Raw genomic sequence first — 71,840 nt, 5'->3', positions numbered from 1 at the left:
TGGCGGTTGCCAAGTCACCAAAACACACCGGAGATATGCTCCGGTGAGTTCGGAGGTACATTTGTCAAATTTTAAAATTTTTTAGGGATCGTTTTGTCAATAACAAAAGTCAGGTACTATTTTGTCAGCGCCAGAATCTTTCGAGTACCGATTTGGTATTTACCTCAACTAAAAAATACTACTTCGACAGTGGAGAGGGTGATTAAAGGAGCTGGTTTTCAATTGCTGTTTTGTGTTGAGCTGGTTGGTCTTGCGGGAGCATTAATAATTGCTTGGAGGTGAAACTGCAGATTTTGGCACATGATTCATTCTTTATACATTTCACTTGGGAAGATCAGAAAAATATGAAGGTTTGGGATGTCATAGCAGTTTATTTACACACGGATGAGGCAGCTAAGGCAGAACAATTTGCTACGATTTTACAAATTAGAGAGTCCACAGGCGAAAATCTAGTAGTGGTGTAATACTTTAACATAATTAACGATCACCATGAGAAGGGGGGAGGAAGGATGAAATCGGCCTCATCTATTCAGAGCTTTACTGACTTTATTAATAAGGGTAATTTGGTGGATATGGGATATGAAGGAAAGAAATTTACATGGTGCAATAGACAGTTTGGAAGAAATTTCATTCAGAGAAGGTTGGATAGAGCTTTATCATATGAGAACTGGAGGACAGCATATCTGAATGCTTATGTTGCTCATTTAGATGATATCGGATCAGATCACTGCCCATTACTAATTAGCTCAGAGAGAGAAATTCGAAGAACCAAAAGAAGATTCAGATTCCAAGAGTGCTAGTGTGTTAGAGAGGAGGTTTCTATAATTGTTAAACAAGCTTGGGACCTAAATGTTGTTGTCTCTCCTATGTTCAAACTGGCTGCGAAATTAAAAAGCTACAGGCATAAGCTGGTGGATTGGCAAAAATCAGCAGCTCCTAATTCAAAAATTTAGATTCAAAACTTGTAAGTGAGGTTGGATGAAGAAAAGGCAAAAGGAGTGGCGGCGGATAGCACTACTGTCCAAATTTTGGAGGCTGAATTAGAGGAAAACTTGGAACAAGAGGAGCGTTTATGGAAGGAAAAATCCAGGGTGTAGTGGCTGAATTGGGGTGATAAAAATATAAAATTATTTCACTCTAAATTTCAGTTAAGATGCCGCAGGAACAAAATCCAAGAACTAGTAGACAATGAAGGTAATGTAGTGTCGGACTAGGTTGGTATTGCGGCAGTTGCGCAAGATTATTTTGTTAAGCTTTTTACAATAGCTAACCCAATGGATCCAACTGAAGTTCTTCAGAAAATAGGCACTAAAATTGGTGACACTACCAACCATTTTCTTAATCCAGTAACAGAGGAGGAGATTAAATCAACAACCTTTTCTATCAATCCTTTCTCAGCTCCCAAGGACGATGGTTTTACGGCTAAGTTTTTTCAGTTCTATTGGGAGGTAATTAGAAAGGATGTGATATGTGTAGTCAATGGCTTTTTTTCAGGAGGTAAAATGCTAAAAGCTTTCAATGCAATCATACAAATATTTGTCTTATTCCAAAAGTTAGAAATGCTTACTCTATGAAGCAGGTCAGACCAATCAGCTTGGGTAGTGTCTTCTATAAAATACTCTCTAAAATCCTAGTACACAGATTGCAAAACTTTATGAATAGGATTATTATAGACACTCAAAATGCCTTCATTAGAGGGAGATTAATTAGTGACAATATTTTGATTGTTCACAAATTCATGTACTTCCTGAAGAATAAGACTTATGGTGATTATGAATTAGCATTAAAACTGGATATGAGTAAAGCATATGATAGAGTTGAGTGGAGTTTTGTATAGATTGTTTTGAACAAAATGGGTTTTTACAAGAAGTGGATTGATTGGATCAGAGAGTGTGTGGAGACGGTTTCTTACTCCATTACTGTGGAAGGTCAACCTCATGGTTTCTTCAAACTATGTAGAGGATTACGTCAAGGCGATCCCCTCTCCCCCTATCTACTTTTGTTTTGTGCAGAGGGTCTATCCCGTTTGCTCCACAGAGGAGAACGACGTCTAGAAGTCTATGGACAAGTCTTCTATTTTTTTTAGCAAGAATACCCATCCTACTGTTCGGGATCAGTTGGATGGTCTACTCTTAGTTCCACATGTAGGCTGCCAAAACAAGTACCTTCGCCTCTCAGCTGTGATCAACCGATCCAAGAAAAAAACCTTTAACTACATGAAAGATAAGGTTGCACAGAAGGTACTTGTTTTGGCAGAGGAATATTCTTTCCACTAGTGGTAGAGAAGTTCTAATTAAAGCAGTTGCTGCGGCGATTCCAATCTACACACTAAGTTGCTTTAAGCTACCGGAAACCCTCTTAGAGGAGATTAAGAATGCAACTATGCAGTTTTGGTGGGGACAAAAGAATAATGAGAAAAGGATGCAATGGATAAGTTGAAAAATTGCTTGTAGACCGAAGAGTGAGGGAGGGTTGAACTTCAAAGATCTAAGTGCTTTTAACTTGGCAATGTCGGAAAAATAAGCATGGCGACTATTGCAAGACGTTGTCTTTAATTCACAAGGTTTATAAGAGTAAATATTTTAGATTGTTGTCTTTTTTGAGGGCAGGACCAGGCATTAACCCGGCTGAAAAAACTTTTTTGAGGGTAGAAAGGTTTTGGAAAAAGGCATTCTTTGGAAAATAGGGTGAGCTAATTTGGTTAAGGTCTGTGAAGATAACTGGCTTAATGAAATTAACCCTATTGACATTCGTTTGAATAACACAATAGGCCTTAAACCAGAATGGGTATCGGATATTATATTACTAGATGGGAATTGAAATTAAGCAATGATCACAACAAAGTATCAACAGTGGCACAAGCAATTTTAAGCACAACAATTCATCAAGGTGAGGATCGTGTTACCTGGCCTAGGGAGAGGAATGAAAACTATTCCGTTGCTTCAGGGTATTTGCTGGTGTTCGGTTGTCGGGTTCCGGACAGATCGGGTAAACAGGTGTGGGAGTGAGGACGCCTTAGCTTTGGTCGCACTGTTTGCGGGTTGCCGAGTAGCCGAGCTCTTGTCTTGGAGAGATGGTGAGGGGGGTGCCACCTGCAAAGACACTCCGACGCTCAAGTCAGCTAGTGTGCAGATGGGAAAAGTAGTGTGGATATGCCACGTACCTCGGGGGAAGAGCCAATCTTCCCCTTATATACATGTCAGTAGTGGGCCCCTTGTGAGGACAGGCCCATACTCCCAAGGACATTGTGCTGCAGCCGCGTGTGGGTCGTACAGGACACGTGTCCGGGTTGTTTGATGGGCGAGGAGTCGGGTCGGGTGGAGCTCGGGCCAGGGTCGACTTGTCGGGTCTTTGGGCCGGGCCGTAACAGTGCCCCCACGCGCCAATGGTAGCCGTGGAAGCTATCAATGGCGTGTCGTCTGGTCTCTTACCTGGGGCCGTCTGGTCGGTCGTTCGTGATAAGGACGTGCCTTCTGCGTGCGTGTCCTTTGGTTGCGCCAGCAACCGTTTCGTCGCGTCGTTCCCCGTGCCGAGCATTAAATGCTCATAATGGGGTGTAAAACCCTTGCTGAAAAGACTATTCTGCCCCCAGGTGTTTTCGCGCTTTGGGAGGCAGTTTTTAAACTGTTCGGTTTTGTGTTTCTGGATTCCATTTTTTCACACTTCCCATTCCTCCCCTTCTTCATAAGATCTCAGAGTATTGCTGCGGCGTCTTTGTTCATCCTTCCTGCAATTTCCCAGACTTGCAACTTCATCTTCCTTCCATCAATTTAGGTAACTTTCGAATCAATCTCCATTTTATGCATTATTTCTGCGCGTTGCTGTTTGGTTTTTGCTGTTGTTTCGTAGCCTTTTGATTGCGACTAGATGTGTTAGGGGGGAAAGTACCATTCCAGGGTAGGCTTTTTCTTGTTCTTTTCGCCATTTAGTCTTGATTGGCCTTAGTCGGGGAGTCGTGGGGGTAGTGTCTGTATTCGGCTTGAGCAACCGATCTCTTAGACTGACTGGATGGTCCCCCCATGTAGGTATGGCTCGCATGGTTTCCCGGGCATCCGTTAACCCCGCAGCATACGATCCATATGCTTGGGTCGTTTCCGACGTGAAGGATTCGCCTAATCAAATGGGTGAGGAGGAGCTCACCGAGTTCCGACAAGCCGGGTATTTGTGTGGCGGGACTGACGAGGAGGCCAATTACGACGTTTTCGTCCCGGCTCCTCACGAGCGATTGTACGAAATCAACTTCCAACCCCGCCAGGTCGCCGACTGAATTTGGTTCTACAAAGCCATGTTCACTCAAGTCGGAGTTCGTATTCCGTTTTCAGCCTTTCAAATGGCGCTTTTGAATCGAATTTCCGTGTCACCGTCGCAGTTGCATCCGAACAGTTGGGCCTCGATCCGCTGTTTCGAGATGGTCTGTGAATATCTCGAACTGCCGGTGTCCGTGGATGTTTACCTCTTCTTCTTCACCCTTACAAACCCTTCCAAGGAGGGAAAACACAAAAAAGGGTTCATGTCCTTCCGGTCTGCCCAGGGTCGGAAGATTTTCGGTTTGTTCGAAGATTCTTATCATGGGTTTAAGGACAAATATTTTAAGGTCCGCCCTGTCAAAGGTCGTCATCCCTTTTGGTTGTCTTTGGAAGGGGTACGGCTCATCCCGACTTATTGGAGTTTCGGGGCAGGGTCCAATACTTTTATTAAGGTAACTTATAGGAGTATGTCGAAGGTGGATAAGCAGATTGCCGAGGTGTTGATGGCAGTTTTTGGGAAGAACCAAGTAAATCCCCACCTTCTCATGGGTGACCGGGAGTCCGGTCGTAATTATATTTGTGAGAAGCTTTTTACTTTACCCTTTACCTTTTTCCCTTCTGTTGATATTATGTGGCGATTAACCGACCTTCTTTGTTTTCCTGCAGTGGATATGTCTGCGTCGGTGACGGGTCTTCCCGACTTGTTCCAAACCTTTTTAGGCGGTGATGACGAGGAGGGTGATGAGCAGCCCGCTCCTGAGGGACCTGCTGTTCCTCCGGAGGATAAGGATACTCCCGAGCAGAAGGCCGCTGCCGACGACATTGGCACCTCGGCCCAGGGTGCCGCGGTTGAAGGCGGCAAAGCAGTCCACGCCTCCCCTTTCCGCGAGGTGATTGGAACTGGAGGCTCCGTGCCTAATCCAGACGATGATGAAGAGGTGGAAGAGGTCCCCAAGCTTAAGAGGAAGAGGAAGATGTCCTCCAGTCCCGAGGGAGCTCTTACCGTCATGGAGAGGAACTTTGATGCCGGGAACTTTATTGATTCCCAGCTGATCCCCGGTACCGAGGAGCACTTCCAGGAGTCTTCCCTTGCCGGGCAAGCGAGGTGGATGTACCGTACCCTCTTGCGCGGCGCCGTGATAGCCCGGAAGGCAGAGTTTGAGCTATCCGGGATGGAGTCCCTCCGCAGGAGGTTGGAATCTGCTGGGAAAGCAAATAATGAACTAAAAAGTGAAGTTGACACTCTCCGGGAGCAGTTGACCCAATCAAATGAGAAACTCGACGCCGCAGAGAAAAAGGCTACTGCTGCCGAGAAGAAAGCCGCCACGGCTGAGGATAAGTTGAAAGAGTCCGGCGCCACGGTTTCTCGTCTTGTCGAGCGCGAGATGACTTTGGAGAGTCAGGTCGGCGTGGCACAGAAACGGGTGGCCGAAATGGAGAGGGAAAAGCAGGCCGTGGAGGTCGAATTGGCAACGTGGAAAGCTAAGTATAAAGATGTCTTGAAGCAGGGGAAAGGTGCGATCCTGGCGACCGAAGAGGCTCTTAAGGCTCAGGTCAAAGTCATTGCTCCCGAGTTCGACACATCGGCAATCGGCGTTCGCAAAGTCATTAAGGATGGCCAAGTCGTCGATGTTCCCAAGAAATGAATCCTTCGTTTTAAAGTTTCTTGTTTAGCCGTCTTGTTTTGGCTTGTAAATAATCTTGATTTTAGCCGTTTTGGCTTGTGAACAATTTGATGTTTGCCGTTTTTATTTTGGCTTGTGAACAATGACCTTTTCTTTTGGTCGCTTGCTCGTGTTATCGCGATAAACCTTTTCTTATTCGTCTGATCGCGTTATCGTTTCTAACCGTTTTGGTTTATAGTTGTCGTTTATTCGTCGGATCGTGTTATTGTTCCTATTAACCGTTTTTGGTTTGTAGTCGTTTATACCGGGGGCCCGTGGCCTTTCGTGTAGTTATTTGTTACAACAGTAGTTGATGATCTCCCGGAGTGATCAGTCCCGGGTCGCAGGTCGTCGTGAGTCATGACGAGATGGTTTATCTGAAAAGTGGAGATAAAATAGGGTGGAGAATTTGCACAAGTATATCTTATTCGGTAACCACATAAAGGACTTGAAAGCTACTATAAAGTTCAAATGACAAATTAACTACTTAGCTAGATTAGCCGGCATGTCGTTCCGTCCTCTAGGAGTAGAATCTTCTAAGGTTGTCCGCGTTCCATGTCCTCGGGACCTCCTTGCCATCAAGCTTTTCTAACTTAAAAGCTCCTTTTCCCATCACCTTTTTGACTCTGTAGGGGCCTTCCCAGTTTGCCGCTAGCTTGCCCTCTCCGGGGGTCGGCAGGCCGATATCATTTCGCCTCAAGACGAGGTCGTTTGGCTCGAATTCCCTCTTGAGCACTTTGGTGTTGTAGCGCAGAGCCATTCTTTGTTTTAGCGCCGTTTTTGTCAAATGGGTCATTTCCCAAGCTTCATCTATCAGGTCCTTTTCCACGGTTTCCTCCACTCCTTTCAAAAGCAACCACGGACTCGGTTCACCGATCTCTACGGGTATTACTGCATCCACCCCGTACGTTAGTCGGAAAGGCGTTTCCTTGGTGGAGGATTGCTCGGTTGTCCGGTAAGACCAGAGGACCGATGCTAGCTCGTCGGCCCAAGCACCCTTTTTGTTGTCCAACCTCTTTTTTAGTCCTGAAAGGATAACCTTGTTGGCGGACTCCACTTGTCCGTTCGTCTGAGGGTGTTCTACCGATGAGAACCTTTGCTTTATGCCCAGGCCGTTGAGGAATTCCGTGAACTTCCTGTCAGTAAATTGCGTGCCGTTGTCCGAGATGACGACTTCCGGTATCCCGAATCGAGTTATCACCTGCCTCCATATGAACTTCCTGCAATTAGACGAGGATATGTTGGCTAGCGGTTCGGCTTCTATCCATTTGGTGTAGTAGTCAATTGCAACAATGAGGTATTTGACTTGCCCCGGGCCGACTGGGAAAGGCCATAAGAGGTCGACTCCCCATTGAGAGAATGGTCGAGAAGTCGTCAGCAAGCTTAACTCGGAGGCCGGCGCCCTTGCAAAGTTGGCGTTATGTTGGCACTTTACACATTTTTTGACGAACTCTTTGGAGTCTGCCATCATCGACGGCCAATAGTATCCGGCTCGGATTAGTTTTCTCGCTAGGGCCTTGCCTCCGATGTGGTGCCCACAGCAGCCCTCATGGACTTCCCTTAGGACATAGTCCGTCTGATCGGGGTGTAGGCACTTCAGTAGGGGTTGGTTGAGCCCTTTCCTGAACAACTGTCCTTGGATGACGGCGTATTTGGCCGCTTCCCTTCTCAATTTTGCCGCGTCCTTTTCGTCACTGGGGAGTTTGCCGTGTTCTAGGATGTCGGTGATGGGGTCTAGCCATGAAGAACCTAGGCTTGTCACGTGCAGTGTGATTGCTGGTTCTTTCGTCATTCCTTGGATGAGAGACCGGTTCCCTTCTCCCGGCTTTGTGCTAGCTAACTTTGACAGGAGGTCTGCCCGTGTGTTCCTTTCTCTAGGGACGTGGTGGACCGTGACCTCTTCGAACTTTTGGCTCAAGCTTCTGACCTTTTCCAAGTACTTCTGTAGCAAAGGGTCTTTGGCTTGGTAGCTGCCGTTTACTTGGGAGGTGATGACTTGGGAATCACTGCATACTTCTAGTTTTCTTGCGCCGACTTCTGCTGCTAGGGTTAAGCCTCCTATAAGGGCTTCATATTCTGCCTGATTGTTCGAGATGGGGAACTCGAATCTGACCGACTGTTCGTACACAACTCCAACCGGGCTTTCCAGGATGATCCCGGCACCTCCGAAGGTCTGGTTGGAGGCTCCGTCCACATGGAGCTTCCATCGTGTACTCACTTCTTCGCTTGGATCTCCCGTTACTTCTACTAGAAAATCTGCCATCGCCTGTGCCTTGATGGCTTGCCGGGGTTCGTACCGTATGTCATACTGGGAGAGTTCGATGGACCAAGTCATCATTCTTCCCGCCAGGTCGGGTTTTTGGAGTACTTGCCGGATTCCTTGGTCCGTTCTGACGACAACTTGGTGGCTTTGGAAGTATTGTTTTAACCTTCGTGAGGAAGTTAGAAGTGCTAAGGCTAGCTTTTCCAACTTGCTATACCTTAACTCTGCCCCTTGCAAGGCCCTGCTTATGAAATAGACTGGTTGTTGAGCTTTTCCGTCCTCCCGTACTAGAACTGCGGCCAGGGCTTCACTCGTTATGGCGAGGTACAGGTACAGTGGTTCTCCATCCTTTGGCTTCCCGAGGACGGGCGGTGCCGCCAGGATTTCCTTGAAGTGCCGAAAGGCTTCTTCACATGTGGGCGTCCACTCGAACGCCATCCCTTTCTTCATGAGGTTGAAGAATGGCAGGGCCTTTGTTGCCGAAGCCCCGAGAAACCGGGATAATGAGGTCAACCGCCCTGCCAACCTCTGGACGTCCTTGATGCAACCTGGGCTCTTCATCTGAAGTATTGCCTGGCATTTCTCAGGGTTAGCTTCTACCCCTCTCTGAGTTATCATAAATCCCAAGAACTTGCCGGCTTCCACGGCGAAGGCGCACTTGAGGGGATTCAGCCTCATACCGTGTTGACGGAGGGACGCGAATACACTCGCCAGGTCGCTTAAGAGGTCGTCAGGTCGTGTTGTTTTTGCCAAGATGTCGTCCACGTAGACTTCAACTGTTTTCCCTATGAGGTCGTGGAATATCTTGTTCATCAGCCTTTGATAAGTTGCCCCCGCATTCTTCAAGCCAAACGGCATTACCTTGTAACAGAAAGTTCCTCCCGGCATTATGAACGCCGTCTTGTCTTCGTCGGGACGGTGCATCGGTATCTGGTTGTAACCGGAGTAGGCGTCCATGAAACTTAGGTACCGATATCCCGCCGCGGCATCGACGAGTGCATCTATGTTGGGGAGGGGGAAGCAATCCTTGGGGCATGCTTTGTTAAGGTCAGAATAGTCCACGCACATTCTCCACTTGCCGTTGTGTTTTCTCACCAATACCACATTCGAGAGCCATGTCGTGTAGTCCACTTCCCGTATGAAGCCTGCTTCTAGGAGGCTGGCCGTCTGCCTGGCTACCTCCTCTGCTCTTTCCGCCGACATCTTTCTCCTCCGTTGAGCCACTGGGCGTACTTCCGCCTTGACGGCTAGATGATGTGAGATGATTTTTGGATCTATGCCCGGCATGTCGGCTGGCGTCCAGGCGAACAAGTCCCTGTTGGCCCTTATCATTTCGATCAAAGGTTCCTTCAGCTCATGTGGGAGGTTCTTGTTGACGAATGTGAACTTTTCCTCTTCATCACCGATCCTAAACCTCTCTAGGTCCCCTTCTGGTTCTGGCCTCGGCTTGTCTTCTACTCTGGCATCAAGGTCGGCTAGGAACACGCCGGATGCTTCCTTGGACTTCTTTCGGAGGGAAAGGCTGGCGTTGTCACAAGCGACCGCCGTCTCGAGGTCTCCCCTTATGGTGCCTATGGATCCGTCATCAGTAACGAACTTCATAACTAGCAGCTTGGTGTTGATTATGGCTTCAAAGTCGTTGATTGTCTTTCTCCCCAAGATGATGTTGTAGGCTGTGGAATCTCGGAGGATTACGAACTCGGCCATCGCCGATCTTCGGGATTGGATTTGCCCCACCGAGATTGGCAGGGATATGACTCCGTCTGGTTTGATGAAGTGGTCGCCTAACCCGATAACCCCATGCTGGTGAGTCGTCAGGTCGGCATCCTTTAGCCCTAGTGCGTCGAACACGTTGCGGAACATGATATTTGAATCAGCTCCTGTGTCGACAAGGATCCGTTTGACGAGGCCGGTTCCCACTCTGGCCGTTATGACCATGGGGGGATTTTCCGGGGCGTCGCTGAACCACTGGTCTTCCGGGCCAAAAGAAATGGATGGAGGTTTTTTAGAGCTTTGCACCGGCGGGAATGAGATCGCCAGAACCTTAGCGTCTTTCTTGTGTGCCGACCGGGATTTTGGTGCAGCGTTTTTTGCCGTTACCACGTTTATCACGGTGAGGCCGTGGTCTCTGTCCTCGGGGTCTTGTCGCCGTTTGGCCGAACGGGTCTTGCCTTCCTCGTCTTGATCACGATAACGTCTTCTCGGCTCCCTGATGAGATGGGAGAACGCTGCTAACTTTCCCTCCCTTATCGCTTGTTCCAGTGCATCCTTCAGGTCAAAACAGTCCTGTGTTTGATGGCCATAACCCTTGTGGTAATCACAGTAAAGGTTCTTGTTTCCTCCCGTACGGTCCTTAAGTGGTCGGGGCTTCGGAAGGATTCCCTTTTCAGCTATTTGCTGATAAACTTCCACGATGGGGAGAGTGAGTGGGGTGTAGTTAGTGAACTTTCCGACTCGAGGAAACGGCCTAGGTGCTTTGTTTGATGCCTCCTCCCTGGCCTTATCTTTTGCTCTTTCACCGTTCCCACCGGACTGGTGAGCTTGGCTGTAGCCGGACTGCCGCTTATTGGCAGCCACGACTCGGCTGACTTCCTCGTCGTTTATGTACTCCTTGGCTACCGTCTGGATTTCATGCATTGTCCAAACCGGTTTCGTGGTAAGGTGTTTTCGGAAGTTCTCATTGAGGAGGCCGTTTGTCAGGCAGAGACTGGCCACCGAGTCGGTTAAGCCGTCGATTTTCAAGCATTCGTTGTTGAACCGATCTAAGTACCTTCTGGTCGGCTCTCCTTGTCTCTGGGTTACCCCTAAAAGGTTGATGGGGTGCTTGGCCTTTGCTATCCGCGTTGTAAATTGGGCAAGGAATGCACGGCTGATGTCTGAGAAATTGTAGATGGAACTTTGAGGGAGGCCGTTAAACCATCTGATCGCTGGTCCTGCTAGGGTAACCGGGAAGGCGCGGCATCTTACTTCGTCCCCTACTCCCTCTAGGTTCATCCTGGCATCAAAGGCCGTGAGGTGTTCCAGAGGGTCCTGAGTTCCGTCATACCTCATGTCCGTTGGTTTGTCGAAGTGTTTCGGCAACCGGACCTCGAGGATGGACCGGTGGAAAGGGGTGACGCCCATTATCACAGGTTGTCTTGTTCTGCCAGGTCTCCCTTCCCCGTCTTCGCGACCTCTTGCCGCTCGGCGGGTTGCTCTGCCGCGGGAATAGATGATCGTGTCATTTCGTCTTCTTCTTACGGGTGATTCCTCCCGCGTGCTTTCCGCTTCCGTCCGGGATGCGGATGTACGTCGCGGGCGGCTTCTGTGAGAGTCTTCCTCTTCGCTCCCGGGAGACGGGGTATAGCTTGGGTCGGTAAACTGTCCATCCCGTTCCCGGTCAGCCAGCTGTCGTTCTAGGTTTTGGACTCTGTGGCGTAGCTCCTGCATTATTATGGCGCTGTCGCCGCCCGTTCCCTCGAATGGTCGTGTTCTCGTGTGCTGTTGGGGAGATCTCCGCGCCCCCCTTTGCGAGGCGACGGAGGCTGCCCCCTCCGCTCCGGCGGCTCGAGCTCGGTCGCCGGGACCTAGTGCGACCTCCATTTAGGCAGGCACTCCCCACAGACGGCGCCAATGTTCGGTTGTCGGGTTCTGGACAGATCGGGTAAACAGGTGTGGGAGTGAGGACGCCTTAGCTTTGGTCGCACTGTTTGCGGGTTGCCGAGTAGCCGAGCTCTTGTCTTGGAGAGATGGTGAGGGGGGTGCCACCTGCAAAGACACTCCGACGCTCAAGTCAGCTAGTGTGCAGATGGGAAAAGTAGTGTGGATATGCCACGTACCTCGGGGGAAGAGCCAATCTTCCCCTTATATACATGTCAGTAGTGGGCCCCTTGTGAGGACAGGCCCATACTCCCAAGGACATTGTGCTGCAGCCGCGTGTGGGTCGTACAGGACACGTGTCCGGGTTGTTTGATGGGCGAGGAGTCGGGTCGGGTGGAGCTCGGGCCAGGGTCGACTTGTCGGGTCTTTGGGCCGGGCCGTAACAGCTGGCATTCCAATTTTACCATGTCCCAACTAAATTCCTACCAGAGCAGTGCAGAGTAAAAAAGGTTTGGTCTTCGATTTGGAACCTAAAATGCCAACCGAAAATTAAGTCTTTTTGTGAAAAGTGATGCATGCAGAGCTACCAGTAAAGGAGAGGTTACATTACCAGGATCTATTCGGTGTCTCCCTTATGCCCTCGGTGTATGGTGAGTGAGAAGTCCACTGTTCATTGCCTTCTTTTTTGCCCAAACTCAGAAATTGCTTGGAGAATGAATGACCTTCCATTTCCATTGCAACAACTGGAACCATGGAGATGGTGGTTGTGGGTTCAGAATCAGATTAATAGAGGAAGTGATGCACAAAAAAAACTCCAATTTGTAGCATTCTTTACCTGGAATATTTGAAAAGTTAGAAATTTGAAGGTGTTCGAAGTTAAATCATCGTCCCCCCAAAAGTTTGTTAGCCAAACAGAGCAGCAGCTGTCGAAGCAACGGTTCGTTTTCTTTAGTTGTTGGTGTTTTTTGTTCACCTCAAGTTAATGACTTTTCTTTCTCTTTCTTTATTAAAGTTTCAGGAGATTAACTAGATATTTATCCTTTTAATTGAGAATTTTCTATTTATCCTTTGTTGTAAGTCCAAATGGACTATTCATTTTATTGAATTAATAAAATCTAGTTTTGGTATATTAAAAAAAATACCTAGCTAGAGTTACTATCAGTGAGCCATCTTTGCTATGTACCAGGCTACCAGGTACCAGCCATAATATGTAAAAAAAAAATCCTTCATCATAACCATCCTAATGTCTGTTAACATTCTCAAGATTATTTTACATAATTATATAAAAATATTATTAAAAAGATAATTATAATGATGTGTAAGCATGATACGATGATGTAAAACAAACCAATCAGTAAATTCTTTTAAATGAAGCACACAACACACCATAGATGCATACATTGTTACATCCATTGTGGCCTTGCATTGCTATCACCATAGTATAAAATGCAAAATTAAAGCCACAACCTTTAACATGTCAATCAACTCCAACCTAATTAAAATTTCACCTATGCATATTACATAATAATTTTTACATCCAGCCACATAGGGGTGACAATGGGTAGGGTAGGGTAGGGTAGGGTTTGAAACCAACCCTAACCCTATCCGCGAGTTGAGAATATCCCAACTCTAACTCTATCCGTTTTCAATCCGCGGATACCTGACGACCCTACCTGCGGGTTACAAAAAAGATGCAAAATTATTATATAACTTCATGATAATTTAAAATAGAACTGACTTTTATGTAAAAAAATATTAAATTATCAATTAATAATCTTTTTTTAATGGCTAAGGATCTTTTACATTTAGTAAGAAATATTTGATTCAACATCTACTTAAAATATATTTTTATATAAATATATATAGGATGCGGGTTGGTCGGGTAGGGTTGAATCTCAACCCGCACCCTACCCTACCCGCTACGGATCGGGTTAACAACTCTACCCAATCGGGTGGGGTCGGGTTAGGTACCCGCGGGTAGGGTACATGTTGCCACCTCTCCAGCCTTATATCCAATAGCATTTCAATTTTAATTGACATAAATAACAATAATTAATAACTTATCATATTTATGTTTGGAACATGAGTTAATTCAGGTGCACTATTTATATTAATTGGAGAGTATTGGACAATTTATAACAAAACTTCGATTTCTTCTGTGTTAATTCTATATTCAAACGATTGAAATAGTATTTTTACCAAATTCCATAATTCATGAATCTCTTTTTTCACATTTTCAAGTTCACCCTTTAAAAATGTCAATTTCTCTTGGTGGTGTTGTTTAATTTCAGAAATTTCAGCATTTTTTTTAAAGCAACTTTGCGCAATAGATCTTCTATAGCTCCCAACCTGATTTGGTTGTTCTATTTCAAATAAAACCCCAGTAACTTCTTCTGTTTCACTAGCAATTCGCCAGTTTTGGAAATTTTTCTAGCCAAAAAAATATTTAAAATAAAATTAATTACTATATCATGAATTTGTAATAAAATCAACTATAATAAAATTCACACACTGAAGGTAGCTTCTTAATTGGCTCAATCTAAGTTGCTTTTTTTCATATCTGACAATATAATTCCTTGAAGATGAGATTTTAAGCTTTATATATGATGATTCATCCAAAGAAGAAGGCAATCAATTCATGCATAATTCAAATCATATACAAAGTCTTTGTTTTCTTATTTTTGAGTGTATTCATATTTTTTTATTGTCTAGATTTAAGCTTACATTGAGAGAGTCAAAAGGCAAAGAGAGTTAAACACACAAAAGCTATTTAATCTTTTGTTTGTTTAAGTTTTGATTTCGAAAGTGTGTTGGAATTAGGGTGCATTTGTTTTTTTTTTAACTAGGTTGGGTTAACACTTAGGAGTTACTAAGCTTGGGATAGCTTAGGTGTGTTATAAGAGTGTGAGTCTCTTGAAATTGATATTTGTAATCATTCTTGATTATAGTGGAAATTCCACGATGGTACATGATGGAGATTGGATGTAAGTCTCATTGCACTTAGAATCTGAATCAAGATATATTACTATGTTATCTTCTTCCTGTATCTTTGTTATTACATACTTAGAAAGAGACAAAACCAAAATAATCTCCTGATTTATCAGCTCCGTTGCATAAATGATAAAATGGTTCTTTGATTCAACCGTCTTTCTCAACTCACTTAAGAACTTTTAATTGGCATAAGAGTTTAGGCTCAAGGAGCAAGCTTAACTGCCTGGAGTAAAAGATTCATGGTAACCTTTGTGACTTATACGCTAACCGAAGGACAATCATGCTATATGTCTCGTTTCTTTAATGGAACTAACTATTCTTATTGGAAAGAAAGGATGAGAATTTTTGTGCAATCAACAGACTTCAATATTTGGAAGTTCGTTGTAAATGGCCCAAATGTTCCTACCAAACGCAACGCTGAAGGCAATGTTGTTCTAAAGGAAGATTTCGAATGGGCGACTGAAGAAAAGAAGAAAGTGGAGCTAAACGCTGCAACTATCAATGTGATGCATTGCACCATCAGCTTTGAAGAATTCATAAAAGTCTCAAGGTGCAAAACAACAAAAGAAATACGGAACAAGTTGTAGCTCACACATGAGAGAATCGAACAAGTCAAAGAAACCCGTGTTGACATGTTTACGAAAAAATTTGAAATGGTTTTCAAGATGGAAAATGAATCAATTAATGCATTATTTGAGAGGTTCTCCATCATCATCAATAACCTTGATGCAATGGAAAAATACTTCTCTGAAGTAGAGCTTGTCAATAAGATCGTAAGAAATCTTATCAAGCATTGGAAGACCATGAACACTGCTATATCTGAAGCTAATGATCTCAACAAAATTTCTTACGATGAATTGAAAGAAAAACTCCTAGCCTATGAATCTACATATTTTAGCAATGATAACAAGAAAATAGGAGTGGCGTTTAAGTCAAAAATTACATTAAAAGAAGAAGAATCTGAAGACAGCTTATCCAATAATGAGATGGAATTCATTATCAGAAGATTGAGAAAGCTGATAAAACAAAAGGACAGAGGCATAGGTTCATCATGCAAAGATTACAAAGTTATTTGTCATCATTGCAATGAAGCAAGACACTAAAATGCAAAATGTCCATAAAAAAATATTGATGGCCTCATAGAATGACTTGGAAAGGATGATGAAGAAGATAAATCTGATCATGAAACTCATGTTTGTCTCATGGCTGATCAACATGATTTTAACGAGGCAAATTTTGTTGAATTATTATCCAATGAATTGTATATTATCATTGATTATTTAATTATTAATTTCAAAAAGCTTTTTGATAAATATGCTAAATGTAAGAAAGAAAATGAAGCTTTGAAATTAAAAAACAATTAGCTCAAAGAGCAATTGATCATGGCCGAATCTTCTAGTGTTTTAAAGCAAGAAAATGAGTTTTTAAAAATTGAACTAGAAGAACTTAAATTGAAGCTTTCGGTTGATGCATCAATTGATCTCATTGTTGAAAATAAAAGGTTGCATGAGAGTATCAAGAGTTTAAACAAAGACTTAGCAAAATTTGCTCAAAGATCTGAAAACTTGGATAAAATTCTTGCTAGTCAAAGGTCTCTATTTGTAAAATTTGAGGTTATGAATACGAAAAAAACCCCTATAATACACGGATACTGACACGGACACAAGACACGATATGACAAGGGACAATGGACACATAGACATTCGGATTTTAAAATTTTATAAGACATGGGATATGACATATATATATAAAATATAAATTTTTTTAGATAAATTACAATAATATTTTAATATTTTAATGATATTAAAATAATTTTTTAATTGTTTTTAATGTATTTTTTATTTTCTAAATTCATTTCAAAAATACATGTTAACACATGATGGTATTTAGGTGTGTCTGGAGAAAAATTTTTTATTTTATATTAAGACACGATTAAACACAGCAAACACGCCTGTCGGACGAGTGTCGTATTCGAAATGTGTCTGACACACATACACAACATCTCAACAAAGTGTCTGTACATCATAGGAAAATCTATTTTCAAAAATGATTTTAAAGCTTCCTCCAAAGACAAAAGAACCGAACCTATTTTCAAAAAGAACCAAAAGGCCACCTCTTCCAAAAATAATAATCCTCTTTATCATGTGAATAGTCAGCAAAGAGAAACACTTACAGCAAGTGTAATCGAGTTGGTCACTACTCTTATCAATGCTTCATTTTCGAAAAGAAAATCAATGATAAAGTTTGTAGGATTATTCATGACTATAATGCTCTCGAGCAACTAAAAAGATCTAACAAAAAAAGATAAAAAAAATATTTGGATAGCAAAAATTTTATAAAAGATGTTGTAGGTTTGTCTTACATCCAAAAGCAAAAGAAAGTTATAATATTTTGATAAGTGGATGTTCAAAGCATATAATGAGATAGCCAATTTTTTTCATCAAGCTAAACAAGTATGGTGGAGAATTTATGATTTTTTGGAGTTAAAGAAAAGAAAAAAATCACTACGAAGGATGTGATAAAATCGTGATCTTGATCTGATTTTATTGAAGAAAATAAAATTGAAGTGGAAGAAGAAGACTCAGAGAAAGTGAATTTGTCATATGAACAAATACAAAACCTAAAATTGAAAGAAAACCATAGAGTACTATAGAGTACATATTGTTATCCACTATTTATAGCTATTAGAAAATTAACCTTATTAAAACCTAACTCAATATGGTAAATAAATTAACTATGGTTATGAGGTAATTACTATTGCTAGTTTTAACCTCTAACCAAAACAAACTTTTCTATCATTCTAACTAAAGTTACTAGGGGTGAGCACGGGTAGCGGGTACCCGATTACCCACTCGGATCCGAACCAAACCAATTAAATTGGTTCAGGAACCGACGGGTAATCGGGTCCAACCCGAACCAAACCAATGACATTTGCTGATGATTGGTTCGGGTATCAGTTTTGGGATACGAAACCCGAACCAACCCGTATACCTGATCATAATTAATTAATTAATTATATATATATATATATATATATATATATATATATATATATGACTTTGAAAATAAATAACCTGATAACCCTAATACTATCTCATTCTCACTAACGGCGCAACCAAAACATGGAGTAAACTCAGAAATTAGAAACCCTAGCAGAGGCAGAGGCGCAGAGCTTCCTCCTACCGTGCAACCAGCTTCTCCAATCTTCATCGTCTTCTCCGTTAGGCGTCAGGCGCATCGTCTTCTCCATCTCGTCTGTGGGACCATCTGGCGTATCGTCTTCTTGGTAGCGGCAGCGACACAGCAACAAACTTTTTCTCGGTCGTTGGTGTCTCAGTCGGTATCTCTGTCAGCATCGTTGTTCGCGGTTCCCTCTCCAGCAGCCAGCTTCGTCTTCAGTCAGCCGTTTCTTCTCCAGCAACCAGCTTCCTCCAGGCTCCAGTGTCATCTTCTCCGGTCACTCATTCAGGTTAGTCTATAATTTTTGGAGAATGTTATATGTTAAACTGTTAATTGTTTTATTTTCTGTTCAATTTTTAAACTTATACATTCTTAGTTGTTGTTGAATAAAGCAATCTTGATCACTCTGAAGCAATCGTGCTGTTCAATTTTTTAAATATTAATAGAATCTTGCTTTTATGTAAAAGCTATATTTGATTTTGAACTGAGGATCTTCTATAAGCTAATTTTAATTTTTAACTTCAAAAATATTATGTTAATTGCTATACAGTTACTATTATAATTCATTGTAGCAGATATTTATAACAGAGACCAAACCCTTAGAGTTTGATAATTGATGTTCACTAAAAACTAGAAGCCCCCTTAGAATTTGAAGTTGAAACCAAACATTACGTTGAAAGCAAGGTGACATTAAGGATGTAGCAAGTGATGATAGAGTGCAATTATTATGATATTTGTATTCTTATTTGTATATGTATTTATTTATTTTTTTTATCTATCATGCAATTTCACTAATATGTGATTTTATCTTGTTAATTGAGTTTATTTGATTAATTTAAACCGGTGTCTGTAATATATATAATTTGAACTTTGTATTGAATCATAAGATATAGGAGCAAAGTAGTATCCATCAGAAGGAGTTAGGTGCTGTCAAATTATGATCCTTACTCATTTTTCAAATCATAACTCGAGTTATAGATATTTGACTGAGAAGGTTCAAGTAGCACTTGAAAGTTAAGATATAGAGCTACACGGAGAAAAAATACCAAAGCAAAATAGAGGTGACTATGATGATGATGACAATGATGATGACTATGATGATGATGTATATATGTGTGTGTGTGAAAAAAAAAGCAGTAACAGTAATAATGAGCAAACACAACAAAATAAAGTTAGTAATCAAATGCTCTATGTCATAGAAATGGTGAATTTGCATGTTTAAATAGTGGCCATGCCTTTAAAAATTTCTTAGGAGCAACATAACTCAAAAATTAAAAGTAATGCATTGCAACACAAGGAAATGGTAAGATGAAGAACAATAAGCATATCAAGCTTTTGGGTCACTAAAAAATTTGTTAAAAGAGCCACAATTTGTTAAACTTCCATTTTGCGGACATATTGCTTGCAATGTTAATAAATATTCTGCAGTAAGGTCTTTCAAGTTTCAATTGTACTAATTGGTTAGTAACAAATACATGACTTCTCTTATTTTATATATTTTGCAGATTCAAAAAAATGGGAAAACTAACCCTAAAAGTGATTTGGTTGTTGGAAGTACTTCTCCAAGTGCAGCCACTCCCGCTGCTGAGAATGATGGTCTTTCTGGTGGAACATCGCAAAGTCCAGCTCCCCCAGCGTTTCCTGCCTCAAATCCTTCATCAGAGACACAAACCGAAGCTGCTGGAACTACTGGCGAGCCTCCAAAAGAGGTAAAACGTAAGCCCAGTAGAGCACCTAGTAATGTTTGGGCGCTTTTACTAAAAGTTCTCCTAATGAAGCTTGCTACAACTATTGTAAAAAAAAAACATGCATGCAATAGTTCTAGTCATAGTACAACAAAATTGCATAAACATTTAAGAATTTGCACTAAAAATCCTCATAAGCAAGCTGAAAAGGGGCAGAAAACTATTGCACTTGGGAGCCAATTTGAGGATGACCTTAATGCAGTCACTATGAAACTTGTTGATTTTAATCAAGAGGAAACTCGTCTTTCTCTTGCAAATATAATAATTGTTGATGGACTTCCTTTTAAATTTGTTGAGGCTCAAGGCTTTAGACAATTTATGAGTAAAGCACAACCTAGGTTTAAGGTTCCCTCCCATTGGACAATTGCTAGAGATTGTATGGCTTTGTTTAGATATGAGAAAGAGAAGTTGGGAACATTGTTATCTGAAAATCTCCAAATGGTTTTCCTTACTATCGATACTTGGACCTCAATTCAGAATTTGAATTATATGTGTGTGACTGCGCATTATATTGATGAGTCTTGGACATTGCATAAAAAAATTTTGAATTTTGGTGTGATTACTGATCATAAGGGTGAAACTATATGGAGAGCCTTAGAACAGTGCTTGCAAGAGTGGGGTATTAGAAGGATATGTTGTGTAACTGTTGACAATGCTAGTGCTAATGGTGTTGCAATTTCGTATTTACTTAGAGGCATGGGTGATTGGAATGGGTCAACATTGTTAAATGAGGAGTTCATACATATGAGGTGTTGTGCTCATATATTAAATCTAATTGTCGATGAAAATCAATGAAGTATTATGCTCTTACTCACATGGCTAGGGATTTGTTGGCTATTCCCGTCTCTACCGTGTCTTTTGAGTTGGTGGAAATTGTACTAGTGGTCGTGTGCTTGGCCAATTTAGAAGCTCATTAAGTCCTTCTACTGTTGAGTATCTAATTTGCTCAAAAAATTGATTGAAGACTCAAGGAAAGATGTATGACTTAAAGCAAGAACTTGAGGACCAAGAAAAACTTGAATTAAGTAACTATTTTTTAATTATATTTCTTTAAATTATTATGTAATTGTTGTTATTGTTGAGTCTCTAATAATAATTTAATTACTGTTAATGTAGAACTTTCAACTTTAACAATATCTAATCAAGCCATTGGAGTTGATGTTGTTTACGACAATTTGAGGTTAACATTTTTTCACTAATTATTTATTTGTTGAATTACTTTTAATTAATCAATTTTATATATTGACATTAGCTAATTATATGCTAATTTTTTGAAGGTCACAACTCCTCTCTTGAATATGCTTGATTGATGGAGTGAAGACTTTAAAAACTAGACAAATATTTCTATTGCACTTTTGTATTGAGCTTCTAATGTTTAGATTTTACTGTATTTTGGTTTTAGCTTTTTTCAAAGATTATCCACTAGACTTTTGTATTTAACTTCTAATATTTCTATTGCACTTTTATATTTTCGTTAGACAAGATTATTCACTATTAATATATTTGGATTTTGATGAGTTTAATTTTTAATGTATTTGGTGTTTAATATGTTTGCATTATTTTTGTTGATGTTACATGTTTATTATATTTCTTGAATTTTTAACATAAAAATTTGTTAATTTGTTTTTTTTATGAATTTCAAAGTCATCGGGTACCCGCTACCCTAACCGAACTAATCCGCTCTTAATCGGTTTGGTTTGGTTTAGGTACAAACATAAAAAAACACAAATTCAAACCAAAATTATTTTATATAATAGTCCAGATATTTTGGAACCCGCTAAGCAATCATATACAGTGGATTAGTCTTTTGCTTATTGCATTAAAAGATATCTTGAAAAGTCGAAAAACAAAAACTATTAAATAATTTTACCATAACATCGAGATTAAATCGAATAAAATGTCATCCAAAATCTTATTTTCAAACATTATCCATCAAGATATACTAATTTACCATAATCTAGTATGTAATTCCAAACAATTTTTTTATAAGTCACAAATACATCATAAGCAAGTAAGCAACTAAATATACCAAAATAATAATAAAAATACTATAAGCACACTAAATGGCGTTGACCCACATTAAAAACAATTGCTATTTATATACATATTTTAATCTTTTTTTAAAAAAAAAAGGTTATATTGTTATTCGCACATCATGAAGTGTTATATGTGTGCTAATGTGTTATACGAATTACGAAACATCCAATTAATTCTTACTTCCTAAAATTTCTATCAATGTTCAATTTTAATTTTTGAAATTAAAATTCTGAAAAAGTATTAAATATTGTGATAAGGATCACTACATATATAAATGTCAATTCTTAAGAGAGAATGAATTTAATAAAAATTAAAAAATATGACCATTTGTGTGTATAAATAAAAGAAGCATCAATCTAAAACAAACACACAACAACAATAAAATACTCTTTATCCTTTCATATACAATTCTCTATTTCTCTCTTTAAATTCTTAAGTTGCAATATATATAATACTAGTGAATAAATAAATTACTTCTATTATTATTGTGAGATAATTATAGTAGTAAATACTAATAATACTTGTTACGGTGGGTAACCGGAGATTAATAGAATGGATGGCGTTGATTGGCCCAATCGTCTACGGACGGTAGTCTCCGAGCTGGTTTGCACGCTGGAGCCTCCTTCCGACTTGTGTGCGTGAGTGAATGGGGGGTGGTACCTACAAAGACACTCTGATGCCTAAGTTAGCAAGGGTGTTAGTAGGTCTAGAGAATATTGGGTTTAGAGATACCTGAGGGGTGTCAGTGTATTTATAGTGGTGAGCCAATAACCACCGTTAGAGTAGTGACATATCTTTTGGGTGTTAACCGTCCCACGATCTTAAGGAGGTTAAGATATGGCTTGATGAAACGGTTAGAGAGATTTTAGGGGCGGTTACTCATTTGAATGAGTGTTTATCTGCCAGCTAATCTCGTACCCGACTTCTTTAAGACAAATCGTAGTCAGCACCGACTTCTTGATACCAGGTCGGTGCGTAGTAAAGCTCAATCTTCTGAACTAAGCCTTTCTTTTGGACCTGGGCCTTTATTATTGGGCCAGGGTATGAACAATACTAAAATCTTCTATTTACCTTTTTTATTTTATATTTATTATATCTTTTTTATTTATTTATTTTACAACATTAAATAAAACAGCATCTCTCACCATTTTCCGGTTGAACGAAATTCTTATTTTCCATTAGCTGCATTTAAGTTAATCCTCTTTCTATATTAAAAAAATATAAAAAAACAAAAAAATTCAATGCTCAGTCTCCAATGAAACCCTATCCATCGAAACTAAAACGGGGATTTCCTCGTACGATAATAAGTTATAAAAAATTCCAACAATTGGATCTATTTCGCTATCGAGGACAAAAATTTCATACCGCAAAAGCCATTTTGGAGCACAAGAATATTAAAATTCTATAACCAAAATTCACATATTCCTGAGTTTCACACAAATTAATTGTACAGAGTATGGATAAGCCATACCTATGATACAAGACGCGACCCCCAAGAAATATTTCTGATATATCTCACCATCACAGGAAAAGAAAATAAAAAAAAAAATTAGAAAACCTTCCAGTCCTCTTGGTGACAAAAATAGGCAACACCGACAAAATCCATGACAATACTGACCTTGATTCTGTACCTAAGCCTCAATTTACAACAGTGGGTGAACCCGGATAACCACTATCCCAGTCAAAATGGACAAAGCTGTGTGGCCATCGTGGTTTCTTCTAATCACAGAAAGGGGTGATGAATGCTGATTGAGTGTACATACGAACGCCTTCATGCTTTCTGCAGGGTTTGAGACCACGAGCTCGGGTACCCCATAATTGGCACGGTGCTATGTACAGTACAGTACACCAGAAACCACACGACAGCACAAGCAGTTAAGGCTAAACATGAGGGACTTTCCTGCTGATCACTATATCCAAGCAAGAGAACCCCGGTCATTTGTTACTTGAGGACGGCCTCTAGTTGGTGTCGGTGGTCTGTTGGCATTCAATTCCTGCCCATTTTTTAACCAACATTTTAATCAACTCAAATAGAAGATTGCATATATTTGATATTGCAATATTACAAAGCATCAAGAGTGCGCCAACCATTTAACCAAAAATATTTGAAGGAATACCTGCATCCACGTATCTTCAATATGACGCTCCGGTGATGTTTCGGGTGAAGAAATTGCAGGTGGTAATGGGTGGATCAATTTAGGAACCACCACAAGATCTCTACCTAAAACTAATATTGCCCCAGCATTATTTGCAGTACCTATGCCGCAAGTAAATGTTAAAAACTTAAGATTTAGAGGATAAAATGATAGCAGGAAAGATGCAATGTAGCAGTCAGCAACATATACCACAGTAGTTTGTAGCTGAAAAAAGAGTGATCAGATGCCCCTGGGCAAAACGCTCAAAGCCATCCATAACACATTCATGTGCTCGAACAATCAGCTGAAGATCATTGTTGTTGCAAAATTCCATCACACGGTCCGGCTACAATAGCAAATCTCATTTAGATGAACATGATAGAATATATGCAATCTAAACTTCTCAAGGTAGAAGCTTAAAAAATGAGGATAGCATAATGCACAAAGGTGCCTACAGCTACAAGGCTAGAAATAACATCCCACTTCACAAAAGTGGCAACATTCAAACTAGAGGGAATGCCATGCTGCCATAAACAATTGCACCAGCAATTGGTAGTGAGTAGATGGACAGTACCACAATAACAGCAACTTTGAACTACAGCACAAATAAACTGAACTAATAAGTTAAATTGACTATTCAAATTTAAGTGAATATAACTATGCATAGCTTCAAAACAAGACCAGATTACAATTAAAAAAGTTCCAAGACATAATAAGCTATTGAACAATTGATTTAAAAGGCTGCTCCAAAATCCAGCATCACCAAAATGGATTTCTAGAACAGGGAAATAATTGATATCTCAGCATATTGATCAAATTCCATCACATAAAACCCGCATAAACTTACAAATTGTTATTTTCTGTGTCATTGTCCAGGAAACTAATACAAATACATCAACAATTTCATCAAATAGAAGTTAGCACTCACCCCAAAAGTAACTAAACCCGGACCTCTAGCATTTGGCCGCAGCCCTTCCACACTATCATTCTCTGTAGGATCAGACCTAGAGAAACATTTCATGCTGTCATTAGTAAAAAGGGATGCCAACTGAAGTGTCATAAACATGTAAAAGTACACAAACTAACCACAACAGATCCATAAGTACAATCGATCCTGCTTCCATCGTAATTGGACGCTGAATATTTTGAATCTGTTCCAAATGATTTATTGAGCGACCAATACCCCCATGCATGCAAATAATTTTTTTCTCAATTAGAGCAGCCAGAGGAAGCCAATTAAACAGACGGTTTATCCGATGCCATGCCCAAATACCATCTCTCTCACCCTGATCAGAAAAATAAAATGTTAGTTGAGGTATCAAATAATAATGAAAAATCATCGTCCTGCAGAAGAAATTCATTACCATTCGCTCAATGCACTCAATCCGGAAACCAAAAAGGGCATTAATATCCGCAGCTTCATGATTTCCGCGTATCAAATGTACATTGCTAGGATACTCAACCTGTAAAATTCTCATTTTTAGGAATGAAACTGTGTAGCACCGAGTTTTATATTCATAAACACCAAAAGAAGACAACCTAGTATACAGAGTATACCTTCAGAGCAAGCAAAAGGGTTATAGTTTCCAAGCTGTGTTGGCCCCTATCAACATAATCTCCAAGAAATAGATAATCGATATATCTGATAATAATTTACACAAAATTAGAGAGAAAATGGAATTATAAATCTTGCATTACAATACAACATTAAAAAAAAAAATCATAGACAATATGCGATAAATGTATAAACCAATGCAGTCAATAGTAAGCTATGCCATCCAATTGAGACTAATAGGAACATAGGAAAAATCCCATTAGGGTTTAGGGTTTAAGATAAATATAAAAAAAATTAAAACTAAATGCGAACTCAAAAAGGGATTTGTATCCTATTGTCATTCCAATATGGGAAAACATGTACAAAAGCACAATTTAGGTCAAGATTTAAGAAGTCTATAAATTGGAAGTGTTGAGAAATCCATCATACGAACTTGGGCATAAAGATGAGATCTCAACAACGCATCAAATGTACAAAAAATAAAGACTTGCTCTTAGTTAGACTTCACAGATGTGTCGCAAGCCAACCAATATAAATAATTACACAGAAGGTTGTGGATCTGACATCTTAAGACATTGACAACCATGCTTTAACACCGTGATAACCAATGCACCAATGGGCTTTAAATTATCAAAGAAAACATTAGCCTGGTACAATATTTGAAGCACACAGGAACTACTTAACAGGCAACAAAACCATCTATGGGAACTAAAGACTTACGCTATGTCACCAGCAGTTGACGGAGCTCCATACTCATCAAAGAGCCGCATAAGATCCCCGAATTGCCCATGTAAATCACCAAATATTTTAATTGGTGCCCTAAGTTGTAAGACAGTTGGTTCACTTGAAAATATACGCTCTGCACTATCACAAAGATCCGCAAGTTCATTGCAATCTAAGAAAAACTGCCGGCGAACTGGTGGTTTCCAGCCACGGGGCTTCAACAGATGTGCTATGACCTACAAAGGATGTCAAGAAACTCTATCCATAAAAAAATCTAAACATAATATGAAAGCCACATGCTTGGTGTTGCAACAAATTAGGTATGATAAAGGCAACATGAGTAGGTAAAATTCAACCGAACACATTCAGAATTTTGCCATGAATAGAATGCGCGTGATAGAGACCGAGGGTAGACAATGACAACAAAAGGAAGGCCAAATGAACAGGAAATAACAACATTCACAGTAGGGTTTTAGGAGTGCGGTTTCAGCTCTAGACCCAAACATGACATATTGATAAAAACATCATACTCTCATAGAAAAGCTTATACCTTCTTTGGGACACTGTTGATAGACATCTGCCGATCTAATAATTTTCTAGCAGCAGTTGCACTTTCTGGAGTCCCATAACTAACCCGTCTGCCTTCATTTTCAAACTGATCAATGGAAAGCTGTCTAACCATGCCACCTAATGCTCCACCAGTCTCAGCAGCAACCACCACCTGGAAATTTTTCAGAGAACAGGAGATGAACTTAAATACTTCAGGTAAGATTTGACATACATATTATTTCCTCATCAAAATGTATTACTCACAGCTCTGTGATGCAGTCTAACTCCACCAGGAGTGATGTTATTTGCTCCTGCAGAATCAGGCTTAATCAGAGAAGATATTTGTTTGCCACTAGGGGTAGCCTCAGCTGTACGATCTCTGTCAGGCAACTCAACTTCTCCATTCTCCTGCCGTGCTTTTGCCGCTGCCAGCGTGGCACTGATAGCTTCTGCTTCTGCAGCTGATGCTTCAACCAGATACTCAACTCCTTTGGTAGTTCGCCTGTTCATCACTTGAATGATAAAGCCAGAAAAGTGATATACAAAAACTTTCACAAACTGAGATGATTAAAGCTTTCAAACCTAGGTCCCTGAAGCATGGCATTTTCAGTGCTGATATCACTGTACATGTCACCATTTACAGGGGCAGCAACCGGGTTACCCAAAACAACTGAACCATCAGGTGCTGCTTCCAGCGTTGTTTGCCTTGTCCTGTCATCAACAAATCCATATCTTCCAGGTAATTGTCCAACTTGTGCATTAGATGCAGCTGCTGCCGCAGCAGCATGTGAAGCAGCAGGTGTTGTTTCAGCAGCAGCAAGATCTTCAGCAACAAGTAGGTCATCCAGCAAGACCCCTGCAGCAAAAATACAATACACTATGGTCAGTCATATGCATGAAGCAAACAATTAGTTACTCGCCTCAGGATGAAACCCACAGTATGAGAACAGACACTTTCAGCTTGCAAGATCAACATGGATGCACCAATTACAACAGTCAAAATAATATTGTTGTGTTAGACCAACAATGAAAAATAATTTGAAAAAAGAAGTTAGAATTCAGCAACTAAGTCAACTGGAATTCTAACATGGTTGTTCTAGTCACTAGCCTGAACAAATACCAAACCCATTTGAACAGTAATACTCCAAGTTTCTCTTAACAATGTAAATGGACTCGACTCAACTCAACTCAACTCAACGCAATTGATCCTCAAAAACAACTAATCATGCACCTAAATAAAAAAAAATCTAAGGGTATATAGCTATAATTGAGCTATTCCATGAGTTTCAATATCTCAATTCTTCTAGCTCCAACAAAAAGTTTTCATGAACAAAACATTAACATTCGATACATATGCCAAGTCTAAATAACTCAAGACACAGCCAAGATTCAAATGTCCAGACTGTTTCAAGTCCACTCAGAAACCCAAAAAATTAATCCAATCATTACCAAGCAACGTAATTCAAGTAAATCAAAGAAAAAGAAAGTAACTAGATTATCATCAGAAATCAGGCTGATGTAATGAAACTACTATAACCAAACTGTCATTTGCATCAAAAAGATAACACATGAACTTCATCAAGACAAATCCTCAAAAACTCAGATTCATGACTTACCACCACGTAATCCACCATAAATATAAATTAGGTCACCAATAGCAGCAGCTGCATGTCTGCAACGCCGTGTCAACTCAACTGAGGCATCACCACCAGCTGCATCAGCACTGAATTTACCTGTTCTTGGGCTGGTAACAACAGATTTTGTATCACACCATACACCAGCGGCAGTGTCCAACACTATCAACAAGGGGGGAAAACTTTACAATAAAATTCTATATCTTTCAATTATTGGTATAACAACAAACCTTGCTTTCATGTTAAGTACTTAAAAACATTCCATTGATAAAAATTAACTAAAGGTTACAACAGAAACTAGGCATCTGCAAGCTACCCTACAAACAGTAACTACTACAACAGTAATTTAACACCAAAAAAGTTTGTTATTGCTAATGACAGATCCTCTAGATTTACAGAATTTATTGTCTTTATTTTCACCACGAAAAAAATGGAACTGTGTCAAAAAATGAAAAATACATTACGTATCAAGAAAAAGGATATACAGTAAGGTAAGACAAGAAAAGCAACTAGTTTTTTTTTCTTTTTTATTTTTTGAGTTATGGTGGTGGTGGTGGTTTTTTTTTTTTTGGGGGGGGGGGGGGGGGGTGCCAGCAAGCAGAAATTTTTCAAGAAGCACCACAAACAAATACCTGCAACACTTGATGAGTCTTCTACCATCCGTCCTCCACCAAGAGCCCCACCAGACACGTGGAGCCTTGCATTAACAAATACCTATAATAATCAAATCAAACAAACTATGATGCTTGGAACATGTAATCAAATAAGACTAATAGAATACAATTACAAAAAGAAAAGGCAAAGTAAATCCCACCGCTGCATGCTGATATCTTGGAGATGGTGAGACACCAGGAGCAATTGCCCACTCCCAACGACCGTCCCTATGCTTAGCAAGTCCATATGCACTAGCTAGTGGCTGCGATATAAGGTTTGGGAGCAAGGGAAAACATATAATCAAAACTGAATAAAATCATTCACAAGAATTACAAAACAATATTGAACCAAAATTTGATTGGAATAACTATCTATAGGCATATGAACTCAACACAAGATGGCCACTGAACCACAACTATCAGTTACATCCATCAGCAGGAAAGCGTCCAATTTATATTTGTACGTTATAGACTGCCAGAGCAGTTGCAGACTTTATTTGGTACCCGTTTAGAAACTAACCCATTTAGTGTACTCGAAGTCCAACAATTGAGTGCGTTCGTTTAAAATTAAATATCCACAAGAAAAACATTCAATTACTTAAACATAGGTACAAACATTTTGGTTACGATATGCCATCTACTCTGAAGGGAGAATCTTGAAAGACGGAGAAAATCTCGAGAGACATAGTCAACATTTGGTCAGGCAAGCTCAAAAACAAGACAACACACTTTTCGGAAGTTCAATCATAAAAGACAGTGATCCTTCCTTTGATTAAACCAGTTTGGACAAACTGTTCCCCTGTGCTAATAATAAAACTGCTTTCTTGCTTATAAAAGTCAAGGATACTTCATCCTCACCCTAGATTAATTACCTCTGCTGCTATTCAAGCAAACCATAAGGCAAGGAGATAAACCAATAGCAGGAAAAGGATATCACTAATAACCAGATGTAAGTATATCCCCCATAAAAAGGTTTCCAAGATGGACCAAATCAATAAAACGAGAATGTGTAAGATTACAAATAGAATTAGAACGCATCAATTATAAGAGATAACTCACAATACTATTGGCGTCCCGCCCTCCACAAAGCAGAAGCAGCCCATCAGAGCGTGCGCTTGCGGTTGCATACCTATTCAAAAGTAAATGACAAAGTGGAAACTTAACCCCAGATTATCAAAACTATACTTTCAAGGACAAAATGATAGCTAACTTAAATAAATACAGAGTTTTACGAAGTTATTTTTCTGACAGCTACAAAGGTAAAGAGGCATAGTACTCCTTTAAATTAAAAATAAATTAAAATAACACATACAGCTTTTTGTTTGACTCCAGAAACAGAACAATAAGAAAATTATAGTATAGCATCTAAATTATATTCCATGCAATGAGTCCAGCATCAATTACAGACCCCTAGCTCAAATCTCATGACCTTCACACAAAAAAGCAAGCAGAAAATTAAGATAATCATACTAACATACTATACTGTCAATCAACTCCGAAAACAATGAAATTATTATGAAATGATTAAGAGAACAACGAATAAGCAAGCACACATTAGCAACAGTTAGCCAATGGATGGATACTATGCTTGATATGGCAGAGCCAATGAAAATTACAGGAAATCACGGGTAGAAACAGGACACTAACTAAAGAAAAATTTTAAGCATGGGCCTGACTAATGAAAATAATTTGATAACTGGGGATTTGTCTTGCTGGTATTCAAAACTATAAGCAAAACAAATATTGACAAAAATATTTCATCCACAAAACATACGACATCCACATATCTACGAAGCCTCAGAACCTGGAAAATAACAGTTTAAAATTTTAAATTAAATCATTCAATCGCAATAACTTAAATAATAACCCTCAAAACCTAGTTATATACATCAAACGCAGCAGAAAATCGCCATAATATTTACAACTATTTAAATTGTTATGAACATAGTTTGGTCAAAATATTAGATAAAGAAAGGAAAAGGTAAGAGTTCATGGACACAGTACATGCATGGAGGCGGACCCTCTCCTTCTGGCTCCAACTTGCGCCATTCATAAGGCTTGGCTGCTGTGTCTAAGGCCCATACATCGGCTAAAGGTCTCTTTCCTAGAAAGCAGGGGGGGAAACTTTAAAAACACAATAAATTTAGATACAAAGGCAAGAAAAATCACCCAAGGCAGACAATGTCACAAAGCTAGCATTTGGGTAGTTACCATCATTGCCTCCAATTGCCATGAGATACCGCTGCCCCACCAAAGCCATAACATGTCCATAACGTGGCCCTGGTCCAGGTCCTGGAACATTAACCCTGGCACAACATTCATAACCCATTATAACTGATAAAGACCCTTAGGTAAAAAGGAATTCAAAAGAATATAATATACATTCCAAGCCTAACCTATGCCATCGTGGCCGTTGTTGTGTCAGATCAAGAACATGAAGGTCCTCAGCTGACAAACCAGCTGGACCAATGCCACCCTGTTCAGCAATGAAATATTCCACTAAGGACTAGGCTAGTGATATAATCAATACTAAGATAATTGTAGAAGTACCCTTGGCACACTACCTGAATAACTACCATTGTTCCCACAGCAGTCGCCACATGTGCAGCTCTTGGGGTTGGAGGCTCTCCAAAGGGAGTTATCCTGCATTATATTGTCCTTTTTAGAACAGAAGTTAAGTAAAAAAGGGTATACAAGCTTTCCTTTAAGTCTTATAATAGGATTGAGAGATAGGAAAATAAGGAGAAAGGAATAGGAAATCGAACTAGTTCCTTTGTTTCAGAGTTTGGATACAGCTAGCAAGTAAAAGGAACTCAAGGGTGATAACCTGGCCCAAAGCTTACCTAGACCATTTCTTAGTTAAGACGTCATAACAGTGGACATCAGCTGTCGCACCAGCCAAACCTGTAAAGCCAATAAAATAGGTCATCGTCAAATCCAAGCATAAAAATTATTGATCCAACCAATATCAGATGAAAAAACAGAAAAGAAAACCAAAAAAAAAAAAAAAATAGACACATAAAGCAAGTCATATCAGTGTTCATCTTTCAGTATCCCTACGAAGATGAGCAGATGATGCAAAATGTCTATCAAATTAAGACTTTTTGCACAATCAAGTTTTCAGTGTTTAGTTTCCGATATTGGCATGAATCAGAAATAATGTACAACAGCAGCAACCTATTTTGACTTGGACTTGAGAAATAGAACAGAAGTATATTCAATAATTAAAATTAAGGGGGGAAAAACCAACTATCAAATTTGTTAAAACAAACTATGTCAAGTGATTTGGGTAAATTTACTATTAAAACAACATATTACTGCAAATGAAAAACTAAAGATTCAGATTTTCAGAATATAAGAAAAATGACACAAATGTGACACACACATAAAATAAAATAAAAACTCTAAACAGAAATAATATTTTATTTTTTTAAATTCAAAGCTTTAAGGAACGTTTACATATTACATAATAAACCACTGTCAGCAACTATGTGTGTGGGGGGGGGGGGGGGGGGGGGGAATTGAAATATCCACAGCAAGATGGATTGTTCAATGCTCAACCATGCTATAGATGAAGACATGATAAAAGCTATGGCATGCTCATGAGAATAAAACATAATCAACAACAAATAAACATTTTCCTAATAGGTGAAACTGACTACATGGATAAAAACAATGCTATGAAGAGGATGTAGCTAGTAAATATCACAACTGGAGTGGAACACAACAAAATGAAGTGGAGTTGAAAAATATAAATGAAATAAAGGATCACCAAATCGGTAAGTCCATTGCTTGAAATTATCTTGAAGGAAGGAAAGAAAGCAAATGGAATTAAGTGTTCACTAGGAAATGTTGTTTTTCTTTTCTCAACAGCTTCTTGTTCCCTACAAGAGGGAACAGAGCTATGCGGCAATATGAAACTTAACTTTAGCCAACTTCCAATTTTATCTACAAACCATAAAGGAAAAAGGAAACAAAGTCAACAAACAGTGAACTGGTAAGAACCTACAGGTTCTCAACACTTTTTATTGAGTTGTACTCCCAGGATAATAAAGTATCCAAAGCAAGGCTTATGAGAGCAATAGTCTCCAAAACTAGAGAAACAGTCAATCAGACATCAAGGTGAAGCCGTGAAAATTGAACAACCTTGAAAAACCGCCCTTCTTTCATCATATTTCCATTTCCACGCCTTGCTATATTGGTCAAAGGTCGTTATGCAAGAAAGCTTAAGCTATGAAAACACATGTAGCCTGATGAAAACTAAACTGGCCAGAAAATCATGGCAGAAAAAATGTTAACAGATAAAACAGTTTCTCTCCACTTCTTCACAAAATTCTAAAATTCTGAAAAGAGAAAATGAAAATTCAAAACAAACAGAGGTATCTTCAGAACCACAATTCAATCGGTGCTTAGTTAAGCTATGCATTTAAACATCCATGATAATAACTCTACAAAACCCAAATCCCGCAGCTAAAAATTTAATTCAGCTTTAAAACACATCAACCATGCAAAGCGCACAGCTTAGAATAGATTTCCCATATTCTAACCAAACTAACAATACCAAAATTGAAAATACTTATCATCTTAACTACTTATTCATCTCGAGAGAAGAAAACAGTTATGAAAGTTAAAATACATACGTATGCCAGCATTTCCAGGGGAAGCAGGAGCTCCTGACGCTGCGGAATTCCCTTCCAGAGCGGTGGCACCGCCAAACAGAATCAACCGCGGACCAATGTACCCTGGTGTGCCTTCTTCTCCAACCGCAGCCACCGCCGTTAGCGTGTGGCCACACCTTGGCCCTGGACCGTCCTCCTTTTTCTCCAGAATCGCGTCAACCACCGAGTAAGTTGGCGCCAACCTCGGACCAACCACCGGACTCTGCTGCACCTGAGCTGCCGCCTGCAGCTGCTGATGATTCGCCGGCGAATGCGTCGGAGACCCGTCGCCGGAGGATGAAGTCGGCGGCGACGACGTAGGCGATGGAGACTCCCTTAACTGCTGCTGCTGCTCCCTTTCCGCCGTGTGGTTTTGCGCCGCCGGATCGTGATTAGCCTCCGGCACCATCGAGGAATCAACATCCATTGCTTCAACCCTATGATTTGAGCAGTTCCGTCGAGATCGTAGTTACAATTCCGGCGAAATCGCACTCCAAACCAACATTACCGATTCAGTTCGAGAATAATCCGCGCGAATAACCTCGCCTCCAAAACGGAACAACTTAATTCAAAAACCCTAACTCGAACAATCCTCCACTCTTCAATTCCAACAATTACCAAAACAAATAATAAAAAATACACTACACGAAAATTTTCCCGAGAAATTCGGTTAGGTTTGTTCCGTTTCTCTCTCTCTCGCTCACTGTTTCTGTATCTATCTATCTATTTCTGTTTCTGTGCGAAACTAGAAACGAAAGAAAATAAGCGGTGAACGGAACCGAAATGGAACGGAACGGAGAACATAAACAAACACTCTGGCCCCAAAGCGCAAAAACTAAAATTAATATAAAATTGTCTTGAAAATTAAAAATTAAAGAACACCAATGGTGTCTTTTTCTCTCTCATTCTCTCTGATTTTATTCTCTGGAATTATTTTTGTTATTTCTACGGAAATGTCGTGGTTTATCGGGGGATTTAATTAATAATGATTAAGGATGGTTGTGTTTAGAAAAAAGAGAGAAAAGGAGTGCGGTCAGTGACCGGAATGAGCCGGTAAGGTAAAGGGGGGTTGTTAGGATGACCGGGGGAGGGCGGCGGCAGAGCGGATAAGTAACCGGAACAAACGAGGATTGGTCAGGCGATTTAACGGTGTTAACCGGTTTCCTGATTCTAAGGAGTGCTTTACCTTAATGACAGCTCAGCAAGTAAGATGCTGACACGAAGCGCTATATTTAGGCCATTTGGAATTTTGGATAATTATTATTTTTAAAAAATATAATAAAAAATAGAGGAATTTAAGAATATATTTAAAATAAATATAAAGTGGTAGAGTATATACCTTATCACCAAGTCCAGCCAGAATTAATGCAAGAATACCCAATGACACTGAAGGTCCATACTCAAATTTATATGACCTATATCTGCAAAATGCTCAAAATCTTAATGAAGAGAACACTGAAAATCTGCTTAACTATTTACAAGATCCGGATATAGATCTTAGATCAGTCGATTTGGCATGTGATGATACATCGTCTTTCTCAAATAATAATGGGACCCTTTTAGAAGATTATTTTAAGCCATCCATTTACTAAAACAAATGTCTCTACTATGTATAATTATTGAGTATACTAAAATAAAATTATCTCTGTCACGTGTCTAGGTAAAGTCAGAAAGAGATAAGGCTTATTCTTATTCTCCAGCTGGTATTGTATAATAGGCTTGTTTAAATTCTATAAGATATTATTATCCTTTAGAGACCTCTATATAAAGAGGAGCTCACATCAGTTGTATTTAGATCTCAACGAACATTATAATATATTCATTTATCCTCTCTGAAAGCTTAACTAATATTATTTTCTTCTTCTTTATCCAATGCCATTAAGAATGCTCTGGACTTATCTTTGTGCTACAGAAGATCTGCTCATCAGAATATAGCACGAATAGGATTCATGAAAATTTCTCATAATAGAAAAAAGACTCAATGTTATAATCGATGTTATAATACCACGTTTTACTTGGACCCATTAAAATCTCACCCATTAAGATGACTGATAGAGTGACAGGGATAGGCAAAGGTATTATAATATCGATCTTCTTATAATTGAAATAAGGTGACAAAACAAAAACAAAATAACTATCAATTTCAGAAAAAGGAAAAAAAGATTTTATTATTATAACGAGATAATTTCTTTCGAATGGCAGACGGGCTTTCCCTTTGATTTGAGATTATCTACTTAAATGAACAAAGAATAAGAGAATTGTTTCTCGGCTTAATAGTACCTAGTATCCTGTATCATTAGGCAATGCCTTGGTAGTTAGTACTTGGTACTAGATTTTTCAAGTTGTAATTTACCTATCAAATTATTTTATTTTCAGTCCTATGCCATCCAGACAAAAAGAGAGGGGGGAGGAGGGAGGAGTGGGGTATCCTATAACAGTTTTCATACCATTAATGTTGGAACAATAACTTATGGCAGTCGATACATAGGCACATAGCTTTCTCCCAAATAGAAACTTCCTCATATGTGGCAAGCCTCAGAGAGAGATTGCCTACAATGATCTATTTCTGCAATGCCTTACAAACAAACAAAACATCATTTCAACACCTCATAAAATGTACATGTGGGTCAAACTAAGGTGATGTACAAAAATCATAGGGCATCATATAACCCGATCAGACCTTCGTAGGACCAGTATTTACTGGTTTCTGAAAGACTCCTGCAACCGGCATGCCATCACCATCATCATTCCCTGCCCTCCATGAACGATCCTTCTTCCTCTGAGGCTTCTTATGGTGCTTATGAGACGACGCCTTAGGTTTCTTGACAGTAACTTTCTTTGAAGCAAGTCCATTGGCCATGTCAAACGAATTGAGGTCGTCCAATATGTGATCAAGATTTGGTGTAACCTCGCTCTCAACATCTGAAGACTGTTCAATACCAGATGAATCTGACTCATGCAAGTTAGCCAAGTCATGTTGTCCCATGTGATCTTCCACAGGCAGCTCTTCGTTTAACATACCCGGGGGCAATTGGAAGTGAGGCAGCTTCCCATCAATGTAATCTTTCAGGATCTGACGAGCAGCCCTAGTTTCATCAGGCAGCCCACTAGAGGAGACATAGCCACGAGATGCACAATATGCTCTCAAAAGCTCGGATGCCAAAGGGGGCCGGGATTGTGGTTCATACGGCTTAGGCTTTGGAAGAGTGATTTTATAAACCTCCTCTATGACATGTCTTGGGACTCTATTGGCTACAACTTGGACAGACTCCCTGTGTTCAGTCATCCTATCGATAGGCAGCACTCCACAAGCAACCATCTCATATCTGGAGCTTGAGAATGACGGAAAAACTAATCCAGGGCAATCACAAAGGGTAAGTTTGTCAGAAATAATTAATGTCTGGAAGTGCTTTGTTTTTCCCGGGGTAGAGGTGACACCAGCCCTTTTTTGACCGACAAGAGCATTGATGGTTGAACTTTTCCCCACATTAGGATATCCAACAAATCCCACAATTACGTTACTTGATGATGAATTACCAGCAGCATTTTCACCCGATGCTTTGATGTTAGATGGCCCTGTGTCAGAGGAGCTTGAATTTCTCCTCATTTCAACAATCTCTTCTGCCTCTGATTGTAAACGTGCCAAGAGCTCATCCCTTCCATATATCTTTGTATCTGGGTTATTGGTTCCCCCAGTGTTAACAGCCTCCTGAGATGAACCAAGCTTTTTGCATTCCAGAGCTGCAGAAGCAGCTTTAGCAGACCAGAAAATGAACAAAATATCATGAGCACGAAAGTATTCTGCCCACTTCTCTCTGTAGAAGAAAAAGGGAAGACAAAATCAGAATCTAAGCAAGATAAAAAGTAACGTTCAATGATCTGATACCGTATAAACCCTAAGTGGGACATTTGGACCTGATAGAAGCAGGTAGAAGATCTGCCTTATTAATCAAAAGCAGAGTTCGTTTATGCTCATCAACCTCTCGTGCATAAGCCTGTCCCAAAGTAAAAGCGAAGAACAACAGATCATGCATGGCATACATAACACAGAATGGTTCTTACAACAGATAAGGATGCTTCAGAGTAAGATAAACAGATTTAAGACATATATATCTGGCAAAAATCAAAGTTGTGACTTCCTTGAATGTCACGACACTAAAGCTGCTGCAAAAGAAATCCAGTACAAACATTTTCTATATTTATTTATTTTTTTAGGAGGAATTATTAGAATCCTAATTATCCACCTAATACTTAAATGAGTAAAAATTCAAATATATATGCTATTTTTTAAAAGATTAAAAAAGTTCAAAATTTTCTTTATTAGAAGTTAAGAGGATAGTTAGAAAGATGAATTATGGCTTCCGATCATTTTTCATGTTGTAACCTTCAGTCATAGCTTAGATAGTCAGGTTTGCTACAGAGCTAGTGAACTCTACTCCAGACTTGTCAAGTAAGCATTCCTTTGAGGAAGAAAAAAGACCAAAATACCAAAAAGCATATTACCTCAAGATCAGGACAGCGATAGAACAGTGGATCACGAGAATCGACCACCATAACAAGCTGATAAGAAAGTGTGAGAGGGTGAGGTTATAATCATCAATAATTCTTGCACGTAAAGAAAAAACAGAGATTTAGCAGAAAAAGGTTAATGCATTAACTATATTTCTATACAAATACAGTATCTGAAATAATTAAAAATAGAATTATGAAATACTCTCATGGTAAATACCCTTATGAAAGTAGGTAGAAAATAATACATTTATATTAATTTCAGAGGGATAACAAGTAGGTTATTATACTTGGTCAAAACGGAACCCAAAAAAAAAACAACAAGAGTTAATCAAAAGAGAGGCTTGAACTCTATGCAATGTAATCAATACAGTTAAATCAAAAACAACAAAAGATCAGACAGCATTTGTGCAACATAGGTGTTAACCAAACTCATGCAAACTTGAATTGAAAAAGAAAAAGAAAAAAAAATTTGGAATACTTTAACAATCGTGAAGTATAAATTCCAAAGTTAAACATCTAGGATCAAACGAACTCACCAAATCACTGCGTTCAACAACCCGCCAGAGCTGTCTCCAGATATCAAGATTTTTCTCAAATGGAGTAAGAATGAGCTTCTTATTTTCCTCAAGTCTGAAACATCATCATGCTACCGATATGAATTTAAACAAATATACATACTTTTTATTATTTTGATATGCCACTAACAGAATTCATCGTTTATAACTACCACTACAGGTAAATGATATTCCTTTTCCCGTTAACTAAGAAGTTCATCATTTTGCACTTACTAAAATCAATACCACCACAAAATAAACCGCATATACGAATCTAACCTTGCCAGGTTGCGACGCCAAGCCAAGAACGCTTGTCTTTCATTTGCATCAAGCTCCTCAACCGACATGTCAGCACTCCATGGTGGCCTAAACTAGAGGCCAAAACAAACAAAGCAGTGAGCTAAAACAAAACCAATCAAAGGAGAATTAATTACTCCTGATAAAAGAAAATGCATGCCTGCGCGGAACTCTGAGACTGCTAGCATGCAGTGCCTCCTCCCTTTTTTGCTGCTCCCTCATCTCTTCAGGCGTCATCATGTCACCAGAACCTGATCCTGGATCCCTACTCTCAAATAAATCAAACAAACACACAAACTAATAGTTACAAACTCTTCACAATAAACACAATGCTAATTTTTTTGGCTGCAGCATGCATGCTTAGCTTTTTCTTAATATGCTGTATCAAAAATCATTATTTCTCCCAATATGATTTTGATTCTAAGCTATTTCAAACACAATGTCCATCCAAGCATATTACTAGTTTTTCGCCAAATAAATCACTCTTACACTTCACCAACATGTTCATTAAAATTAAACAACAATAAAAGACTCACAAATTGATTACAAGGGCGGGTGCGGCGGTGCGATCAGGGAGGAAGGTGGGTTCTTCTAGCTCTTGTTCTAGAAGCTCCTCAGATTGTTCAAGAATGGCCTCGATATCGGAGACTTCGGTGAACGATTCTAGAAACTTCTTCTTGTAGAAGCGGTTCTTGTCCTTGGTCTGCTGTACCATCTTGTTGTGGTGCTTCACAAGGGCTCTCCCGAGCCCTGTCTTCTGGCTATCGTTCTTTCCCATCTTTGATTAAAGCGAATCTTCGGAAACCAATGGAGGTGAGCTCAAAGACCCTAACGAAGTTAAACCCTAGAAAGTAGAAACACTGAAACAGGGATCGTATTCGTGCCTTGTTTGTTTGTTTGTTCGTTTTGCTGGTTGCAGGGAAGAGGTGCGGTGTTTGGCGGTGGTTTATCGATTCCAGTTTCTAGGGTATACGCTATTAGTTTTTTTTTTCCCGATTTAATTACTCTTTTTTTTTTTTGGTGACTTAGATTTAATTACTCATTTGTTTCTTATCATTTCACACCAGCAGATTCAATTCTAAAATTAATAGAATATCTTTTTTAAAATTTATACGAATAAAAATTTAATTAAATTTTTAGTTATAAATATTTTTAATTTATAAAAAAATATTAAATTAATTCTAATATTTTTTATAAAAAAATAAATAAAAGTATACATAGATTTTTAAATTTTTATACAGTAAATAGATATATCCTTAATTTTTTAATGAGTCAATTATACATACCAATATAAAATTTCATTATCATTTCTATCTTTCTGTAGCCTGAATAATTTTTTCCATAGTGATGAAAGTCAAGTGACACGTTATTATATGATGTGACCGTTTAAGATGACACAATCCCGCTACGTTACTAATAGCATTTCTGCCAACTTCTACCAACTCTTGTTTATGACTGTGTTTAATGAAAATATCTTTGTGAATGTGTCTAATAAAAATGTCTTTTTTATGGTTGTGTCTAATGGAAGTGTCTTTATATATGTATTTTCTGGATGTGTCTCTTTATACATGTATTTAAAATATAGTAATTAATTATTGTTAGTAATAAGTTGGCAAATAGTATATTGGTACCCTATACTTTCGCAATTATTATATTATTAAATATGTTAAAATAAAAATAAGAAAAGGGTATAATGGGATTACTGTTCATCCTCTTCCTTCTCCAATTACTTCGAACCCTAACAGAGGAGATCTTCTTCTTATCTATCGTAATAGAAGTTTGTAAACTCTAAGGTATTAAAATCTCACAATCTCAATGAACGAAGGATATACTTCATGTTTGTGCCAGTAGTTGTAGTGGCTCATCTTCTGCGCCAAAGAATAGGAAGAAGAAGAAGAAGTTCGACTACAACAATGGCAACTTGGCAAGTGTCTGTATGGACTTGACACAGTGGTGCTTGAGTCTGCTACAGAATAGAATCATAGAAGATTGTTTCTTCATTGTCTGTTATGGGAGGTATGTGAATTCTCATTTTGTTTATGATGATAAATGCTGCGAATCTTATGTGAAATGGTTGAAATTGTCTTCAAATTCATGATGCAGAAGGTTAAATTGAGGTGTGATTATTTCATTTGGGCTGATGAAGTTGTTGATGCTGAAAGAGATTATGGGATTCCGAGCAGAATGAAAAAAGTAAATGGGGTCTGTAGAAGAAAACAACTGAAAAGTAGAAAAAGAAATGAAGATGTTGCAGATAATTGATGGGATTAATTGATGGGATTAATCAAGAGTTGAAGAACATTAGAAAATTGATACAGTGTATATACTTATGGATAAGTATATGTATTCTGTGGTTGTTTATTAACATATTTCACCAGTAATTATAATTCTCTTTGGAAAATATATGGTAAAAGCTGTGCACCTTTTTATTTTTAATATTGGGGGAGAAGTGGTGTATAACAACGATATGGGGCTGCATGGTGCATAACCGGAGTGTGACGGCCAGGATCGAAGAAATCGGACGGTCCGTTTTGAGGAGCTGTAATCGGATGGTTCGATTTTAGGCTGGGAAGGTATGCAAATCGGACTGTCCGATTTGCGCCCCCAGCCACGTGTCGCGCATACACGTTGGTCCATCAAAGATGATCAAATCCCAACCACCCGAGCTCCCTTAAGCCAGTTTCACTTTCCCTTTCCCATTTTACTTTCATTTGTTCCATTTCTCTTCTCCCATATACCCCACCCCCAAGCCACGGTAGTTCACTCCATTGTTGAAGGTTTGAGCTAAAAAAAATTGGACCACACAGAAAGTATGCCTAAAAGAAGAAAAGTAAAAGATATGAATCGTCCAGAACTCTATATTACTAATTATCTTGATCATCCTAATTATGTAAGTTTTTAATCCAAAATTTTTTATTTTAATTAAAATAATAATTATAATGTTAGAGATTAGTAGTAGTTTATTATAATGATAATGTTAGGAATTAGTGGAGTAATAATATTTAGATATTTGAGTTCAATTAAAATGATATTAGAGATTATTGGGTATTAATATTGTTCAGATATTACATTATAATAATAAATTAATTATTGTTATTAATAGAATAATTGCAATAATAATATTGTTAATAATAATACGGTTATTATAAAATTTTGGATGTATGATAAATAAATAGAATAAGTAATATTAATATTAATTGTTATAACGCTTATTGTAATAATAATAATTATTACTGCTAGTAGCGTTTAATTTAACTATCAGTAGAATAGAATACATATAGTAGTGCTAATGTGCTGTACGTGTGAATATAAATAAGTTAAGTAGTTTTAATTGTTAGTAATAAATAATTTTTTTGTAGTTACTTAATATTGTATTAGTAGTCGTTCGTAAATAAATATTATGAATTAAAAATTGTTGAATTAATTATTTATGTTATAAGTTTAATATAAATAATTAATGAAGGGTTAGTGATTGATTTATTATTGTATGTTTGCTGTTAGAATAGAATAAAATAGGTTAGTTATTTGAGTATTAGTAGATAATATAATAGTTATTTGTATAAAGTATTGTATTGTATTGTTGTTATTAATATATTTATTGATTCTTATGTGTGGCTGATTATTTGATAATGAAAATTCGATTCTTTTAAGTTTAATTTGTTAATTTATTAATATTATTGTTTTTGTTTAGGGATCTAGAATGTTGCAATGTGACCACTACATGCCGCCGGATCGGTGCAATCCAATAGCGGAGGGGTTTTCACGGGACACCGGCTTTTATTATGTTTCACAGATTGGAGTTGTCCAATGTCAGGCGGCATTGGTTAATGCTCTGATTGAGAGATGGCGCCCCGAGACTCACAGCTTCCATTTTTCGGTTGGTGAGTGTGCTGTGACACTGGAGGATGTGGCGTTAATTTATGGTCTTCCGACGAATGGTTTGCCAGTTACGGGACCGACACTGAGTAGTTATGAGGCGTTAGAGGCTGAATGCTTGGATCAGTTTGGTGTTGCACTTAGGCAGACAGACTGTAGGGAAAGTTTCATCAAGTTGACGTGGTTTCGAGCATTGAAGGATCGGTTAGTGTTGGTTGATGATATCCAGATTCAGAGGTACGTGAAGTGCCACATAATGTTATTGTTTGGAACCGTTATGTTTGGAGATAAGTCTGGAGCAGGGGTGCACTGGAAGTTTCTCCCATTACTCCGTAACTTTGCCGGGATAATACAGTTCAGTTGGGGTTCGGCATGCTTGGCACACCTGTACAGAGCTTTGTGTAGGGCAACTCGTGTCGACTGTAAGGAGATTGATGGTCCGTTGACACTCTTGCTTGCCTGGGCTTGGATCCGCCTACCGTTCCTTGCGCCGATTCCTAGCAATCCTCGAATCTTTCCGATTGCAAAAAGGTAAATATAATTACTAAACGCTTTATAATTGTGTAAATTGAGTTGATAAATGTATATTAACGAATTGCATGATGTTAGGTGGCATAACTGGGAACGTGAGAATTGGCCTTACAAATTGAGGAAACTTGAGCACCTTAGGGGAAACCTGGATGCTCTGCAAGAAGGACATGTCTGTTGTAATAAATACGTAGTTGTTTTCACATATGAAAGTCATACAATAAAGTCACATATGAAATTCATGCCATACATAAAATATTGAAAGTCACACTATAACTGGAGCCCTATTGGGTTGTCGCATCCGGATTACCTACACCACCACGTTGACGACATCTACTACGACTGTGGCCCTCGGCCCCGCACTGCTTACATCGCCTAGGAGCACGCAACATCTGAGTGTCTATCTCATTCAAGAAACGGGTCATCCTTGGCCGACCTTTAGACACCCGTCTAAGGAATGGATTACCTACGAATCGAGGTCCATGATAAACAGGTCATGTTGTGGGATTCCCGAGGGGCCTAAACCTAGCCCTATACACTCGTCGAACCTGGTCCATCTTGTAGACATCATGCACATACAGTTGCCAATCCAGCCGTTGGTTTGCACAACAAGCAAACACATGTCGACACGGAACCCGGTCCACTTGGAATTCACCACAGTCACACCGTTGACGACGGAGGTCCACTGCATACTCCACACCACTGGGACACTCACGCACTTCGAATACCTCGTTCTGTCGGTCAAAGCAACTAACTTGGATGTTACCCGCTGCCCGCTGATTCGCATGCAGTTTGGAGGTTACAAGCTCAGAGAACACATGTCCTGCGTTAATTCGAGCCTCGGCCTCTACTCTTTTCCGGGTGAACAACTCATTAAGCCTGTAAAACGTTGCCTTAACAAGTGCCGTGACTGGAAGATTGCGAGCCCCTTTCAGAACCGAGTTGATGCATTCCACTAGATTGGTTGTCATGTGACCCCATCGATATCCCCCATCAAACGCTAACGCATACTGCTCACGCGGAATCCGATCCAACCAGTTGGTATAAGCCTCACCCCGCTCGCGTAAACGCTGATACCGTGTCTCGTACTCGCGAACTGTTCGCGAGTATCCTGTCAAATAAAAAAAGACCCACGTTTAAAAAAAGCTCATCATAATAACTGAGTTCAGGAGTAAATGTAATCATAACTATCATACCGATGTTGACGAATAGTTTCTGCAGATACGGAGCCTTGAATTTCCTGAGAAAGTTGGACTCTATGTGTCTGATACAGAACATGTGGAATGCTCTTGGAGGAGACCAAGCTCCATTACTGCGAGCAATAGCAGCTCTAATGGAATCGTGCCGATCGGAGATAAGGCCGACACCATCACGTGTCACAACATGCTGTCTCAGGTTACTCAGAAAAAAGTGCCAAGCCTCAGATGTCTCTCCCTCAACTATCGCAAATGCAATCGGCACGATGTTGTTGTTGCCATCCTGTGAGACTGCAACCAACAAACAACCCTTGTACTTTCCATACAAATGAGTTCCGTCTACTTGCACTATTGGCTTGCAATGTCTGAATGCTCTAATACAAGGGTAATAACTCCATAAGACTCGGTGTAGTACACGAATATTAGGAACCAAGTCATCTCCCTGATACGCAGGCATCGTTTCAAAATGAACGACTGCGGATGGCTCCTTGTGACACATAGCCTCAAACCATATCGGCAAAGCTTCGTACGAAGCTTCCCACCTACCGAAAATTGACTCCATTGCCTTCTGTTTTGCCAACCATGCTTTGCGATAACTTATGGTGTAGTTAAACTTTGCATGTACTTCCGCAATCACTGATTTCACCCTTATAGACGGGTCAACTTCTACCAATGGCTTTATTGCTTCTGCAACTGTGTTGGAATCCAGCTTCGAATGATCTTGAGAAATGGTGGCCCTAGTACAGGTGTGACTTCCATTGTACCTCCTTATCTCTTAGCAGAACTTTCTGGACATTTTGGTCACCCTGATCAACCAATCACATCCTGCACCATACTGGGTGCATTTAGCATAGAATGTCGTCGGTTCTGACTCATACACCCGATAATCTACACCTCTGCGGATTGTATAATCTTTCATCGCCTTAATTACTGCCTCCCTAGAACTGAACTCTATTCCCACAGTAAATTCGCCATCAGGCATAAGGGGAAGCTCTGCTGCAATCACATCACAAATTTTAGAGTTGTCAGAAGTAATAATCTAATAAACTAATAATCACAGAACGATGTCGTTGGTCCGGCTGAACCGGTCGGTCCGGCTGAACCGGTCGGCCCACTGAACCGGTAGGCCCGGCTGAACCGCCAAGTCCGGCTGACTTACTAAACAGAAGACTAACTTATTACAGGCTATATTTGACCTATTTACCGTTGTCTCTACTGTTTCTCATAAACTTAAACCTCATGCTCAAATCATACTATAACAAATCTTAATTTAAATTGATGGCTCACCTGCATTTACATATTGAGGAAACTCCGGCTCATGCATAGCCTCCAAATCCAACGACCGCATGAAACTCGGCTCCACAAAAGGCTGCTGGTTTGCTAGTGCATTTGCTACATCCGACACATCTGCCACCATAGCCTCGTCAGCTTGATCTTCGTCTACACCCGGATCAACAACCTCGTAGTTACTTTCGAACTCTTCTTCACTATCACTGTTGTAATCTTCCAATTCAATGTCTCGGTCCACTGCAGATTGCTCGAACTCGACATACAGTTCGATGAACGATATTCGCGACCGACTTGCAAGATACACTGAAAACATTTCTTGCATGCTCTCTTCGTCGGTCACGTATTTCGTTTGAAATTGCACGAACCCACCAAAGACAGGTACAGGATATCTGTACAGAACACACGACACTCTGCTAGATATTTGAGAATCTATCTTCTCAGAAATGACACCTTTTAATTCTTCAAATGAAAGTGTGAACGGAATAATAATATCCAACGGATTTTCACACACAAACTTTACTCCTTCTGATGTTTGTAATAAAATTTGGCCATGGTAATACACTTTTAATCTTACTCTATCATCCATGATAATAGAGAAGAGCAGATATACAAACTAAAAGAAGAGATCTGGAGATAAGAAGTTTGAATACTTGTAACACCGGAGAAGAAGAAAATGAAATGAGCTCAGCCTGAGAAGGAACATATATATATATATATATATCACATTCAAATCGGACCATCCGACCGCTTGCATCCTCTTTCGAAATTTTTTGATCAAAAAAATCGGACAGTCCGATTACTAAGAAGCCCGCCCAAAAATTTTGAAACCTAGAAATCACTGGGTCCGATTTGGTGACCTTTTTGAATGAGGCCTAAAATCGGTCGGTCCGATTTCCTTGGGCCAAAAAAGGTAAAATCTCCCCACGCATGAAATCGCTCGGTCCGATTACCATGCACGCGACCTCACCACGCACAAATCGGACGGTCCAATTTGTGCCCCCTGACCCCTGATCGAAATCGGACCGTCCGATTTCAGTCCGTCAACTAACCGCCATCATAACTCTGTTAAACACCTCCCATGTCCATAACCAGACGTTACACCAAACACTGCATCATATGTTAAAAAATCAGCCAAAAGCTATGTTGTAGCTTTCATTTTTATCAATATTTGAATACAAATGTTTGTTTCAATTTTATTTCTAGTACAAGTCCTATGCAATAAACAACTGAAGAGCTAATTCATAATAATCAACACTTGATCAACAAGAAGATGAACAATGCATAACTGTTTTTTTTTTGTAGTCACCAAAAAATAAATAAATAAATAAGCATAACTACAAACTGTCATTAAAAATAAATTGGAACATAAGTCATGAAGTCAGAAGTCTAAACACCAAACTACAATTCAACTTTGCAAAATATTAAACAAGTCTATACCTATAGGCATCAAAACAGAGGTCTACACCCTAGGACAAAACCCTTCTTACATGCCTCAAAAGAAATATAAACTCTCTTGAACAAGGACAGTGAATCAAGCATTGGAGTGCTATCTAAGTGCATTGTTGAACCTGGATTTACAAGCAGTATTTGGTTAAGGTAATCCATCAACTCAACATAATATTTTCTCTCTGATCCTTCAATATTTTTTTTGCCTTTTTCATGGCTCTCCGGATCTTCTTATAATTAATTGTTACATCAAACTCCTTAAACCAAGTTTCGACTTTTGCACAAGTGATTTTCCGTTGGTATCTAATCTTTTCTTTTAGCATCTCAGTAACCCACACCCTATCAGTAGACTTGTTATTATGTCTTCGAACACAGATGTGCTGATCCACAAAAGTCTTCACTTAATAGCTCCTCGGCTCATTTGACCTAAAATAGTATATGTTCCAGGGATAATTCTCATCCCAACAAATTGCCTTACATTTTGTAGGCTCCACCCTGCTGAATTTGATATTTCTTCTCATTTGAATATTATACTTTTTCACGGATCTCTTAAACTTATCCATGGTAGCAAACTCCATCTCAAGCTCCAGATGAACTTGGCCAAAAGGTATTGTTGGATTTTTCTAAAGCCACACATTGTGATCACTATCATAATCATCCTCACAATCGGATGACATTGGACTGTGTAAATCTTCATATTCGTATTAATAATAGTCAGGGTCAGAGTCACTGTCATCATCTGAATCAGAAGAATCAGGCTCCACACGAAGAACAAAGATCTTTGGTGTCTCATTCTTTCCTCCTTGCACAAACCTTTGACCAGTGGGTGCTGGCCTCTTATTTGATGCTCTTCTGTTCTTCTGACTGTTCTCATATTGTTGGGTGGATATTTCATTCTAACCTATTTGTGGAGTTTGACCCATTGCATCGTTAAATCCACTTTCAGATTGTGTTTCGGCTTCAATATGGCTTTCGGTGGGCTTTTGGGATGCATTAGGAGGTGGGACTTCTACTGGACTTTGCTGCTGGGTGGTGTTTTGGTTGGTGTTTGGGAATTCAGGTTGTTGCATTAGTTGGTTTGTAGGAACAAGATTGGAAGATGCTAGCTTTTGGCTTTGATTGTAATTTTGGTTGGTTCTGTTTTTTTATTTCCTTTCTTAACATCTATCTTCTTTTTCGAGGTAGGCTTTCTTTGCATTGCCATCTTACCTCTTCTTCTTGGGATTTCTTGTGGTGTAAGTTGTTCAACGGTATCAAGAATTGGGTTTGACTCATCATCTACAATATCTACCAATTCAATTTTCTCAAGTAAATCAACAGTATAATCCCAATAAATATGGCATATTCTCCCATTTTCAATAGCAAATTCATACATTCGAACTACACCACTGTCGAGCCTAATTAAATGCAAACCATTAGATATTTTATTCTCAACCCAGTAAAAATTCTTAAAAGAAACATACCCCAAATCCTTAAATAACTCCACCATAAAAAATGTATTCAGGGTTTCGACATTCACCCTAGGAATCACAGCAACCACCCTTCCAACATATTTCAGAACTCCATTCATGTTTCTCTCAAATCGTCGCTTGTGATGATACACAAAAGTTATATGATTTGCCATCTGTTTATCGAAAAACTCTCAATCAAACTATAGAATAACCAAATTGATACAAGTAGTTTGTGCACAAATTGATCCATTTTTATATCATAACACATATACATGTGAACACTACTTAGATTAAACAATAAAGAATGAGTTGACAACCTACTTCATTCAATGTAGCAATAAACACATATTCAAGGGAAGGAAGCACTACCTTTAATCACGTCTAATGCTGAACTTTCCTCCTTCACCTACGTCTGTGTGTGGACTTTTACGCTTCTCGCCCTACCACTTTTACCTTCAGAATGTAACGAAAGCAACGAACTACAATGATCGTAATTGTGAAGTGTTCAAAAATTTACTCTCATTGTTTACTCTCTACTAAGGCATGTTTTCATTTAACACTGACTTATGAGAACGAAGAGAACGAAGAGACATAACTTGTAAAACTTTTTCTTTTTTTATTTTAATTTAACAAATTTAATAATGTAATAATTTTATTTTTCATAGTGTCATCCTAAATGGCCACATCACACAATAATGTGTCACCTGGCTTCCACCATCACTGAAAAAATTACTCAGACCATGAAAGGGTAGAAATGACAACAGAATTTTATATTCGTGTGTACAAAACTACAAATGACTCATTAAAAAATTAGGAGTACATCTGTCTATCGTATGAAAATTTGTGTGTATATTTGTCCTTTTTTTCTTTTTTATATTAAAAAAGGCCTAATTATAAAATTAAAACAATGTGAGAACTTAATTAAAAATAAAAAAGTATAAAAATTATAATTAAAAATTTAATAAAATTATAAAAATTAATAAAATAATTAAAAAAATTTTTATAAAAAATAAATAAATTAATTTCATTTTACAGCACTAAAACTAAAAATCATTAAAAGTCGCCTTTATTTTTTTATTTTAACATCATATCTATAAATTAAAAAAAACTAAAATTTATTTTATTTTTATTTTATATATAAAAAACGTTCCATTTATACAAAAATCAGTGCCATATATTTTTTCCGCATTGTACTTCACACATTTATCCAATAATAAAATCAGTTTTTTGAATAACCGAGCTTAATCTATCCTAACCCTCCAATATTTTTATGAACACTAAATATGTATTCTTGTAAATGGATAATTTTTTTTTATATATATAGCATGGTTGTTTATGTATAGTTTAAATTTTATATGGTTATAGTGTAACTACTCTAGTCATTTTAAAAAATATTAAAAAATTAAAGGATAAATTACCATTTTATATTTGTTATCTTTGTCACATAATAAGCCTAATTATTATACGAGTATTTAATAATAAAATAAATTTTGTTACATATTTTATTTGAACTATCATGTTTAAATAATTAAATTCAACATTATATAACTAATTTATTGTATTATTTCCCTCCTTATGAATTATAAAATTTGAAAATTACTTGCATAATTTTAGTCTTTAGAGTATATTTAATGTGTATTCTAAAAGTTTATTTTTACCTAAATTTTAATGAAGTGTTGGATTGATTAAATGTATGATTATTTTATGTATTAATATTGTGCAAAAGGAACCGTTTAATACATCAGAAAAGATAATTTATTATTCAGTTTCTGAAAGAAGTAATTGTTATTATGGTATTATAGTTATATTTTTCAACTTCTAAATTATACTATTATTATTTACGTTTGTATTATTTTTGTAATTATTTGCAAAATGTTTTAGGAAAAAATAATTACATTTTACATAGCAAACTCTTTTAACATATCAAATAAAGTAACTTAAATTTCTTATCAGATGGTTTCTAAAGAAACCTAATCCAAACTTTCTTTCGGCACAACCATTAGATTAGTCCAATTCTACCAACCCTTTATCGTAGCCATCAAGTCAACGAAATTAGATATTAATGGAAAAGTATAGAAAAATAATGTATATAGTAATAAAGTGAATAATGATTTAAAAAATAAGATAAATTTAAAATTAAAAATTAGATTTTTAATTAATTAAATAATTATTATCAAATTTAAAAATTTAAAAACGTTAGGATTAATACTTAAACCATTACGAACAATTATACATTCACAATGTTAGGTAGACAAAAAAAAAATAGTCAGAATTTGTCTTATTTAACATTAATTAATTATCATAACAATTAATGAATGCTAAATAAAATAAGTTATGGCTGTTTTTTGCTGATTTTCTTTGGTTACCAAACATTTTCGTTATACATTTTGCACTCCACACCCTTCAACGGCATCCGTCTCTCTTGCAACCGTCATCTTCGTCGTCACAAAGGTCTTGACACCGCCGCCTCCTCATTACCGCAGCACGTTCTCTTTCAACCCGGATAGTGACGTCGTTTTGCACCTCTCACCAGTGTCGATCTCTTCCACCTCCGCCGACTATTTCTCATTGGATGGCGCCATATCGCGATTGAAATTCACAGTGTCGCGGCAGTATCAATATTTCTTCGACAAGACCATGCTGCACATGCTCCGCTGCTGGATTGGTTCCTTAATCATTGCACTTGATCCAAGACTTCTACATCGTCTCCTACGGCCTCGGAATCTACATGCTCAACCTCCTCATCGGCTTCCTTTTCCCTCAGGTTGATTCCGAAATTCAGGAAGCCACTCTCCCCACCGGGGACTCCGATGAGTTCCGTCCTTTCGTTCGTCACCTCCCTGAGTTCAAGTTCTAGTATTCAATCATGACTAGTTTAGGATGGTAGGTATGTGGATGGTCATTTTAGTAGATATGTGGATGGTCAATTTAATTCCTATGTGGATGGTTATTTGATTGAATTGAATTTAGTTATATATAACTAAAATATGCTAGATATTCAATTCACTAGATATGCGGTTGATCATTTTTATCCTCAAGTGGATGGTTATTTTAACTAGGGGTGAGCGACATCGGTGACTGTGCATGGCAAGCCAAGCAGCAACGGCGAGGATAAGCCCAGCGGCGCCATTTGTTTCCGGTCTGGAAGAGAGCAACGCCGATGAGGATCCTTGTTGACGAACCAGCGGGGGCGAGGAGGATCCTGACGGCGACGATAGAGACTAGTCGGAGACCAAGCGACGACAGTGATGCCAGAGTATTTGAGGGAAAAGCTAGTGTTTTGATAAACTAGAGTATAATTAATGGCTAAAATTTTTTAATTATTGAATGAAATTTTTTTGTTGGGTAATTTGGGGGGAGTATTTTTTTTTTAACTTCATTGGACTAAATTTTCAGCCGATTATTTACGTTGTTCAAATTTTTCATTTTCTACCTAGTGAAGCCGGATATTATATTATCACAAAGAACATTCAATACCATACTTGTGGATACCAAATATAGCAATGCAGTAATTCACATTGCCAGTAATTTGAAATATGATTATCTTTGTATATGGTGATCTTTCATGAAGCTATTTCTTCAATGTTAGCCAATATGCTTTATACAAGTTCTTGCCATATGAAAAATTAAAGATGAAAGCAAAATGAATTTGTCCTTACAGTAATCTCCATTTTTTATATTTTATTCTAATCAGAAAACTTAATATAATTGATAGTTAATTGAGTTCTTTAAGCATGTAGTCAAAAGTTTATCATCCCATATTTGCTGATTTTAGTCCTAGTATCATGGAATGCTAAAGTTACAAAATCTTTACTCTTTTTTCTCATCGCACATACAATCCCATCAACCTTGCAAATTGCATTAATCTATATTTTCCAATCACCTATTTTGTATCTGAAGAAAAAATAAAATCTGTTAGTTTATTATTTTTGATGTAACACTTCCTATTGCTATTGGTTTGTTATAAATAAGTGCAGCATTGTTCAATTTGAACATTCTTCATGTATATATATATATGGTCATGACTCATGAACAATAAATTGATGAAGCAGAAAAATGTCAAGTGATAAGGAATCAAGAATGCAAATAGCAAACAAAAATTACAAGATCATCAAGAACAAACAATACAAGAAGTAAAAGAAAGATTAAACTCATCTTTTCTTTGTTAAAAGAATTTGTTATACTGACTAGTCAGAGAGTCCCTTAGATTCGAGTACAAGCCATAAAGCGAGTACTGCCTCAGATTCTCAACTTCATACCACGAATTAAGCACTCTAAGATGCTTGTCTGTGCCGGAAAACGCCAGCTGAATCCCAAGGCTACAATCCACGGAACCTCCTCGGCCTTTGCAAGACGATGTCCTGATAGCGCAATCTACTTTGTTGAGGCAAACAAAACTGGATTTTCCTCTACATGCAACACATCCATCTCTCTTCCAATACAAATTTTGCAGCCTACCCTTTTGAAACTCCAGCACCTAACTCAAATGAAGAAATCAAGCTATTCAAAATAACAAACCAGAAACTAACCTTATAAGGGTCCATAAATTTTTACAAACTTTGTTATATCTTACCAATGTAAAACTTGTCACAATGAATGTGTTATTTGCAACAAAGGCAGGTGGAGAACGAGCTGCGTATTTCCGTCCTGCGAACGCCACCATGTACCCACCATAGGAATCCTATTTACCATTATGCAGAAGAAAATCATAAACTAGTTCTTATAATGACACAATTGCTATGCTATTTATTCTTTGGGGAAATCATGTTTTCAAACAAGAATAGACATTGACTATTACAAATAAATTGAGTAGAGCCCTTTCCAATATGCAGAGAAAACTAGGGAAAATCTCTAACAAAATACTAGTAGCTATTTAATCAGGAACTCAAGCAAGTTTTTTTCCAGAATAGAAGAAATCTTTACATGTTTCAAAATAATCTGCTAAACTATTATGGATTAGGGGTCATTGTTTTATGTCCTCATGATGCAGTTGAACAAATCAAAACTTTGATCACACTGAAGCCAAAGGTTTAGTTGAGTAACATTGTTTTCCTAATAATTATGAACTTTAAATATGCCTATCTTATCTGTTAAGTCTTTTGAGTACCACATGTACTTTTTTCACCATGAACTTATCAAGTTTAAGAACTGGGATGCAAACAACTTTGCATGAATTCTGCACTTAATAACAGCAATAATAATATGCTTTTTCAAGTTTAACCTTTGATTTTTTTTTTTTTAATTTTAATGTCACAGTGACCCTCGATTAATCCAGTTGTCAGTTTGGCCCTTCATTGGGACTCATTTCTAATAGTTTCTCACTCAAATCCATATTCCTTATCTAGCAAAGTGGCCCAACTTAAATATCTTTTGATCCATCTTTCTTCCATAAATTCAGAGAAGTACAAACACCAATGTTATTTGAAAGTCTAAAAAGTAGGTGTCAATTGGATACTAGAATCAAGAATTTAAGTGTTGACACAGAGATTATACTAAAATCCAAGAGCAATAGAATGAGTATTGACACAAAATACAATGACATAGATTCTTTTTGAAAAAAAAATCAATTAGAAATTAGCAGCTAGAAAACAATTGCTATGGCATCTAGGGAAACCTGCAATAACAACACAGTAATAAGCAACCAATCCCAGTTCCCATCCAATGAAAACGACCATCATAGCATTCTTCAACCCCAATAGGATACATATAAACATAAAAATCCAAAACTTTTCAACACAATGACCAAATGGCATTCATTCTTCAACCCCAATAGTGTACACAGACATATATGTCACCACAAAGTTCAAAACTTTTCACTTTTTGATTTCAATCTTCGCCCCCCCCCCCCCCCCCCCTTTTCTCTTCTTTCGCCACGTTGACCTTTTTCAAGAAAACAAGAAAAAGAAGTAAACTTTGAATAAGAAAAGAGAGAAAGAAAGTAGTAATGTATGTGCTTACAGGGAAGAAGGTAGAGGTATTAATGGTGAGGAGAGAGATCTCATCAACTTTGGGACGAAAGAGTGCAAGCTGGGAGTTAGAAGAAGGCAAAGAGAGTCTTGTGTCACAAGGCGAGAGCTGAAGAGAGAGGTTCTGGTTGAAGAAGAATGAGTTCTTGGAACTGAAAGCAATGCCAAAAGTGAATCCATCAGATCTCTGAATCTTTGTGTCAGAACATGGCTGGTACACCTTGTTGGTGTTGCTGGCAGAAGCAAGAGTAGCAGCTACTATTACCTGTGTCAGCACCACCATTGCCATCAACCACCGTGCCATTGTTCAAGGGTAGGGCAGTTGATGATTGCTGAATGATGATAATGATGATGATGGTAGATGCCAACCTTTGTTTCTCTGAACTTTTTGAATGCACTGGCTAAGGGTGACTTTTTTATTTTTTATTTTTTATTTTTTTATTTTATCTTTTCTTAGCATAAAATCTAATATTTTTTAGAAGAGAATGGAAAATAAATTCATGAGTATTTATATTTTAAATATATTAGTCACTAAAAAAAATATTAATAAAATTTTTTAAAATAGTATATGTAGATACATTATTTTTAAATTAGTTCTTATGCTTAAATTAAAAGGTTTTAATTTAAATCTTTTAAAGATTAATTTATTCGAAATATAAATTTTTAGGAATTATTATTTTGTTCTATTTTTAAAATAAAAATATTATTTGTACATTAAAATTAATCACTAAAATTAACCATTATATATGTATAATTTAACTCATTTTTAATATATATTTTATATTTTAATGTATATTTTATTTTAATAATTAATTTTAATTATTAATTTTAGTATATATTTAATATTATTACATATTTTTATATCAAATATTTTAGTTTGTGGTACTTCTTTGAGTCAAAACCTTTTTTTTCTTTTAATAATATTTTTCTATTTTTAGATCACTTTTATTACTAAATTATTATAATTATAGTCACACTCGTGATTATTATTGTTATATAGAAGAAGAGATTGTCTAGAAAAGATATATTTTTTGAGGAAAATAATCTTGATATAAAAACAGGATGAAATAAAATATTTGAATAAAACATTTTAGATACTAAAAAAAATTAGAATTTAATTATAACATTAGAGATTAAATTAGCTTATGTTTTTTTAACAGTATAAAATTATAGACTTAGACTTGAGCTTTTTTTAAAAAATAACAACTATAAAAAAATTTACTAAAATATTCTTTATAAAAAATATTTTACACATAATTTTTTACCTAAACCAGTTATCAAAACAATCAAACACAATAATAAAATATTAAACTTATATTAGACGAATAATCAAATTTATTTATAATAATATAATAAAATTTTTATAAAATATCAAATATGTATTCTTATATAACGATAATTAATTAGTTACTAGTTTTTTTACATATAACATAATTGATATAAACAAAAATTAATTATTAATATAAAATATATAATAAAATATAAAATATATATTAAAATAAATTAAATTATACATATATATTCATTATAAATACATAGTTATTAATTTGGTAATCGATGTTTAAACATGTATATAACATTACATATCTCTATATATATAGTCTATTTTTATTTTCTTTAAAAAATTAATAAAGTTGATAGACGGTGGGAAGTTGTGGTAACTGTTGTTACATTTTCTTTTTCCATCCTCTTCAATACTATTTTACGATTTTGGATCCCCATCGAAAAGTTGAAAAAACAAAAAAATTGTATCAAATTTTTTTGGGAGCTAGATCTATCGAGTCAATGACTCAATGTTAGGAAAGTAATATGTACCAGCACAACTACCAAGTGTGTTGGTAGTAAAAATGGGTCTCTCGACTCAAATAAATTTCGATTGTAAATTAAGTTGATCTTAAGGAAAATGGATTAATTAAAGAGAGTTGAAACTAGAGACAGACAATGTAAAAAAAAAAAAAGTTAATTAACAATGATTTTGATTTGAACACTAAAATTTATATTTGACTCTTATGCTGAAAGTGAAAAATAGGGGTGGCAAAGCGGGTCGGTTCGTCCCAACCCGCCCCGTTCCGCCTAGGCCTGCCTCATAAACGAGGCGGACCGACTCGCCCCGCCAACTAAAATGAGTTCAAAATGCTAGTCTGTCCCGTTTTTTGGCGGATTGGTGGGTTGGCGGGCTAGCCCGCTTGACTCTTTTATTTTTTGAAAAATAAAATTCATTAAAATTAACCAAAAAATAATAATTAAAAAATAAAATACAAATAAAAAATAGTCAAATTATAATATAATTTTTTTACTATTTTTTTATTTTTAATTTCAATAAAATTGTTCAAAATAATATTTGTCAATAAAATCATCTTTATTTTAAAAAATAAGTCACATAATTTGAGCATATATACGAAATTGTAAAATAAAATAAATAAAGTTAATAACTAAAAGAAGAATAAAAACAAAAAATGAAAAAAAAAGTGATTAAAAATTCTATAATTATTAATTTTATAATAGTAACCACTCTTTTATTTAATAAAATAAATAAATAAAAAGTTTCGGCCCGGCAGACCGGCTCGCCCCGTCCCGCCAAAACCCGCCAATTTAATGGTGCGGGTTTGGCAGGTTTTTTAAATTTGACGGACTCCAAATCTTAGCCTGACCCACATTTTTAAGCGGGTTTAGCGGATCAGTCCGGCGGACTCGACCCGTTTTACCACCCCTAGTGAAAAACATGGTACGAATTTTAAAAAATAAGTTTAAAAAAGAATGTGAGAGAAAAAAAAATAACTGTCGAAGTTTTTTCTATAAATAAAAAAATTAAAATTAATATAGGCATACATTGCAATCTATTCTAAGCTATATTAAAATTTTGCAAAATTTTCAATCACACTGATAAAAAAAATTGTGCATATGAGTGTTGAACGTGTCATCGTTTTTTTTTTTTCGCATTCTCTTCCTTTTGTTTTTGTTTATTTTATGATATCTTTTATTATAATTTCTTTTATCGCTTCATTTCTTCTTTTAATTTATGTTTATTCTTCTATCTAAATATTAAAAAAAAATATAGTATCTCTCACATCTTTTTTCTATATTCTTATATTTTTTATTTGTATTTTATTATTATCTTGTCGTTGTTGTTAATTTTATATTTTAAAAAAATAAAAAATATACAATGCAAAAATAAAAGAAAAAAAACACAAAAAAAAGTTTTTTTCTTGTATTTATCTTTTTTATATATTATTTTTTTAGCTACAAGATTTGAGGACAAATTTTTTTTAAAGAAAAAAAAAATTATACATACTTCAACTGTTTGTGATATCAAGAGTTCAAATATTATTTAGATGTTATTAGTTTGTATTTTTAGAATGTTCAATTTAATTTGATATATTTTAATTTTGTTTATTTAGTTACTAGATTGAATTTTGTGTTTGTGGGTTTATAATTTTCTTTGTTTTAACCTAATAAGAGGTTATAAATATCTGATAAACTATTATTGTTGTGGTATTCAGTTATAAGGGGTGTCAAAGCACTTTTTTTTTTGTTTCATGATAAAATCATTGAGTGGACAAATGAAATTGAGTTTTGTTGCAAGAAAAGTTGGGTAGAAGATTGAAAAGTCTTGATTCAATTCTCAAACCATGATGTAGACAAGTTAGATTAAAAATTTTTTCTTATTGTATCAAGAATTTAGATAGAAAGTAGAGTGATTTTTTTATTTAATTTTAACTTATTTTTTCTGTTTTTATTTCAATTACAAGCAATTTATTTTTTTATTCAATTTTAATTTTTGTCTTATTTATTATTTTTTATCACTCTCAGAAGAAATAATATGAACTTATTGTGTGGACAGTTAATGAAAAAAAAGAATACATGATTAAGAGAAATGAAAATTAAAATAAAAATAATGATTACTATTAAAAGATCAATTTGAGTTAGAAGATTAGTGCAATGGAAATTAAAATTAAAATTTTAAAAGTATAAAGTAGTGTTTTGAGTTTTTCTTTTGTTTTGTTTTATTTGTAGTTGTTGGCTATGAATAAAATTTAATTAACTATGTTACAAATATATTTTTCTCAATCATGTAATTTATAAATTTATTTTGTAATTTAGAAGTGAGAAGTCGTGAATGAACTTGCAAATTAATTGAGTATATTACAAATATATATATGTTTATGGTAATGGAAGAGATATTGTAAAATGAACTTGTGAATACAAAGATGAACATAAAATTGACCAAGTATATTACAAATTTAAAAATAAGATTAATGAATTAACCTAGCATAATAATAAATCTCTAAATTACAAAATAAATTATAATAATAAATCTTTAATTTGGTTTCATAAATTAATTATAGTCATGACAATAAACAGATGTTTAGACTCTAGAGTATTATCATTATAAATATACAATAGAATAATGTAATGAGTAAAGAAAATGAAGTAAGGACAAAAGGATAATTCAACCACAAAAAAAGCTAAATGCAGAGTTAGTTAGAATTGAGGGACAGATGGCAGCAGATCAAATACGCAAAAGTTTGAGGCAAAGGCAAACAAATACTCAACTCAAGGACTATGTGCTATAGGTAATGAGTGGTAATCCCTTTTCTATATGAATATTCTTTTCTTCTCTTTGCTCTCTCTCTAGTCACTAAATCTCTTATTATTGTTAGGTTTATTCCCTTGGAAGAAGACTTGAAGGCTTGTGTTGCGTCTACTGTTGAAGACTTTCATTAATTTCATTGAATTTTTCTTATATGGTTGGCTACTGTTACATTAAGGAGCCATTATGAACTCCTACTATTAATTCTGGTTTATTCTCCTTTCTAGTTAATTCTAGTTACATTTCATTGGTGCTTTCATAGAATCATGGCAGAGAACACCCGAATGAAGGATTTGGATGCAGGTCTCAAGAATGCCCAAAAAGACCTAAAAATGCTACAATCGTTGATGGAGCAAAAAATCAAAGAACAGCGTGAGTTTGTGCTGAAATTAGCTATGGATCAGCGAGCGCTATCACTGAAAATAGTTGAGGATAACCAGCAGCAATTTGAAGCACTGCGCGCTCTCATCGAGTCGGCTAGTACGAGACAAAAAGATTCTCTGGACCATGATTCGAACTCTGCGTCTGGTGCCGTTTTCTTCAACCGTTCCATGCCAAGCCCGAGAAAGCTCAATTTTGACTTTCCAAGATTTGATGGTACGAATGTCTTATCTTGGATTTTTAATGCATATCAATATTTCAATTATTGCAATACACCAGAACAAGAGAAGTTGGCAATTGCTTCAATTCATATGGACAAAGGCACAGTACTTTGGTATCAAATGATGCAACGTAACCAACCCTTCACGTCTTGGTTTGAATTAAAAAGGGGCAATTGAAATTGAATTTGGCCCTTCCTTGTTTGATTGTCCACGGGCTGTTCTTTTTAAATTGACCCAAAAAGGATCTGTAGCAGATTATTATTCGAAATTTATTGCCTTGGCTAATAGGTCTGAAATTAATCCCCCAGAAGCATTAGTGGACTGCTTTGTTAGCGGCTTAAAAGCTGATATTAAAAGAGATGTGATAGCTCAATGCCATGGTTCCCTAATTCGATTAGTCTCTCTGGCCAAATTATTTGAGGAGAAGTACACCACTAATTTTTGTCACTCTTTTGGCTCAAATGGCAACCGAATCACTTCCACTCCTAACAATAGTCTCACACCAAAACCACCACCTAAACCACCATTACCACCCTTCCAACCCCAAACACAAAACCTCTTGCTCGCCCAATTAGAAATATGTCCCCGGCTGAAATGCAATTGCACAGAGATAAAGGGCTCTGTTATTGGTGTGATGAAAAGTTTTTCTTTGATCATAAGTGCCCAAATAGAGGCCTCTTAATGTTGCAAATGGAAGAGGCTGAAGAATGTTATGTCACAGCGGATGAGTTGGATACACCGCAACAACCAGAACAAGGCGATACTCAGCAAGCTCAATTAGCAGTGGCTCATCACCTCTCGTTCAATGCGATGAAAGGGATTCCAGCTTTGGGGGTGATTCGCTTCAAGACATTTATCAATGGAATGGAGATGCAGGTTTTAATAGATGGGGGTAGCTCAGATAATTTCCTTCAACCAAGAGTTGCAAGGTTTTTGCAATTGGCAGTAGAACCATCACCAAGATTTCGGGTAGTTGTGGAAAATGGTCAAGTTATGGATGCAGAGGGGTTTGTAAGAGAATTGTCGGTGCAAACTCAAGGTCATACATTGAAGATGCCAGCTTACCTCCTTCCGTTCTCCGGAGCTGACCTGGTACTAGGTGGGACTCGGTTAAAAACTCTTAAGGAGCACTTAGCTAATTATGATGCTTTAAGAATTCGCTTCTTCCATCATGAAAAAATGATTACTCTACAGGGAGATTGCAACTATTTATCACAGGAGGCACAATTCCATCATATCTGCAGGTTGCAAAACACAGATGCTATAGCGGAAGCATTTACCTTACAATTCACACAAGTGAAACAAGAGTAGTTGTCAGAAAAGTTGCTTGAATTACCTTCTGATATAGACCCAGAATTGGCATTACTATTGCATAATTATAAGGATGTATTTGACCAACCTGAAGGCTTACCACCTCAAAGAGTTCATGATCATTGCATCCCATTACTGAGCAATGCGCCTCCAGTGAAAGTCAGACCGTATAGATATTCACATAGCCAAAAAGAACAAATTGAATTGATGATTGAAGAAATGCTAAGAGAAGGTATTATTCAACCAAGTAAGAGTCCGTTCTCTTCCCCTGTTTTATTGGTAAAAAAAAAAGATGGAACATGGCGCTTTTGCACAGATTATCGTGCTTTAAATGCAATTACAATCAAAGATTCTTTTCCTATTCCAACGGTGGATGAGCTTCTTGATGAATTATTTAGTGCTAAATATTTTTCTAAATTGGACTTAAGATCTGGCTATCATCAAATATTGGTTACTCCTGAAGACAGGCATAAAACTGCTTTTAGGACTCACCAGGGACACTACGAGTGGTTAGTAATGCCATTTGATTTGACGAACGCACCAGCCACATTCCAAGCATTGATGAATGATATTTTTAGAGAGTTTTTGAGGAAGTTTGTTCTTGTATTTTTTGATGACATCTTGGTTTACAGTTCCACATGGCCTTCACATTTGAATCACTTGCAAGTTGTTTTGGAGATATTGAAACGAGAGTCTCTTTTTGCCAAAATTTTGAAGTGTTCTTTTGGTGCAGAAGAAATAGATTATTTGGGGCATACCATCAACGAGCAAGGCCTGAATATGGAGAAAAAATAAAATTGTGGCAATGACAAAATGGCCAATTTCAATGAACTTGAAACAACTTAGGGAATTTTTGGGACTTACAGGCTATTACAGAAGATTTATCAAAGGGTATGCATCCATGGCTAACCCTTTATCTAACCTATTGAAGAAAGATTCTTTTATATGGAATTCAGAAACTGCTTCAGCTTTTGAGATATTAAAGAGTGCTATCACATCTGCACTAGTCCTCGCCTTGTCGAATTTCGCTGAACCCTTCATCATTGAGACTGATGCATCTGGATCCAGAATTGGAGCTGTCTTAAGCCAAAGTGGTCACCCTATTGCCTATTTTTTGAAGAAATTATCCCCTAGAATGCAGAAACAGTCAGCATATGTTCGGAAACTTTATGCGATCACAGAAGGCATTGCCAAATTTAGGCATTACTTGTTGGGACAAAAATTCATTATAAAAATTGATCAAAAAAGATTGAAGTCGCTCTTAGAGCAATCTTTACACACACCGAAACAACAACAATAGTTACATAAATTCCTTGGTTATGACTTTGAGATACAATATAAGCCGGAAAAAGAGAACATACCAGCTGATGTCTTGTCTATAAGCCTCTTTGCTGCATGGTCTGAGCCACAAGTAACATGGTTCCAATAACTACGTGCTGTAAGTGATGATGTTGAGCTTAACCAAATTACACAAGCATGCATGGATCCCAACCAAGTGAAATATCCAAATTACTCACTCAGAAATGGAGTTTTGATGTGGAAGGATCGCATAGTTATTCTAGAAAAATCTCAACTGCTACAAGATGACATGACTGAGTTTCATACCAGTAGGATAGGGGGCCACTCAGGAATAGCACGAACAATCGAGAGAATATGTGCTCAATTTACTGGCCCAAGATGCAACGTCAAATCAAAGAATTTGTCCTTAATTGTGTGGTATGCCAAAAGGCAAAGACTGAAAATCAGCTTCCCTCAGGCCTCCTGCAACCGCTTCCGATTCCTTCACAATTATGGGAAGATATATGTATGGATTTTATCACAACACTATCTCCCGTTCAATCTTATACTGTCATTATGGTGATAATTGATAGGCTCTCTAAGTTTGCCCACTTTATTTTTCTTTGATCAGATTTTAATAGTGTTACAGTTGCTGAAGCCTTCATTAGTAATGTTGTAAAGTTATATGGATTTTCCAAGTTCATAGTTTCAGATCGGGACAAGGTCTTTATTAGTCATTTTTGGCAGCACTTGTTCAAGCTGCAAGGCACTACACTCACAATGAATTCTTCATACCATCCCCAAACCGATGACCAAAGTGAAGTTTTTACAAGACTTTAGAGATGTACTTACGTTGCTTCTGCTATGAGAATCCAAAAGGTTGGCTGAAACTTCTCCCATGGGTTCAATATTAGTATAACACTTCATTCCACAGCAGTATCAAGATGACTCCTTATAAGACATTATTTGGCAAAGATCCCCCGAGACTCATGCGATACCACAAGAATTCCAATGATGCACCTCACTTACAAACTATGTTGCAAGAACGGGACCAACTTCTTGAGAGGCTCAAAGTTAACATTTTCAAGGCTCAACAATTTATGAAAGATCATGCTGATGAAAAGAGACGACACTGGGAGTTACAAGAAGGGGACATGGTGCTGGTTAAATTACAGCCATATTGTCAACAATCGGTTGCGTTACGAAAGAATCATAAATTGGGGATGAGATTCTTTGGCCCCTTTAAAATTCTTACCAAACTCAGCCCTGTTGCATACAAGCTGCAATTACTAGAAGGTGCTAAAATACATCCAGTATTTCACATTTCTTTATTAAAGAAGTTTCATGGGAATGATACTCAACAATATATTCCACTGTCATTGACAACTAATGAACAAGGTCCAATAATAATGCCACAAGTGATCTTAGCCAAAAGGGTGATTATGCAGGGCGGTAGTGAGGTACTCTAACTGTTGGTGCAATGGGAAGGCACTTCTCAAGAACTTGCTACATGGAAAGATGCTAAAGAGTTTATGAAGTCTTTTCCTCACTTCAACCTTGAGGACAAGGTTGTCTTTGAAGGGGAGAGTATTGTAATGAGTAAAGAAAATGAAGTAAGGACAAAAGGGGTAATTTAACCACAAAGAAAGCCAAATGCAGAGTTAGTTAGAATTGAGGGACAAATGGCAGCAGATCAAATACACAAAAGTTTGAGGCAAAGACAAATAAATACTCAACTCAAAGACTATGTGCTATAGGCAATGAGTGGTAATTCCTTTTCTATCTGAATATTCTTCTCTTCTCTCTACTCTCTCTCTGGTCACTAAATCTCTTATTATTGTTAGGTTTATTCCTTTGGAAGAAGACTTGAAGGCTTGTGCTGTGTCTACTGTTAAAGACTTTCATTAATTTCATTGAATTCTCTTTATATGGTTGGCTACTGTTACATTAAAGAGTCATTATGAACTCCTACTATTAATTCTGGTTTATTCTCCTTTCTAGTTAATTCTAGTTACGTTCCAAATGACTATTTAAAGATTTTAAAACACATAAGTGAGTAAACAAAATAGTTAACGTGTTACTTAACGTTTCAATTAAGTATGTTGTTAATAGATAGAGGGATTAACCTGAGTAAACTTTTAAAATTTAAAAATTTAATATGAGCCGATTAAAAATAAAAAAGCCAATTTAAGACTGATTTGAAAATTAAGAAATTATTTTAAATATTAACTAAAAAAAAGTAAAAAATAACTCAAATGAGGCACTAAGGCAGCTTGAAAACTATAAATTAATTCATATTTAATATTACATGTTAGTACATGTTACTGAATATCACTGTTCCTTAAAGCAACTTCACTAACTAATTAAAAAGCCCAACCATGCAAGAAAATTACATGCATCATTATCCAATGACAAACAACAACAACAACAAAGCCTTGTCCTACTAAGTGGGGTCGGCTATCATTATCCAATGACAACTACCAAATTTACGAATAAAAGACACTCAGCTTTCTTTTTCAACTCATAAAAAAAAAAGACACTAAGCTAGCTACACTAGACCTCCTTGCCATTCAAATTTTGAAGTTACAGCATAGCTGTTTACAATTTTTGTTTAATTTGTTCAAATCCTAATATAATTCCATGTTATGTTGCATGTGTATTTTTCTGTCGTTGTTAGAGTTCCAGAGGGATAAGCCTCTTCATACCATATATATGCCCCCAAGAAAGTTTAATATAGCGACTATGAACAATATGCATCAATTCCATTTAGCTACATATCCTCCTGTCTTCACTGAAATTCCACCTGTGAGAATAAAATAAATGAGATTCAACTACTTATTATCTAAATTGCTGAATCCAATAAGAAATTGTTTTCTTAGCCTTTTTAATATAATAGATAAAAAATTTGTGTTATGTAAAATAATGTGCTGTAAGAAATTATGTGAACTAAAGATGTTATAAACCAACATCTGTCTCAACTGCCAATAGGGACTTGATTGCAAGGAATATAGATCGATGCATTTATGATTTAATAGAAACAATATTTCCTAACAACCAAACTAAAAGACAAATTAAAAACGCCTCTCTCACATATTAAGATTGAAGCAGATTAGTAGAAACAAAATATATATAATATAATATAATATAAAATAAAATAAAAGAGACAGAACAGTAGAATTAAATTTAATAATAAAATAAAAAAAATTATACATACTTTTTATGTTCTACTCAGGATACTTTTAAATTTTAATAGGAGTACTTGTTCCACAAGTATATAAATGCATCATAGCATAATACTTATCTATTAAGAGATAAGAGAGAATACACATTACTAATAAATTCTTTTATTTTTGGCTAACATTTTATATTTTAAATATTAAATTCTAAATTCTAAATATTAAATCATTATTTCTAATAATATAAGAATAAAATATTAATTAAAAATATTAGTTAATATTGATAAAAAAATATTAATTTTCTAATATTTTTTTAAAATAAAGTAAGGTACAAATGGATTCAAATATCGTTGTCCAGCGTCTCGGATGTTTGGCTTTCACCCAAGGGACTCGGGTTCCATTCCGTGCTCCCCAGTAATGATGTATGCATAATTTTTACGTATATTTTTCATTTTAATGGTACAGATATTATTTTTTTGTAGGTGGATGTTACAATACTCCCTTGATGTTTGGAGTTTTAAAATTTCATATAATTTTAACAAAAAAAATACTATTACAATTTAAAATTTAATTTATTTTGTGTTGATTTAGGTTAACATTTAATGCATACTGATGAAATCAATAAACAATTAATACTTTTTTTTAAAAAACTACAAATATATTAATTACAACTTATAAAATATATTTTTAATAAATAATAATTATAATTATTATAAGAAATTTAATATGCTCTATTAGTATATAAGTTATTTAATTAGTTAATAAAATCTAATTAATTAATAATTTTATATTTTATTTATTTTAATTATTTATTTAAAATTATAATTTATTTCATAAAGTTTATTTAATATACTATCTTTTTTGTTCGTTGAAAATAATGAATTTGTTCACTGATAAACGTATTCCTATTTCTATATAATTTGAATCGTATTCGTATATTTTTATTTTTTTTATTAATCTAATTTTATTCACATATTTTAATTTTAAATTTTTAAAATTTTTTATTTAAAATTTAGATAGATATAATTTAAATTAATAATTTAATTTAATAAAAATAAATATATTCGTATTATTTTTATTATCTTAAACAAAAAATATCTCTAATTATATTTTCTAGATAAGATTTATTAATCTTTTTAGATATTATGTATTTATATATACACTCTAATATTATTAATTTGAAAGATTACATATATCTATCTCTTTTGTTGAAATATTTAAAAATCATATTTAATTGTTTTAAAAAAATAATACGAGAACATTTATTTAAAATAAGATAAATATATTTATTTAAAATTTAAAAATTTTAAATAAATTTATTCATATTAATTTTAAAATAATATGAATATGTTTGTTTAAATAAAAAAATTTTAGAATAATAAGAGTATTATATCTTTTTAATTCTTTTAAATTTTTATTTTTATCATAATTTTATAATAATTTAATATCAATTTAAAAATAAAATAAATTTAAATTAAAACAAAAAATTTAACCCAAATAGAATTTAATGTTAATTCTTTTTTCTTTTTTTAATAATTAAATGATGATTCTTCTCTCTTTTCTTAACTAAGGAGTACTAAAACTCCAAATACGTTAACTTTTGTTTAACTCTTTAAGAAGAGTTTTAATACTCCAAACCTTCCAGGAGTATTGAATCAGGCGCCTTCTTGGTAAGAGTAAACAATAAGACAATAACAATTGATCTTGTTTATGATATGGAAAAGTCTAGGGACCAGCAGTTTTATTGAAATCTGGCCACTGATAAAATTTCACACCATTTTGAAATCACCATTAATAACTAATTGATGGTTACAAAACACACAATTTACTGGCCCCTAACACTCCTCTTACGATAATGACTAGTTATATACAAAATACAATACACCCTTAACTTTATCACCGTTTTCTTATAGGTTATATAAATCAAACACACAGTGTTATATTTTAACAATTACCATGAAAACAATTTTTCATACGTAAATAAAATAATCAGCGTACCATGTATGATGATCTTAATGAATTTTAGTCCTTGAAAATGGCCATTGCAATGTACAACAAGGGTTGTAAGCAATCAGGGGTGAACTTCCTGGCGAAGAGGTAAGATTCAGAGAAATTTGATTCCCTCAATCGACTAATCAGTTCAACGGAAACCTCCTGGGGCTTATAAGAATAAGGGTGTCCACCTTTAGTCCCTGTCCAATTGACATGTGTCAACGTATAATTGGTGCAGCCCTCAGGATCCATCATTGACAACAACGTAGGAAAATAGTGTTCCTCTGGATAACACTCGTCCTTCTTGTAGCAAGGACTTCTAAATTTTCTCCACAACGCGCGGTCCCTCACCACCAGGAGCGCGTGGGGGCGCGTGAGTGTGAAAAACTGCGATCCAACTCGGAAGTCTTCGTACTTCACCTCCGGAAGCATCGCGAACCTGCCCCTCGCGATGTATCGGTTCCAGAGTCTCGGCGCGTGGGTGAGGATTTCGATGAAGCTCCGGTGAGTCTGAGTTGGTCGGGTCAACCCGGGCGAGTCGAACGTGGTGGAGAAAAAGAGGGAGCGGTAGACGTAAGGGAAGGAGTGGAGAGGGATGCAGTGCTGCGAGAGGAGTGCGAAGTACGCGTTCTCAGGGTCATCGAGGAGCGCGTGGGCGAGGAGACGGCGTGTGGCGGATATTAAGGTTGGCGAGGCGCGTGCAGTTTTCTTGGAAGGGATGAAGCGGTTCTTGAAAACTCCCTCGACGGGGCGCGTGAGGTTCACGGAAGGGTCTTTGTGGATGTAGATGTTATATAGGTTGGTGGGTTGGTCATGGAAAAAGAGGTTCCATATAGGGGCAAAGTGGAGGTCGGTGTTGGTGAGGAAGAGGAATGCGATCTTGGGCTTTGGTTTGGTTTGATAGGAGAATTGGAAGATTCTAGAAGGTTTGTGTTGGGGTGGCGCGTGGTGGTGGAACGTGGAAGCGAGCGTGAAGAGGGAGAGGTCGTCAAGTTCGTCTTGTGGGGAGAATGGGAGATGGAGGTGGCTTTGGGTTAATACTGTGGGCCCAAGAATGACGATCACAGGAAGGGAGAGTAGGATAGAAAATGCAAGAACCAATGCTGTGTGTGGCAACATTTGAATCTCAAAATATGATCATAGAAATAAGTTTGCTGGGTTTGTGTAACAATGGAAAAGATTGGTTTTTTTGGTGGTTTATGATTATGGCATGTTTATGTTTGGATTGGAGGGAGGTACTTGAGACGATGGAAGAAGGGATATAGGGAGGATATGACATATTGACGTCAATGGAATATTGGTCATAGAAGTTTTGGAGCCAAAATTAGTATGTTTGTGTTTTTAGTAACTTGAACCAAATTTAAGTAGGCTTTGGTGTGTGTTTGATAAATTTTTTCCCCCTTTCTTTTTCTTGGCCGTTTGATGTTTTACAACTGAAGTTGGTTACTTGTTCCTCTTTTTCTATGGCAAATATAATATCCTTTTGGCTTTTTCTCTTGTTAACCATAGAGGAGTTAGAGGTGCATCGGTTGATTTTCCTTAACATTGGTTGGGGATTTTAGTTGAGATACCACTTCGTTAGTTAAAAAAATATTGGTTTCTTAACAAAATTGAATTAATTATTACTCATTGTTGAATTATCTAATTAATGTTCTTATGAAAGCCTTCGTCTATATTATGTGAGCGGGAGATTAATTCTCTTGGCCAATTTTATGTGCGGACAATAAGGAAAGGAAGTTATAAAAACACGCATGTAAGCTACTAAGGTTCATACCTAAGAGCCAACCACATGAGCACGTGGCAATTGGCAAATAATGATACAAATTCTCATCATTGAAGAAAAATATGAGATAATTTTGTTTTCTCTTTCTCTTGTATCTTTTGAGTCAAGTGCTATGATACATGAATATTCATACAGGTACGAGACATGACATGAATATCCATAAATTTTAAATTTTTATATAATATATATATATATATATATATATATATAATATAATATAAAATATTTTTTTATGTTATGATAATATTTTAATATTTTATTAATATTATAATATAAATTAATTTTTTAATATTTTTTAATTATATAAAATAATTAAAATATTTTTATTTTAATAAATAATATATATTAAAAATAAAGTTAACTACGTAATAAAATTTAAATATATCTAAATATATTTAAAAATAATTTTTTTATTTTTTATTAAAATATGATTGAATATAGAACAAAAAACATTCATATCAGATTAGTATTGTATCCAAAAAAACTTCCAATTCTAAGTTACATACACACTACACCCAACACACAGAGGATATCTTTTTTTTGATCAAATTTGCACTATATGAAGCTTGAATCCAAGACCTCTTGATAAAAAAGAGGATCATATATCACTTGAGTTAAGGCTTATTTGCAATAAGTGATTGTTCATAACTTTCATCTTTATCTCTGATTAGAGATGTCAATTTAAATTCCAATTCTAGGGTTGGCTTTAGGCCCTTTAGGTTTTTTTTTTTCCAACCCACAATCCTAAAACATATCAAGAAAAACAAGCTAAATAGACCCTAAAAATAAGAGTTGGGCCCGGGTCAACCCTAAAGCCCAAAATCAATCAAAAGCCTAAATTACTAAAAAGAAAGAACCCTAATTATAAACTCAATCTCTCTTCTCCGCTGCCGTCGCACTCATCTCTCAGCCGCCACCGCCGTGACGCCTCAAACGACTCCAGATGCTGTCGTCGCATCTTCCTTTTCTCTTTGTCCCAGCGTCGCATTTTCATCTTCTCCTCTTCTCCGCCGATATGACTAAAAAAAAAAAGAAGTGACTCATGGACTGATTCTAAATTTTTTTGCCCGTGAAAATGATTGATTCTGTGGATTGTTTAAAATTTTAGCCCTTTTGAATTTGGAATCTTTTATCACTTTGGCCCAGTGAGATAGGACCAAAATTTTGTAAGACTAACCTAATTGATACTTCTATCTCTTGTTTATGTTAAAGTTTGGCATCATTATAGAAACAGTAGAGGTGGATCTAAAACTTATATAAAATAAACTTACATTTAGTAAATTGTATTTCAAAATAAAAAAAGGTTGTAAATAAATGTTATAGCATACTAATGGTTTATCGGTATAATACACATTTCTCATTAAATTCTTTTTTTATGATCTAGTTTTTAATATATAAATTAATAAATTTTATTGTCCTCGTATTAAATAAAGTTTATTCTTTAATAATAAGTTAACAAATTAACAAATTTATATTATTACTAGTGTATCACCTGCGCGTATGCACGGGCTGTTTTATAATAAAAGTCATATCTACTTGATTATGGACTTCTTAATATTATAGCTCTTTGTACTACATAATTGAATTTATTTAATTTTATAATTATAACAAAAATATTATTCTATTATAAAAATTATTATGTTTTTATAATAAATATGTAATCAATATTTAATATACTATACTATTGTTCTACTATAATATGTAATCTTTATGTATATGAATATTATATTATGATTTATAAGTGTAACTTTGAATAATTGAGGTTATCTTTTAGAGTCCGCTTATATATAAAAAAAATAAATACTATTATATATCATGTTGTGTGTTATTTTAATTAATACCTTATTATGTTGTGTGTTATTATTAAAAATAATTAATATTTTAGTAGAAAATAAAATTAATTATATTAATTAAAATACAACACACATGCAAAAACTATTTATATATGAAATATTTTTTTATATTTGTATAAAAATATAATTATTATTAATATATTAAAAAATTTTAATTAACAAATGCACTTTTTTATACTTTATGCTTTTTTCTTTAAATCCACTAAAAAATTCACAAATGCATAAGTTGAATTTTTTGTTACCAAATTAATATATGACTGTTACATTAACCTTATTAGTTAATTAAAAATTGAATATTGAAATGAAGAGAAAGACATTTAATGTACCAACCAATTAGGGAGAGATAGACGTTTAATGTGCTTCAACCAATTAAAAGGAGTTAATGTGAAATTCTACTGAATCTTTTCAAAAAGAGGTTTAGGAGTTTAAATTACTTCTAGGCCGCCAACCACCACCTCCTCCCAAAAACATGTTAAACTCAGCTTATATACATAATGTGCTGTAGTTACCATTTCGTTTTCAGTT

At 36.5% G+C, this 71,840-nt stretch overlaps 5 protein-coding genes across 6 annotated transcripts; all 5 read right to left on the bottom strand.

The window, feature by feature from the left end:
• Nucleotides 1-23,082: 23,082 nt before the first annotated feature.
• LOC130967784 (serine/threonine-protein phosphatase BSL3) lies at nucleotides 23,083-34,565 on the bottom strand. Of its 2 annotated transcripts, XM_057892794.1 has the most exons (21): nucleotides 33,596-34,564; nucleotides 31,799-31,859; nucleotides 31,520-31,598; nucleotides 31,352-31,431; nucleotides 31,167-31,261; nucleotides 30,960-31,059; nucleotides 30,015-30,084; nucleotides 29,117-29,218; nucleotides 28,935-29,016; nucleotides 28,285-28,464; nucleotides 27,251-27,524; nucleotides 26,933-27,170; nucleotides 26,670-26,840; nucleotides 26,117-26,355; nucleotides 25,399-25,483; nucleotides 25,206-25,304; nucleotides 24,928-25,127; nucleotides 24,770-24,845; nucleotides 24,052-24,187; nucleotides 23,824-23,963; nucleotides 23,083-23,700 (listed from the first exon to the last, which is right to left on the bottom strand). In XM_057892794.1, exons 1-21 carry the CDS (start codon nucleotides 34,038-34,040, stop codon nucleotides 23,617-23,619), a joined length of 3,036 nt encoding a protein of 1,011 aa, XP_057748777.1. In that variant the 5' UTR covers nucleotides 34,041-34,564; the 3' UTR covers nucleotides 23,083-23,616. The 2 variants fall into 2 exon arrangements, with proteins under 2 accessions (XP_057748777.1, XP_057748775.1); XM_057892792.1 differs by having other exon boundaries at nucleotides 24,928-25,304; nucleotides 33,596-34,565.
• Nucleotides 34,566-36,040: 1,475 nt separating this feature from the next.
• LOC130969055 (GTPase LSG1-2) lies at nucleotides 36,041-39,982 on the bottom strand. Its single transcript, XM_057894619.1, has 8 exons — nucleotides 39,513-39,982; nucleotides 39,137-39,241; nucleotides 38,959-39,045; nucleotides 38,662-38,755; nucleotides 38,117-38,173; nucleotides 37,529-37,608; nucleotides 36,294-37,428; nucleotides 36,041-36,188 (listed from the first exon to the last, which is right to left on the bottom strand). The coding sequence occupies exons 1-8, from the start codon at nucleotides 39,752-39,754 to the stop codon at nucleotides 36,174-36,176; spliced, it is 1,815 nt and encodes a 604-aa protein (XP_057750602.1). The 5' UTR covers nucleotides 39,755-39,982; the 3' UTR covers nucleotides 36,041-36,173.
• A 3,892-nt stretch (nucleotides 39,983-43,874) lies between these two features.
• Nucleotides 43,875-46,452, bottom strand: LOC130965538 (uncharacterized). Its single transcript, XM_057890297.1, has 4 exons — nucleotides 45,864-46,452; nucleotides 45,413-45,572; nucleotides 44,577-45,313; nucleotides 43,875-44,491 (listed from the first exon to the last, which is right to left on the bottom strand). The coding sequence occupies exons 1-4, from the start codon at nucleotides 46,450-46,452 to the stop codon at nucleotides 43,875-43,877; spliced, it is 2,103 nt and encodes a 700-aa protein (XP_057746280.1).
• Nucleotides 46,453-52,813: 6,361 nt separating this feature from the next.
• Nucleotides 52,814-55,081, bottom strand: LOC130970356 (uncharacterized). Its single transcript, XM_057896424.1, has 3 exons — nucleotides 54,722-55,081; nucleotides 53,337-53,444; nucleotides 52,814-53,240 (listed from the first exon to the last, which is right to left on the bottom strand). Exons 1-3 carry the CDS (start codon nucleotides 55,031-55,033, stop codon nucleotides 52,929-52,931), a joined length of 732 nt encoding a protein of 243 aa, XP_057752407.1. The 5' UTR covers nucleotides 55,034-55,081; the 3' UTR covers nucleotides 52,814-52,928.
• A 9,773-nt stretch (nucleotides 55,082-64,854) lies between these two features.
• LOC130965537 (glycosyltransferase BC10-like) lies at nucleotides 64,855-68,798 on the bottom strand. Its single transcript, XM_057890295.1, has 2 exons — nucleotides 67,686-68,798; nucleotides 64,855-65,314 (listed from the first exon to the last, which is right to left on the bottom strand). The coding sequence occupies exon 1, from the start codon at nucleotides 68,796-68,798 to the stop codon at nucleotides 67,710-67,712; it is 1,089 nt and encodes a 362-aa protein (XP_057746278.1). The 3' UTR covers nucleotides 64,855-65,314; nucleotides 67,686-67,709.
• Nucleotides 68,799-71,840: the final 3,042 nt, after the last annotated feature.

This window comes from Arachis stenosperma, chromosome 3 (assembly GCF_014773155.1).
Source record: "Arachis stenosperma cultivar V10309 chromosome 3, arast.V10309.gnm1.PFL2, whole genome shotgun sequence".
In the NCBI taxonomy this organism is placed as follows: domain Eukaryota; kingdom Viridiplantae; phylum Streptophyta; class Magnoliopsida; order Fabales; family Fabaceae; genus Arachis; species Arachis stenosperma.
The sequence above is the reverse complement of the archived record's forward strand: the minus strand, read 5'-3'. Positions and strand labels throughout refer to the sequence as shown.

Excerpts from the sequence above, each read along its gene's own strand:
- LOC130965538 (XM_057890297.1), bottom strand. The coding sequence starts at position 46,452 with ATGGATGATAGAGTAAGATTAAAAGTGTATTACCATGGCCAAATTTTA. Across the intron at positions 45,573-45,863 it reads TCCTCAATATGTAAATGCAG|CAGAGCTTCCCCTTATGCCT; the intron begins GTGAGCCATCAA and ends ATGTGATTGCAG. Across the intron at positions 44,492-44,576 it reads GAAACTATTCGTCAACATCG|GATACTCGCGAACAGTTCGC; the intron begins GTATGATAGTTA and ends TTTATTTGACAG.
- LOC130967784 (XM_057892792.1), bottom strand. The coding sequence starts at position 34,040 with ATGGATGTTGATTCCTCGATGGTGCCGGAGGCTAATCACGATCCGGCG. Across the intron at positions 29,017-29,116 it reads CAAGATATCAGCATGCAGCG|GTATTTGTTAATGCAAGGCT; the intron begins GTGGGATTTACT and ends TGATTATTATAG. Across the intron at positions 24,188-24,769 it reads CGGGTTTAGTTACTTTTGGG|CCGGACCGTGTGATGGAATT; the intron begins GTGAGTGCTAAC and ends TTGCTATTGTAG.
- LOC130965537 (XM_057890295.1), bottom strand. The coding sequence starts at position 68,798 with ATGTTGCCACACACAGCATTGGTTCTTGCATTTTCTATCCTACTCTCC.
- LOC130969055 (XM_057894619.1), bottom strand. The coding sequence starts at position 39,754 with ATGGGAAAGAACGATAGCCAGAAGACAGGGCTCGGGAGAGCCCTTGTG. Across the intron at positions 38,756-38,958 it reads TGGCGTCGCAACCTGGCAAG|ACTTGAGGAAAATAAGAAGC; the intron begins GTTAGATTCGTA and ends ATGATGTTTCAG. Across the intron at positions 38,174-38,661 it reads TTGTTGAACGCAGTGATTTG|CTTGTTATGGTGGTCGATTC; the intron begins GTGAGTTCGTTT and ends CTTTCTTATCAG.
- LOC130970356 (XM_057896424.1), bottom strand. The coding sequence starts at position 55,033 with ATGGCACGGTGGTTGATGGCAATGGTGGTGCTGACACAGGTAATAGTA. Across the intron at positions 53,445-54,721 it reads ATACCTCTACCTTCTTCCCT|GATTCCTATGGTGGGTACAT; the intron begins GTAAGCACATAC and ends AATGGTAAATAG. Across the intron at positions 53,241-53,336 it reads TTGTGACAAGTTTTACATTG|GTGCTGGAGTTTCAAAAGGG; the intron begins GTAAGATATAAC and ends CATTTGAGTTAG.